Raw genomic sequence first — 72,089 nt, forward strand, 5'->3', positions numbered from 1 at the left:
CATCATCAATTCTGCGTCGCAAGTCACTTTTAACGTACTTCATCGAAGAAAAAGCTCTTTCTATCGTTGCAGTAGTGACATGCAATATCAAACTTAACTTCACAAACAAATAAACAAGTCTCCAAGTCATGTGCAAATTTATTTTAACCAATGTCTCTGAAAGATCGCCAAGACTTTTCAAGTTAGAGAATTCATTTTCCTCCCCTCGCACATAGTCAATATAGATGTCAAGCTCAAAACCAAGATCCTCAAGCATAGAATTAGTGAACTCATTCGGATGGTGTGTTGCAAATTTCATAATCTTGTTTTTATAATAATTTGCAAAAGAATTATCTGGACTCAAACTAGTCATACCAAGAAGTAGATCAATATTCACTTCACTAAAACGAGTGTTAAGCTCCGAAAGTTATAAATCAATAACAGTATAGAAAACCTCTACACGCAAATGATAAGAATATGTAACACTTGATTTCTTACGTTACGACTTTCCACAAGAATAATTCATATCCATTTCGGGGATTACAATATCATGGTTGACACAAAATAAAGAGACGTCTTCTACCAAAGAATTCCATCCAGATTCTACCAAAGGATATTCTGAAATTTTGTTTTCTTCCACCAGGATCAGTTTAAAGAAGATTCAAATCCAACATATTATCTTTGTATGACGATTGGTAATAACTGACATTATTATTAACCACTAGACATGAAGGGGAGATTAGTGAAAGAGAACTAGGAGTAGAATTTGAAGAGGTTTGCGGCTCGAAGAATCTCTTGATCATCTTGACTCTTACTAAAATATCCTACAATTCATAAGAAATAAATTAAATATTGCAGTAACGAATGTTAACCAAAAGATCACTTTGCAACATATTATTTTTTCCATTAATGTTACAAAGCTTGCACTTTAATTAATTCTTGAGAGCAAAATACTTCAAAGAAAGAAAAAACTATAGTTAATTAATGGCTTAATAATAGACAAGATCTACGTAGCTTTAGTACAATGGTAGATATCAAAATGTGTATTGACTTCCACGGAATCATAGAGAAAATTAAATCAATTTGAAGGTGCAATTTAATAACTTTCGGTGACTAACCTTTAAAAATCAGTTTTTCTTTAATTTCTTGTACTCTTTTTATTTGCAATAAATACACTCCCCTTTTAAAAATAAAATCTAGAACCCCAACTTCATAAGTTAAATAAAAAAATTAAAATTTATAAAATTTTGAAAAAGAAAACAATAAGTACTAAAGTATATTAATACACTACTTTTGCAAAAAATGGTCATAACAATGGTATAAAAAAATTAAGAGATATTATTTCACATAATATTGTATTAGAGGAAAACAATTAAAAAAGAAGAGGAGGAGGGAGATCGAAATACGTGTTGCAAACTTGCATTGGAGTGGCAGCAAGAGAAGAATTTAAAACCAGCTTTTAACTTTGAGTGGCATCCTAAAGGTTAAAACCAGCATATTAAAGAAGGAATGTAAAATTATAAAACCCTAACTTTTCTTTGAAAGTTTGAATTGGAATTTGGAAGAAAGAAGTTTGAGAAAAAACTTTTTTAGTCGTTGTTGACTTGTGTCCTTTTTAGTTTGAGAAGTCTTTGTTATTATTATTTTAATTAAAGTTAAAGGTTAAGAGCCGTAAGTGACTGGGGAAAGTGCATAAATCTTTGTGCCAAAAAATATGGGGAAAAGGAAAGTATGCTGATGGGATACGATCTTGCATTGTGGGTTATGGGAAAATCAATTTGGATTCCACACCTTACCACTGGACCAGCAAAACATTTTATAATTGGTTTCCATATAAATATTGTTTTACATTTAATAATTTTTTTAATATAAATATAGAATTTGATCAAAAGTTACTGGGTTCCCGAAAATCCATACATATTAGTGTAGATCCGCCCATGACATTATGCATCCAATACAAATCTTGTATTTTGATAGTATTCCCAAACCACTTATAGCTTGTTTGACCAAGTTTCTAAAATATGCTTATTTTGATAAGTATTTTTTTTAAAAGTGTTTTTCTAAAAAATATTTTTGGAGAGAAACAGTTTGTGTTTGGCTAATTAATTTGAAATGATAAACTACTTTTTTCTGCTTCTTAAAAATTACTTTTAATTAAAAATATATTTTTTTTCTTCAAAAGCTTGGTCAAAAACTTTAACTTTGAGAAAAAAAACACTTTTGGTTAGGAAAAAAAGTTTTGACAAACAGGGTCAAAAAAGGTAGCGAAAAAAAAAAGAACAAAGAAAATAAAAGTATTAAATATATTTGTGATAAAAGGCCTTCGATGCCATAAATTGATGGCTGCTTTTCAGCTTCGTTGAGGTCAAGGGTTTCGAGTCTATAGCGGTAATTCCAAATTTCTCTATAACCCTTTTATCGAATTTCAGTTTCAATCTCTCTATGATTTAATTTGTAAAGATTCAATTTTTATTTTGCAGATCACAAAAAAGGCGATTTTTATCTCAGCTGTTCAATCGATTTTAGGTTTGATTTCTCTTCCGATTTCTAAAGAACCAATTTGTTAATTTTCTCTATACCTCCCGATTTGCATATAATCACTGATTTTGTCGATCTTGCATATATGTATATGTAAAACTTGAAAGAAAATTATGTGCGCGCGCGCGCGTGGGTGTGTTCGTGCAAAATCTGTGTGTGCGCGCGTGCGTGTGCGCGTTGTGAAGATGTCTCTGCGTATGTGTGTCTCTGTATTCCTCTGTGTGTGTGTGTGTGTGTGTGTGTGTGTGTGTTAAGAGGTGTATCCACTGCCTTTAGATGCTGGCTCTGTTGATTGATATGTTTGATTAACCTTTTGTTGTCATTCCAAAGTACCCTTTGTCTCTAATAAATCTTCTCTTGAAAAATCTGTTGGTTTGTTTCTGTTTCACTAAATACTAATGACCAAATTTCAGCTGTAAATTGCTCAGAGAGGACATCTTGATATTGCTGAACAAACTTTTTATCTAGCTTATGAATCAATTGTTTACTTTTATGCGCATGCTTGGAATTTCATGTCGTGGTCCAGTTCCCAAAAGCTTCTTTTCTTATAATGATAATAGCGGATAGGCAGCTTGCACACACCTCTACTATTCCTCCGGGTACTTGCTACCTCCCATACAGGTTTCGGGGTAACTCTGTCCACGAAGGCTTAACTAGATGAGAAAAAATCACTAGTTTTTTTTCTCTCTACTGGAGTTTGGTTCCCGAAAGCTTATTTCCTGGCATCCGACTTAATTAAAGGACATTCTAACAAGGCTTCAAAATGGAGTTCAACTATTTGAGGTCCTTCTGCTGCACTTTTTCAAATGTCTTGCAGTAGGATTTTTGAAAAGTTGAATGATTTTTGAAAAGTTGAATGTTCTTCAAAGTCTCAATTAGTATAGTTTTCAACTTGCATTCAGGGAATATGGAGCAAATTATACTTACAATTATAACTCTATGCTGGACCTCTCATCTTGCTGCATTATTATGCTTTCTTCAGGGAAAACGTAAGGAAGAAACACAAGCATGGGCATGTTTTATGTGTGAAATAACTCTGGATATATAACTATTTCCTTGCAAATATAGCACTACGTTAGTTTTCTGCTGCTATCTCGGTGCAATGAGCTATAGAAACTTAAAAACTCAATGTTTTAATCGATCAAATGGAATTAATTAAGATGGGATATAGAACAGCTGAATACCCACACTTCTTGTTAGTAATTTGTTTTTGACTTCTTGCAGCTGACTTGTGTTATTCAATGCGCTTTACAGTAACTTGAGCTATGGGAAAGAGGAAGTCAAAATCAAAGCCACCTCCAAAGAAGAGGATGGACAAACTTGATACTGTTTTCAGCTGTCCTTTCTGTAGTCATGGCACCAGCGTGGAATGTCGCATGTAAGTTAATTATAAAGTATTCTCATGTCCAAGTTGTTTTTCTGTGTAGGCATGGGATAGATTGAGCTTTCCCTCTCCGCCTGCTCAACACTTTAGACATTGTTAAATGCAGATGATAACTCCTAAAATTGTCCTTTAGAAAGGTCTTGCTGAATTATGTCACCCCCTTCTCCCTTCTTCCACCAGCAAAACTAAGGAGTGTAATAAGTTCCGTCATCCAGCTTTATACATGCCGTACCTGCAAGTTTTTACATGGAAGAGTTGAGTTGCATCTCTCGGTGTATTTTAAAATTTTCAAGTTTTCAACCCATCATGAAAAACATGCATTACTTCTCATTCTTGGCCAGCAATTAATTTAACTTGCAGTAGCTTTTGGCTCATTCTTATGACAAGTTCATCTTCCTTGTATTCAGTGATATGAAAAACTTGATTGGCGAGGCAAATTGCAGGATCTGCCAAGAGAGCTTCAGCACCACTGTCACAGGTATATCTGGACATTTGTTTTCTCGTGTATCTATTAATTTATTTACGCCTATGTTTTGTTATGTTACTTGATTAGATGATTAAAACCACGGGGCTGAAAAATTCAATGCGTAACTTGTAATGTTCATGAAAGATTAGTCAGAGAAATGGGACTAGGCGACTAGCTTATTAGAGTAATCTTTATCGATGTGTTCAATCAGTGGCATCAACAGGATTTTTCGTAAGCGGTGTCATACTTTAGAAGTGAACAAATAAACAAAACACTACTAACAACATCATATATAAAAAAAGAACACACTTTGAATCATATTAATAGAACACAACTCAAGTATATTACTACTACTTTTTTCGGTTTGTTTTTTGAAAAGTATTCAAAAATAACCTCATTGGAAATAATACTAAATACTATTTTTTCTATATAAAGTACCTAATAAAGCATTATCAAAAAAAAAGTACCTAGTAATCACTAAAAGTTCCTCATTTATTAATTTGACAAATTGTTCTGAATCAATTTCATTGGCAAGAAAGAAGATGAAAGCAAAAAGAAAAAGAATAACAACAACTAATCATGGAAGCAGCAGCATCCTTTTCAACTAGTTTAAATAATTATTGACACTAGAGTTCACAAAAGTGACTCATGATCAAATGGCTAGACGTTTTGTTATCTTCTAAGAGGTCAACGGTTCGAACCCTGCTCGACACAATGTAATCTGTTCTGTAAATGAGGGACAAAAATTTCGAAATAATAAATGAAGCTTCCAAGCTTCAAATCCACAACCTCTACTGGAAAACTGAGGCGCCTAGCCGAAAGAGCTACACAATTATTTGTGCCAAGTGGTGTCACGTTATTTATTCTCGTTTTTATTTTTGCTTTTTAATTATATATACATATTTAGTAAAATTTTCCGACCAAAGTGGTGTCACGTGACACCCCTTGGCCTAAGGTGAATTGAAGGATCGGCTTTCTGTCAGATAAACTGCAAATTGCATTCGCTTATGTTAAGCCGAGTTTATGTTGACAAAAGATGTTGCCCTTTGCCTGCATTTGTCTTAATCTTTACCCGTTTAATGTCTCATTTAAGACCTGCTCACCTGCATACACAAGTATAGCTTCCTAACAAATTAAACATTCAATTGATGTCGGAAATTTCCATTTGGATGTACTGAGTTGGTTAACAAGTTTTTTTTTGTGTTTTTCTCCTTGCAGCACTAACAGAGCCTATTGATATGTAAGTGCACCTAACCTTGCCTTTGATTACTTCAGTGGTGGATGTAGTATGTTAGCCGTGGCTGTGGCAACCCCCGCTACCTTCAGCTTGAAATTATATAGAGTTGAACCATTTTAAGTAGTACATACTACTATACTAACTTCGCACGGATTTACTGTGAATTCTAAATCCGCTTCTGTTATTCTTTCCTCTTCTCAGATATAGTGAATGGATTGACGAGTGTGAACGAGTCAACAACTACGAAGAAGATGATGTTTCCTACAAGTTAGATCCTAATGAATGATCTGCTTCAAGATTGTGCAGACTGTTGAGTAGCCAGAAATGATTTAAAGCTGCTTTAAGCTTGACTTCAATTTTGGCAATTATTCATCGCAGTGCCTAAGAAGAACCTAAACTTATCCAGGCCTAATGGAGTCCAATAAGTAGCTCCATTTAAGAGGCTTTCTATGTCCAAATTGTTTGAAACAGAGTCAGTTGCTATCTTCTTTATGTTTTGCTCCTGCAATTATAGCTGTCTATATGAGATTGGCTTAATGATGTGAGCCTAATGTTAAGTAGGTTTATTTCTCCTATTACATGATGCCTAGGTACATGTTAAGCCCTTCATTACCCTTAGTAAGGGCTGTAAATGGATACCTCTTTTGAAGTGTTCCATATATATGTGAATAAATAATCTTTTTAAAGAAACAATAGTATATATATATATATATATATATATATATATATATATAAAACAGGTAGAATAATAACAACAAGTCTTTGTCCAAATAGTGGTGGCAAAATAGATAAGAAAGCAGTTATCCATCCATAAAATAGGTTGGTTAATGAACTTTTTAAAAATGGATCAGATATGGATAAGATTCATATTATTTATTTAAACAATGGATAATTAATGAGTTTAACTTTTATATTTGTAGAGACTCAAATTGGGGGTTCTTCAAGTTTGGGAGATTGGATTCTCGAAAAAATAATCATATTCATATTATCTGTTGGTTAACTCATTTTTTATTTGTATTGAATATAGATCGGGTTGGATAATTTATTCTTTTTTGCATTCTCCATTTTCGACCAGTTTTATATCCAACCCGACTCGCCCGTTTGCTATCCCTAGTCCCAAACAAGTAGAGGATATCTAACACCACTAAAAATATGCGTATCAGTTTGGTACAAAAAGGAAAGCATTAAACTCCACTGCCATGGATACGATCTCACTTACAAGTCGAAATGTGATTACAAGTTGACAGTGTTTAACCAATGATTACAGGGTAATCTGTTCAAATCTGGGATTGTTTTGTTGCATGTTAACCATATCTAACTTTAAGAGGTTGCAGCTTTTTCCACAGCAAATATGCGCCAAGAATGTAACAACATAACATGTCCTTTTGAAACGAGAAATTACCATTATTGAGTTTTTATACACGCTTGATCCTTTTTTAATTATTATTTTTTTTTAAAATAGCATCATTTATTATTTATTCCATAAAGAGTACTTTTTTTTCATTATTAGCATAATATAAAAATGATGGTCAACATTTAATAAGTTAACTGACTCACTAATCACGAGAATATTTTTTTTGTCCATCTCCATTCTCCCTTTCCAACATTTATCTCTTCACTCCATTTTTGAAAATCTAATTCATATGTGAATGCCACCTAAATTCAAGATGTATTGATTTATACGTCTTTTATACTTTGTATATCAAGTATCACTTTAATTCAAAATATATTTTTATGTATATAATTTTTGTATATTTATTTGTGAAGTGCCATCTTATTTTAAGATGTATTTTTAATGTATATTTTAAATATATTTTATATGTCAAGTGCCATTTTAATTCAGGATATATATATATTGTATATTTATATGCCATCTTAATTATATTTCTTTTGGATTAACGTATATATATTTCTTCTTTTGTATATTCATATGTCATCTTAATTATATTTTAAGATATATTTTAAGATATAAGATGGCATATATTTATATGCCATCTTAATTCTTCTTTTGTATAGTCAAGTGCCATTTTAAGATGCCTTCTTTTGGATGTGTATTTATAACGTCTATATATATATATATATATATATATATATATATATATTAAGAATTTATTATATTTCTTTTAAATTGTGACAGTTATGTAAAGTTCCCTTTAGCTTATAGTACGATTCCCCTATGTCTTTGAACAACAGGCTTAACAAATAATGAAGGGAGTGTATTGAAGGAAATTTGCAAGAAATGCTAGCATATTAAGTGTCCCGACTGACCCTAAAATCAAACTTTTGCAATCATTTAGCAGTAGTATTAACAGGGTAAATTATTCATTTATTAGGAGTAACATAACCAATACCATATTTAGTAGTTTTTAGTTACTTTGTACAAAAGCCACCATAACTAATGTAATGTTTGGTTGCTTTTTCCATTGGGGGTATAAGTAATACATGGATAAGTTACGACAAAATGTATTATTTATGCAAAGTAGAATGTGAAATAACTAATATATGTATTAGTAATGTATGGATTAAGCAATCAAATGACCAAAAAAACCCTCATATTTATTTTAAACTACAACTTTTATAATTAAAATAAAGTAAATATTTAACAAAAATAATCTCTACATTACAATCTATAAATTCGTAAACCATGCATTACTAATCTTTACACAACTAATCCCTTCATAATTAAACCATGCATAACAAAATCCTGCATAACTAATCCATGCATTATTAATCCCTACATAACTCTAACCAGCAACCAAACGAGCTTATGCACTGCCAAAGTCCTATACAAGGACAAAAAAAGTCCAATACAAGGACTAAGATTAGACCAAACTCTTATGCTGAACATGGTTATAAAGCTAATCAAATAACCATTCAAGATAGATACACTTAAAATCAAATCTAGATGGATTAAGATTAGAATTTAAAATCTAGATATCAATCTTGTTTTCAGAAGAAAAAGGAAACGAATTGTCTTCTACTTGAGTGTAGGCCTACAAGAACATAGTTACCAAAAAAGTACATAAGAACATGTATCTGATTGCCTGATTGGGCTTCAAATAATGTTTTACACCAAATAGAGCCTCAAACCATGCATTTAATCATACCTACAATGTAACCATGTAAAATAGCAGCAGATCTTGAAGAAAATGACAATTACAAATTACCATTTACATGTGGTCACCAAGTCTGACAATATAACATCAATACATTTAGTGTCAACTTGGCTCCAAAATATGTAAATGAGAATACCAAGTAAATTGGGTTTTCATTTTCAAGCAGTAAAATGTGCTCCATAATTAGATGAGACCGCGTCTCAGATGACAATGAAAAATTGACCACAAGCCCATGGAAATGGGAGGCATCCCGTTGGCCCTGACTAAATAAGTAAGCAGAAGCCGAGCAACTTGCCCACCAACATGATTTTTGAGTCTAAGATAAAACTGGTGTATAATACACAGGCGAAAAGCCTCTTGTTTGAAAAGCATCGATGCATGCATCTAATTAGGTAATGAAGTAGCCATCCAAATCGTCTACAAGATAGTCATAAGATTCGCCGGTCCCATAATCAAACCCTTCACAAGTTAGAACCATTGGAATTGGAGCAGCTTGAATGTTTCCCACATTCTTCAAACTAGCAGCCTTTGATCTGCCCTTAACAGTTCGCTTGTTGTCCAAAGGAAATTCAGCAGTAAGTCTTCCCATTTGCTTTTGCAAATCAGAAACAGATACATTGGTTACCTTCCCTTTGGGGATTTTTTTCCCATCAACAAGTTTCAGTTCCAATCTGTACAAGGCACATGCATCGTACTTGTTAATCTCATACTCGTAAAGATGCCATTCCAGATTTTTCATCGGTTGTGGATCCATGTAGTAGGACCTTTTCAGCCCTCCAAATTCATTCATCATTTGCTTCCTTGACTCATGCCAACCCCGTCCATTATAATCCGGCAATGACCTCTGCTTTCTGTTTCCACTTTCAAACGCTCGTCGAGGCTTATCAAAGAAAAGCCACTCCCTAATTGTTTCACCTTCAACAACTTTCAGATCAAAGAGCTCTGCAGAAGCATAAGCAAACCAACAGATATCAGATTTAACAAATAAAGAAAATCCGGCTATGAGAATAAAGAAATGCCACAAAACTCTTACCGGGTGCATTCCAGGGGGACTTTGCCGTGGCAGCACCCTCGCACTCAGGAACACCAACATCTTTTCCATGTGCTTTTGCACCAAGAGCTTGAAAAAGCAAGTTATCTTTTAAGCCAATACCCATTGGCCGAACAACTGGAGGCCTGCCGAGATAACCTTCATTAGGTGCAAGAGAAGCATGATAGTCACTGCAGTAGTCTTGAGATTTCTGACACCAGTCTGACCCCATTGCAGGTCGGGGGCAATCCCAGAGTGCACATTTCGGCCCCAGGAAAGCAGAGGCTGGAGGACTAATATGAATAGGAGGCAAAGCATCCTCTAGGCAAAGATTTAGAGCATCAAATCCAGGTAAGTACTGCTGATCGTATTCTTGATGCAAATCAAAGGAATGGTAATCCAATTGGGTTGCAATGCCAAGATTGTTAATTCCCGCACTGTTAACCACTGAAGGCAAGCCTTTGCATTGATCAACCAACTGGAAACCTTGCTCATGCAGCACCTGAGTTGCATTGAAACCCTACAGCAAACAAATTGCTTAACAGGTAAGATTTAATTGATCACCTTAACAGGCTTGCTAAACTAGCAGAAAAACCAAAAATTGCAAAAAGCCTAATCTTAACTTCTTAGATATCAACCAACAAAGGAGAAAAACAAGAAAAACTATCTGAAAAGAGGGTCAGGAGTCTATTTACATAAATGAAAAACATGAAGTAGAGGATAATGGTTACGGGGAAAGATCAGAAAAGATTGGACTGACAACAGCATTAAGAGAGCTTCAAGCAAGATAACAGTCAAGACAGACATCTATAGAAGGGCTACAAGACCAGCAATTTTACTTACGAGGGAATGTCGGGTCTTAGAGCGCCCACATATCTCCAAGATGAGCATTTTAAAAATACAAATGTTAAGATGGAAGTCCAGACATAAGAAAAAGGACAAGATTACAAAAGTATCATATCCATTATCCGCTGGTTTGTAAGCGTGACACTATGATGATTAAACATGCTATGGATGACGAGATAGACCAAAAATCATATGAAGGAATATTGTGTTAAAAGACCCACAATCGCTTAGAAGCAATGCAAACTCACCTAAACACCACAACGCAACACAAATATAGGCAATACCAACAAGTTGAAATTAAGGATTAGTTATTGGTAGCAATGTAATTAAAAGCCATCGCCTTGTCACTTAAAGCGATGAAGCGAAGCAAAGGGTTATCGCTTCATCAATGAAGCTATGCACATCAAAGAAGTATGCATTTCAGACAATGAGACGTAAAGTGGTCCCAGTAAGAAGCGATTGATTCTTTAAATCTCAACTTTGAGAAGTTGGTTTAATATCTATATTATAATACATTGAATGCTGAAATTAGTTATGTAAATAGCAATTTGATTATTATGGTACTAAATACATATGAGTTTTGATGTTTTTAAATCTCATAACTTGTGCGTTTTACTTCAAAAATGCATGCACTTTACTTTTCATGTCAAACCCAAAGAAACATGTAGCTTTGTGCGTTTTTCGCGTATAAAAACACTGATTGTTACACTTAAATTGCACCCGGTTTTGCCAACTCAGTGTAGGATAAGTGCGAGATTTAGAAAAACCCTAGTTTCTCAGTGTCCAAGTTGCCTTAAAAGACAAGTTTTTTAGTACTAGAAAGAAACTGAATAGTGCATAATGGATATAGAGGAATCATACAGGAGACTGACTAGTTTGGGTTGAAATATAGTTGATTGATATATATGGAGGAAAGGATTTCCAAATCCTAGATTAGCTGGATATATCAACCGAAGCACAATGTGGCTCTAAGTGATATCTAGTGAGGTGGTGAAACTCCTTAAATCAAAATGGCATGGAAGAAAAAACCAGCTACTGCTGGGAAACTTTTTAACATATATACTAAGAGCAATCTGGAGAAGCATCCAAGAACCAAAACAAATTGCACAAGATGAAATTACAAGTAAAATGCATACCTCTTGAAAATCAGTAACACTAACTTTTTGAGCATCAGGCTCAGGCTTAGGCGCAGCTAATGCACTGGTCGCATCATCTTCTTCCTCACCAAGTAACAGTCTATAGATGTCCGATGATGAAACAAGGCTTCCTCCCTGCAGAGTCCCCCATGAATGTAAAACCCGTAATTGTATATCTCTACACCACCAATACTTGAAGACAGAAGCCTACTTAACAATATTACATTTACATTAACGAATCTACCAAAAACGAAGACAGGAAACATAAGTTCACACATAGCCTACTATACTCATAAATACTGTCTTTTGATTAACACAGTAAGACTGATTTGCAACTTGTTATAAACCTAAATTTTCTATAACCATGTGCTCAAGCATGCGTCAAGATACAACATCATTAAAAATAGGGGCGTTCGGTACTTCGGTACGGTATTTATGAATTATGGTTTGGTATATCAATTGTGCATACCAAATACCGTACCAAAGTAGTTCGGTACGGTTCGGTACTTTCTTGTTTGGTTCGGTACAGTTTCGGTATCGCACCGTCTCCATCTAACGTGACAAGAAGTGGCACTGGCCTTGGAAACCGCATATATATAGTTGAAAAAACTTATCATTTCATTGCACTAGCAAACAGTTGGGCTTGGGCAGAGAAAGCTTGTCATAAAGCGAACCAAATCTTAATTAAGAGTAACATATATTGCTCCAGTTGAGAAAGTTTTCGAAGCACAAGTTCTTAGTTCTGATTAAGAGAACGATTTTCATCTCCATTCGCAAGCTGAGCTGCTTTGAGGCAGCACTAAACAGACGCCAGATTGGGTTAGGCTGGGAAACAACGGAAAGATAGTAAGGGACTGGGCTTAGTCTTATTGGGTTAGGCGTTTAAAATTTTGGGCTAGGCCGATGGGTAGTATAGGACTGAATTATACCGAAATACCGAATAAACCGATACCGAAATACCGAATTAATTCGGTCCGGTTCGGAATTCGATTTTTCGGATTTTATGCCCACCCAGATTAAAAACACAAGCTTACATATAAGAAGATATGTCAACATGCAAGAAGAATTTCTTGGCGATGCACACACCTGTATAAGAGTAAAATAATGAGAACTTCTAGTATATTTTATTTTTGTTTTTATTTTGTAAAATGTTGCCTACGATGAATTTAAATGAAGAGATATGGTCAGTGAGGATTCATATAGCCGACCCAACTCGTTTAGGAGAGAGGCATCGTTATTGTGATTGTAATGTGCGCACAATGGACAGGTACAAAAGTGTAAAAACTCTTGGGGTACTAGGACATAAAAGGGCATAAGTATTTGTTCTTGCCTGCAAAGAAGAAGCCGGGGATGGCTCATTGAGCTCAGCTTTCCATTCACGCAGCATTTGGTGGACTTGCTCTTCAAGCAACCCAACATCATAACTTCGGCTTTCCTTCCTTGCAGATTGTAGATTAGTTAACACACCTTGCAGATCATCGACACGGTTCTTTGCCCTGTCCTTGAAGAGCTGGTGCGATGCGGACTTGCACGCACCCCTCTTCGAAAGCTTCCTCATCCAATCAAACAGAACAATACCCTCAACTTCTCACCTGCAAAAACCAACAAGTAAATATACTTGGCTCTAAAAATCCTATTATGTTCTCAATTTCTCTTAAAATACATACCCAGCACAAAACCTAAGCCAAAAGTAACAAACAAGATATCGGTATTAATTTCCTGTTAGAAAACCAATACCTCAAGCGGAAAAAAGACCACAAAACCCAAAATTCACCATCAACCGTAGGGGCGGATGTAGGCTTTTAAGATATGGGTTCGGCAGAACCTAGCAGCTTCGGCCCAAATCGTGTATATGACATGTTAAGAAATTTATTAAATATGTACAAAAATTAAATTCAGTTACTAACAATCGAGGTAGTTGTCCTAGAATCCAGAACCATAAAGTTCAAATCATGGATCTGCCTCCAATAAAACGCAGTACTAAAATTCAAACACTAATTTCTAGTCAAAATCAAGTATTTCTCACAAGCACCAAAAGGAGCCCAATTATGACACAAACAAAATTTCCAAAAAAAAACCCAAATCAGTAATGAACGAGTACCCAAGTACTAAAACCTTCAAAATGAGCAAGAAAACTGGATTCTACTAAACCCCAAGAAAGCTACACGATCTTGATGTGGAAACAATAACTTACAAACCCCTAATTTTGGAATTTAAAAACAATTGCAGCATCAGATTCTACTCAAAGTTATGAATATATAAAGCACAAAAAGCAGAAAACAAAATGGAAATGGGTGTTTGGGTGGGGGGGGGGGGGGGTGGAGTATACCTGTTAGCGGTTCTTGGGTAGAGAAGAACGAATGTAGGTGAAGATAGAAAAGAGTAAAGAGAGAGTGAGATGGCTAGGCCTCTTTCTATAGTAGGGATTTTTTGCTTATGTTAATTGTTGGAATTTTGATTTGAGATTTATGTGTTAGAACTAGAAGCAGAAGACTGGTTAGTGGTTTGTATCAAATACCTAAAGAATAAAAAGCAACAATCTGATGACAATTCATGTGTACGCGGCAAAAGCATGAGAGGAGGGGATATATGCTTTGCTTTTTTGAATTTCCTTTTATACCCACCAACCTACTTTTCTTGTTTAGAGTTTAAACCGGAACCAATATTTTGGGGGCAAATATCACTTTTAGCTTGGGGCCAAAATTATTTATATTCAGTAGCTTTAAAAGTAGTAAATATAGCACCGGCTAGTCAGTTTTCGGATTGGTAATTCAAAAATAGTCAGCGTTTGCAAAGTCATTAAAAAATAGCCACTATTTTGCTGTAACACACACCGGTCCAGCATAATATACTGGATAGTGGTGCACATGTGTATGAACTTCCAGCATATTATGCTGGAACTCCAACACGCGGAAAGTTCCAGCATAATATACTGGAAATTGGAGCATTTGTGTAAGAATATACTAGAGTTTCAGTATAATATACTGGAACTCCAGTATATTATGTTGGAATATTTTTTCGGATTTTGAATAGTGTCTTCGTTCAAATTTATCTTTACATGAAAAGTGGCTAAATTTCGATTACTTTTGAAACTTTGGCTATTTTTTAATTACCACTTGTAAATCCGGCTATTTTTGAATTTCGTCCATAAAAGTATATAAATTTATATTTTTTTGTATATAACATACATAAATTATATACACGTACGTACATATATTAGACAGTATTATTTTATAGAATCTACACAATATTATTTTTTCAATATTTATTTTCACTAAAGGAATTTAAAATATAAATAATAAACACGCAAAAAAAAAATTAGATTGTATAAGCAGATTTAACATATTGGACGGCCACATGCTCTATGTTTCGAATCGGAGACCTTTGGTAAAGTATGAAAAAGACCCCAAGAATGTTATTGCACCCCTCAATTGTTTCCTCATCCTTATCACATGAATAGGTGACTGTTTAATTACTCATGTGTTATTCTAAAATTTGTATTGGCACTCTATATTTTGATGATACTTGGTTCTAAAATAGTCTGATTTTCCAATATAAGGGAAACATAAGAATAGATTTAGATAAGGGATGGCAGGCAAAGGGACAGGCCTAGGGGTTTTTTTTTTTTTTTTTTTTTGGGGGGGGGGGGGTGGAGATTCGTGGCTGGAGTAGAGTTACATTGGCTAGGGGTAAGGACAAAATTAGAATCATGTTCGGAATATGAAGTTTGAGGTCTACAATCTCATGGTGAGATTCGTACTCCTGTTATTGGAATGTCAATTCCTTTCTTAATGCAGATGACAATCTCTCTCAAAAAAAAAAAAATAAATAAAAAAAAATAAAAATATATATATATATATATAAAAAAAAAAAACACATGATAAATTTACAATAAACTAATGAATGGATGATATATTTATTTTATATAGCCATCCGTCGCCTAACAATGATTAATCAATACGTATTCTCCCCTAAATTTATCACTTAACTATTGTGAATTGATATAATTCAGTATAAACATCGAGTCTGATTAAGATTTTTTCATCTTTCTCTTGGATAAGCAAAAGAAGGCTTCTATCAGTCAGGGAATAAGCAAGGGAATAAGTTTATTACCAAGTTGGACAGATTCCTTGACACAGCCTTATTATAAGCAAGGGAATAAGTTTTGCTAGTTGTTTCAAATGCAATCTCGAAGGGCTACACGGTGCACGAAGCATTCCGTATTCACGCGGGATCCGGGAAGGGCCGCGCCCCTAAGGATGTGATATAGACAACCTACCATAATGCAAGCATTAGTGGCTGCTTCCACGGCTCGAACCCGTGACCTATAGGTCACACGAAAACAACTTTACCGTTGCTCCAGGATCACTCTCGCAATCTTGAAGGGCTGCAATATCACTAAATCAAAGAAAATTGATTCCCATGACACTTTTCATCAAGAACCAAAGTGCATAATAGGACTCTTTTTGATGATGTGGAACTAAGAGATTGGTCCTTTTTGTCACCCAAATTAGAATATGTAGCCTTTATATGAGCAGCATCCAGATCCATCAGCAGAAAGGCCTTTTTGTGGGTGAATAAATTAAAAGAGAAAGAACAAGGCAAGGAAGGCATAAAGGGTACACTCCATTATCATTTTCAAGATTCCCTATAGTCAATTCTTGATGCTCCCCTTTGGAATTGAACTGTATTAAAGGATCAATACTGATATTTGCAATCTAAAATAATTTTTGCAGATAAGGAGCATCTGCACATACTTTTCACTAGCATCGACATCAGATGCTGGTTGAAGTGGGCAGTCTCGTGCACAAAACATCCCGCGTTCATGCAGGGTTCGGGGAAGGGCCGCACCCCAAGGGGTGTGATGTAGGCAACCTACGCTGATATAAGCATCAGTGGCTGATTCCATGACTCGAATCCGTAACCTATAGGTCACATAGAGACAACTTGACTGTTGCTCCAAGGTTCCCCTTTATTCTATAAGCAAATGATAAGTTTCTTAAGCGTGTGTCGTCAAGCAACAACTTTTCTATTTGGTCAGGTGGATGAATGTAAATTAAGTAGAACATGGCACGAGACGAAGGTTGCACAGCAAAATTTAGGCTACTTCCACCAAATGTAACATGGAGTGGAACACATGAAGCTCTAAAATGGCAAATTCAACATCTAAAGTTCTTAACAACAATGGCTGGTTCAAAATTTAACTTTATTTACAGTGAGTTGGCAAGAAGCTTAGACCGCGCATTCCTTGAAATAGTCAAATAGGACTTTGATCTAAAGACTGAAAGGGAACAATATGATTCCAATTGTTAGCCAAAACTGAGCAAACAGATCATGCTGGTGTTGCTGTCTTGCCTTCTTTAACATGAGGATGTCTGAGATTGAACATACCAGCAAGTCCTTTTTCCCTTGCTAGCTGTTCTAGCTCTTGAATTTTGCTTTTGAGGCCCTCCATCTCCTTTTCCAATGCTTCATCTCGTTGCCTCAATTTCTGAAATACACCAGTTTGAACTGAAATATAACTTGAACACATATCTACGGATAAATGGTCTGCAGGTTCTTATCCGAAATAAGAGAGTTTTTGAATTTCCGCCTAGGTAGAATGTAAAGCGAACATACTTCTATTGAATAACCCCCCCCCCCCCCCCCCTTAAATTTGTAGAGATAAATCGAACAGACTAATGCACGTTATCGTCATCCAAGGCAATCAGATTTAGATGGAATTTAAAAGGCGAAACTTCAGAGAGAGATGATAATGTACATATTTAAGAGAAAAATCAAGAGGACAATGTTACATACTTTAGAGTGAAAATGAAACAGTCAAGCTTGAAGATTAGATAATAGATGAACCATACTAAAGAGTTTGTTAAGAGGAAAATAAGAAGAATATGGTAGGACTACCTCCATTTCTTGCCTACGAAGTTCCTCCTTCTTAGCCTCTGACCGAGCACTTCTCTGCACCTCAAATACAAGAGCAGCAACTGCGACCTGTTCAGCAAATTGCATAAGTTGCAGAAAGAATAGAAGATGCACTGGAAGTAGATGGAAGGCAGGTCACATTTCAAGGATTAAAGTTGGCTACAAGTTTCAAGAGATTGAAGACAGAAATGATGCCCTTAGAGATTATTCATGTGTGTGGTTTGATGCTACTGAACAGAAATAGACCCAAAAAAAAATGTAACCTCCTAGTCATAAGGCGGCAACTATTACCCTTGCGCCAACTCTTACTGTGCCAGCAAGTACAAGACATCAAAATTGTCAGGACTTGCGGGCTTTTTGTTTTCAAGAACTTAGTGCGGTTATTGAACAAATTATTTTGAGTAAGCAAGTAGATAAAACCGATCATTCATTGAAATGCTAATACTTCAAGAAACACTCAAAAAAAATCCTAAAAACTTCCCAAGCCTTATTTTACTGTAGTTTCAAAAATGCCTATTCCATATGCTATCTTGGAATTAAAAAAGTTCTCTGTCATAGGGCCTTTCAATAGCTTTATCCATAAGAAAAAAAATGTTGCAAGAACGCAATGTAGAGAATCTAAATATTACATGCATGAAATAGCATAGGCAACTCTGACCTTCAAACCTGTATTGCCATCACAGATTGCTGAGACTTTAAATGAAGCAAATTAGCCAAAGCAATAATGCTATAATTATCAAGACTCAGATATTGTGCACATGCACGAAGCTTGCTATGTATATTGAGATATGAGGAATTCCTAAACAAGGTGGTATTTGTCTCTTGGCTCTTTGTGCCTTCTGTACTAGCAGCTGGCTTTCTGGTAGAATCAACATTAGGGAAGTTGTACAGAGAAAGATTTAGAAGTCATATTGGTCTAGGCAAGTCGCACACATCAATGGAAGACAAGTGTTATAAGCCTGTGCATTAAGGGTAAATGGATTTTTACACAGAAGGATTTAGTGGTTCTGTTGGACTAGGCAATTCTCGCACTTATGGCAGATAAATGTTATTGATCATGGACTTTGAGATTTAAGTGGACTATCAACAAGAAAAAATATTTCCAAATGAATGCTAATCTAGAAATCATGGATTCTACCTTAATTGACAAAAATAACATAACATGTTTCCTTTTTTGTTTTTGGGGTATCTAGGGAAAACATATCAAGTTTTACATGCTTAAAATTTGTATCATTCGATGCTTAGCAACGCTTGTCTGCACTTTCACAAAAATTAACACATGTAATAGATAAGAATCAGGGTAGCTAACTATGCAAACATTATTGCAAAAATCAAGTGGGAAAATAAACAATACCGAGAAAACAAAAAATTCCCCCAGAAGATCAACAGCTGCTTGAACGGCTTTCTCTTCATTTAAAGGTCGTATTCCAACATCAGTTGCATGGCCATAAAGCCGTCTTTGCATGGTTGTCGTCATTCGGTGATTCGCCTAGTTTCAGCAATGGATGTAATGAAAAAAAATGATGTATATTAGGAGAAACTCTTAACAAGTCAAAGTAAAGGCAGAAGTGGAGAATAACTTTCTGAAAGAGTGAAGGCTACTAGAGTATTCACATCTGAAACGCGATATGGGCATATGTATTGAAACATATCTAGAAAATATTTAGAGAGTGATGCATGTGTAACCACGTGAAGAGGTAAGGGAAAAGAAACATGTGAAATGAACTGCTATTTTGCAACAAGAACTACGTATATAAACAACTGCAGATAAACTCATGAACTATAATACAAGACAGAATTAACCACAAAAGTGAGACTTATTCAGTAAAATCATCTAAGACAGAGAGTCCCTTAATGGAGATACCGCAAGCACCTTAGGACACACAATAATCTGCTAGTCACTGTTGTTAATATGTTCCTGTCAATGTCTAGATCATATTTTGTTTTCACATTTTCTTCCATATAAAATTAGTAGCAGTCAATTGTAAGTATGTTATAAGAAGCGGGTAGTCTTTCTAACAGAGCAATCATGCCCTTGCTTCGACAATCTTAAATAGTGGAGTCGGCCCCTTAGCCGAGATACAATACTGTCAGCTAATCACTAGCTTTTGCTAGAATAATATCGTAAAGTTGGAGAGGAAGACGACAATAAGATTTGCACTCTTGCAGCGACTTATTGCAATTGTATGCCTCTATACTACTAGAATACTCGAGAAGAGACTTGCCAACATTTGAAAGCCAGCACATGACACATCTATGTTCTTGTCAATTTGAGACCATTACTCAATGTATGGCTCCAGCAAAGAGCAGCCACCCAACTTTAGGAAATGGACACACTCTTCTAAACTAAAACTTGTATCCAGTGATCATACTACCAAATTAAAAATCGAGGAACTTATACCCTCTTCAAAAATCCCTTTCATTATGCAACTCGACTCATAGCTAGACAGTGAGAGGTTATGATGACATGGAACAAAAATATCCTCTTGGTTGACCTGTGCAAGACAATCTTCCACGTGTTGACACATTAAGCCCTCTAAAATGACAACCTTTTTTTCTTTGCTTTCACGCAACCTGAGAATTCCACCTGGTTACCTGCAACCTCCCCAGCACAGGAAATAAAATGATCCACCTTTTGGCAAAGCCAAATGTGGATCACCACCAATTGAATGTCACCTTGGTAAGTCCCCCAACAATTCTACTATAAATAATTGAATGTCACGTTAGAACAAAACTAGAATCTATAAGTCCTCGCCAATTTAACAGCAAAATTACATAATTCTACGACATTTTGCTTTTTTATTTATTTATTTGTTTCTCAATCGGTGTTCGATACCTGCTTTGCGGCCAAACTACTCCAGATTCGTGGCAGGAAGTACCAATTTGGCGATAAAGCACTCCCAACCAAAATTGACTCCTTTCTCATGGCTCACACACGAGACATATGGTCTACATTTTGAGCTCTTTCATACAATTCCTTGATTGGTGAGCAACTCAAGACCAACCAAGACAAAGACCACGAGAATTTAATTGGACAAACCAGAATTGGAATTACGATAAGACAAAATAACATTAACACACAAAATCATCTACCCAACTCCTCTTATTTGAGTGTTGCGAAAAACAATTGACCCAAGACTGGGCAAAGAGCATTATGGGTTCGAGTTCAGGATTCTACCATTTCTACATTTAATTTAATTGGTTTCAAAATTTATTATTGGTACTTAGTGCATTTTAATACACTGGGTTCAGATGAGCCCCTGAAAACAAGGATTGCAATAGGTTGCTTTAAATTGGTTTAATTATGATGAATCCAGAAGATTCATATAATCGCCATCAACTAGTTTAAAGCTCACATGATTTATCCAGACATCAACCTAACAAAAACACAGTCACATAGAAAACAAGATAAACAAAACTTAAATAGAGAAAAAGAAGACATTTATAAGTAACATAATATAATTGCAGGGTTTATGTATTTGGATTAATTCATACCTGGGCCATGCTGATGATCAAATGACGGAACTTGGGGTGCAAGCCAGCCTCTTTCTTGAGCCTAGCCGCAATGGGTTTGCTTAAAGTCTTTAAAGCAAGTGTCCCTAATTTCAATAATGGGAGAACCATCACTTTCGATTTTTGTGTTCTCTGCTTTGTTACTGTCCCGCTAATTGCTTGATCTGGGTATTTTAATGACATCAATTAGAGGTAAAGACTATCATTTCGAAGAATTTTTTTGTATTTGTATACCTATATAACTGTATTTATATCTGATTATTTGTTTGTTGAGAACTAAGATATTGACCAAGAAGCGGAAGGTTCATTTTCTTGATGAAGAAGCTAAATGCTTGTGAGGAAGGTTTCCTTCTCTTTTTTTTTTTCCACCAACTTGTGCGGAAGGTTAGTTGTGGAAATTCGAAAGTGGTTTTTTGGATGATGATCTCTGTGTAAATTGTAAAAGGCAGTTTAGAGGAAATGCATTAATATTAGGGTCAAATTAGTAGACCGTTTGGCTGCAAGAGTACTTTCTTGAACGACAATTATTGTTTGATCAAGATGCGAAAAACTGTTTTAAAGTGTACTTTTTTCATATGTACTTTTCAATAAAGTCCTTTTGGACAGAATTTATTTTTTTCTGATTTGGATCTACTTCTACTCAAAAGCACTTTTTCCTCTAAAAGCTTGACCAAACACTTCAACAAAGAAACTTAGTCAAACAGGCTATAATACTCATTTTGACTCAATTTATGTGAATATCTTTGACTAATGAAATTTAATAAATAAAAAAAGATTTTTAAAATTTGTGGTCAAAAATAAATCACCGAAATTTGGAGAGAACTACCCTCTATAGCCCCCCAAAATTTTAATAGCCCATGTTTTCCCCATTGACACGAAATGATCCTCCAGCCCAAATATATTACATCTAATAGCCCGAATTGTCTATTTTGTATATTTTTTGTATAGCGACAGTCTATTTTGTATATTTTTTGTATAATGACAGTCTATTTAGTATGTATTTTGTATAATGACAGTCTATTTTGTATATATTTTGTATAGTGACAGTCTATTGTATATAAATTATACCGTGGCAGTCTATTTAGTATATTAGTGATAGTCTATTTTGTATATTTTTTGTATAGTGACAGTCTAATTTATATATTTTTTGTATAGTGATAGTCTATTTAGTATATATTTTGTATAGTGACAGTATATTTTGTATATATTTTGTATAATGACAGTCTATTGTATATAAATTGTGTAGGGACAGTCTATTTAGTATATATTTGTATAGTGACACTTGAAAAATTAGATCAGTGGGCTAAAATGCATTGATATGGTATGTGTTTTTTACAGTACATATAAGTTAAATAATATGTAATCAGATACTCAGAAGCTTAATTATGCTTTACCACTGTTCTCTTCCAAATTCTAGGCCTCCCTATGCCCTAACTACTTGTTAGGTCGGGTTGAACGCTAACTTACTTGCAAATTAACCCGCTATTTGTGGGTGTCCAATGGGTAGAATGGTATGCTGTTAATAAACTTGTTAACCAAGTTAAATCAATAAGGAAATTAACCCATTTGTTAGGCTCCCTTCATTACAGCGTCCTCCAGTTTGCCAAGTACGCGTTTATGTTTATCACCTGTGTCCATTTCTAAATATAAGGGTTCAATATTTGTTTTGAGTAAAATCACCCCTTAAATCGTGGTTAACTAAAAAAATATTTCTTGACCAGTACCAATTTGGCAATGATAAATCAAGCATCCCAAAAAATCACTAGAAAATTCCTTTTAGTTGGAGAAAGTATTTTCTTACCGTGAAAATCATACGCCCAAGAGATAAACGGAGCAAGAATAGTTTTGGGCCAGCCCTTGTAATTAGTTTTGGGCTATTAATTGTATGATTTATTTTGTGGCTACCTATTGCAATTAATTTTTTCCGGATGGTTACAAATGAAGTTTGCTTAGAAATTATCTCGTTAAGAGATAAAAGGAAAAATTTAAAATTGAATTGCTACTTAATATAAAAATGTGTAATTCTTTTTTGAACTTACGAGAAAGAAAAAAGTGTCAAATAAATTGGTATAAATAGAGTAATATTTTTAGTTTCTCGGTTATTTCTTAATTTTGATTTGGCCAAGTTTTTCAAATTTCAAAAAAAGTACCTTTCTCCCAAAAAAAAAAAAATTCAAATTTGAAGTGTTTGGCCAAACTTTTAGGAGAAAAAAAGTACTTATGAGGAGAAGAGAAGTAGTTTTGTAAAAACAGAAAAAAAATAGTTTCTTACCAGAAGCACTTTTGAGAAAAATACACTTAGAAGCACTTTTTAAAAGTTTGGCAAAACACTAATTGCTGCTTAAGAATATTTTTTAAATTAATTAGTCAAACACAAATTATTTCTCGCCAAAAGTACTTTTGAAAAAAAGTACTTCTCAAAATAAACTATTTTTTCCAGCTTGGCCAAACGGGCTATAAATCAACTCAAAAATATTTTAATATAGTGTAGTATTATCTGTTTTGTCCTTGAGTTAAGAGTCTACTGAAAACAATCTATTCATCTGCACAAATATAGGGGTAAGGCTGCATATACACTATTCTTTCTACATCCCTACTTATAAAATTTCGCTGGGCGTGTTATTGTTATTGTTGTTGTAATATTATTTGCTTTGGAACAGAGCCAACCAAAAATATTTATAAGTTCTTAGAAGTCGCATTGTTCAGTTCTTAATATTCTCATTTTTCATATGGCCAATACATACAACAACAACAAAACCAGTAATTTTTTTTACAAGTGGGATGCGAATAGGGGTAAGATGTACGCAGCCTTACCTCTAGCTTGGAAGGGCAAAGAGGTTATTTCTGATATATCTTCGGCTGAAAGAAGAGAAAAAAAAAGTGGAGGCACAAGTAGGAATAACAACAAAATTAAAAAAAAAAATGAAGTCAAGAAAATAGTTAAACTATAGGTAGTAAAAGCTAATGAATAAAATGATATCATACTAACACTAATGCTAACGAACTGGGTAAAACAATGAGAAACGCTCAATTATCTACTAGCCTTCTACCCTAATCTTCGACCTACACCCCCTCCTATTAAGGGTCATGTCCTCAATCAGTTGCAGCTGCATCGTGTCCCGCCTAATAATCTCTCCCCAAGACTTCTTAGGGCTACCTCTACCCCTCCTAATACCCATTAAGGCTAACCTCTCCCACCTTCTGGTTGGGGCTTCTATACTTCTCCTCTTAACATGTCCGAACCATTTCAACCTCACTTCCCCGCATATCATCCTCCACAGGGGCTACTCCCACCTTACCCCAAATAACTTCATTACTAATCTTATCCAACTTGGTATGCCCACACATTCACCTTAACGTCCTCATCTCAATTACTTTTATCTTCTGGACATGAGAATTCTTAACAGGCTAACACTCTGCTTCATACAGCATAGCGGTCTAACTATAACCTTGTAAAACTTGCCTTTTAAGTAAAACTTGCCTTTTAAGTCTCAGCGACAAATACCAAATTCTAATCATATCTTTTCTCTCTTTTATCACATTTTTCCATGTCAACTTCGAAGAACAAAGTCTATTTATTAAATAAAAAAACATACTTCAACATGTTTTTTGGGATATTGATATCCAAATTGGGGCGCATTTTGTTTCATTTCATTTTGTTTGAGGTGTAAAGTGTAAGGTTGGTAAGTTGGATTAGCGCTATAGAACACCATTGACTGTTTCAACTTTGTTCCCTTCCCAACCACTTCACACCTTCATCGGCGAATTCCTTCACATTAACACCTTTAAAAATTGAATTTGTTTAGGATTCGTAACAACTAATAAAAACTTACTAAATTATATCAATTTACCATAGTTAAGTGATTTAATAAAGTAAAAACTATATATCAATTAACTATAGTTAAGCGAGAAAAGCCTATGTGTAAACAAATATCATGCATCCATGTGCGTATCCAACTCGAGGAGTATGGGTTAGCGTGAACCCATACTCCTTTCCTTAAATCATGCATAATAATGTTATATTTATTCAAAATTACTTAAATATATATATGTGCATCCATGCTCAAAGACTCTTATGGCGTAATTATTATTCGGTGTACACTTACAAGTGAAATTGACGGTTAAAATCTCACTCCGAACGGTCTTGTTTTCAGCATGAAGTATAAATATATGTGAAAATTACTAAAATTTCAAAAAGAATATAATTTTGAACTTATAATTTCAAAAGTGTAGTGGGTTCATGGTAAGAGACTAAAGTTAAACCCGTCAAATGTAAATTCAAGATGCACCTCTTTACAACAGTGCACTCATCCTCTTGAAATTCTGGATCCGCCTCTGCCTGCATCTAGTGACGGAATTAGAACTTTGAATCAAAATATAATAAGTAAACACACACAAGAAAAGAGAGATTCAACATACTTGTATACATAAAATAAAAATTTTGACCTTGCTAAACATTATATATTTTCGGCGAAGGGATGGCAATTAACACCACTTAACATAAAGTGGCTCCGCTGCTACATGCATCTATTGATTTGTTGTAAATATTCTATGCGTACAATTAATAAGTAATGAAATCAGCCATAGATTTGAAATGACGGCACAATAAAAGCCCTCATTTCTTTAGAGGTTCTTTTTACTTATGTATGGAATGTTTACATTAAATTATAAAATACATAATATATACTTGTATATAAATTTTTCTCACTTGACTATGATTGATTAAATGATGTAATTAATGGAGATGTTTTTCACTTGATTAGTCCAAAACGAAGATGCTTTTCACTTAATTGGTAAATGCGAGTGAATATTAAAAGAAGATATGAACAAATGAGATATATATGTTGTGCACCACCAAAGTTTAAAGGTTAGAGATATTTCAGAATAAGAATTTTAACACGAGTTATTATATATTTTTAATCGATCTTTCCCTTAAATTATCTAGGTACCCAACCTTTTTCCAAATTAGATATTACATTACGTTGAAGATACTACGCTGGCGTTTAGACTCATATAACATTATTATGCATAATGTTACATTACGTTGAAGATACTACGCTGGCGTTGAAAGTTGAAGTTGTTGTTTGATCATGTATTTTATTTGAAAAAAAGTTAAAAGTTATATGAGTCAACGAAATATTTTCACTCAAAACTATCCTAAACATGATCATATTTCATAAACAAACAATATTTTTAATTTTTTTTTTAAAAAAAATAGCCAAAATCTATTTCAAAATGGTTTTTACTCCTCTATTTACTGCCTTTTGCTTTGTGTAAAACATAGTAGATCAGATGATCCTTCCACGTCATCGATCCAGAAATCTCTTCTTAGATCAATCTAAACCGTCCGATTGAAAAAGAAGCACAATACGTACCACGTCATCGATCCGCAACTCGCACCCCCTTCAAATCAATCGGAACCGTTGATTAAACACCATCCTCATTCAAATCCAACGCCCACGATCACCTCCCTATCTTCCACGTCATCGATCCGCGACACTTACATTTCCAACAGATCAAAGGCCTCCCTCCCGCTCAAAATTTTCAATCCCCCTCTTATAAATTCTCTCCCGCTACCTACTCAAATTCCACACTCAATCTGTAATCCAAAATCTCAAAGCAGAAAACCCTAAATTCCCCAAATTCTCTGAATTCTCGAAATGGCTCGTACCAAGCAAACTGCACGTAAGTCAACTGGTGGCAAAGCACCAAGGAAGCAGTTAGCTACAAAAGCTGCTCGGAAATCGGCTCCGGCGACCGGAGGAGTGAAGAAGCCACACAGATTCAGGCCCGGAACTGTTGCACTTCGTGAAATTAGAAAGTACCAGAAATCGACTGAGCTCCTAATCCGAAAACTTCCATTTCAGCGTTTGGTTCGTGAGATAGCTCAGGATTTTAAGACCGATCTGAGGTTCCAGAGCTCTGCTGTTGCGGCGCTTCAAGAGGCGGCTGAAGCTTATCTTGTTGGTTTGTTCGAGGATACTAACCTTTGTGCTATCCACGCTAAGAGAGTTACCATTATGCCAAAAGACATTCAGCTTGCCAGAAGAATTAGGGGTGAGAGAGCTTAAATTGGGATTGCTCTGGTGGGTTTTTGTTAGTTTTTGGGTATATAGTGGGTTGTTTGTTTAGGGTTTTGAGCCTTTTGTGTTTTGGTGTAGAACTTTCTCAGTTCTGGCTATGTAGTTGAATCAAGTGCATTTTAATGAAATCTCAGTACTATTTTATTCAAATTATATCTCTCTTTCTCCCTCTCCCCCCCTCTCCCCCTCTCTCATTTATACAATGCCTTTTCAACTTTATCTCTCTCGTTTTCACATTGCTTTTTCAATTTTATCTCTATATCTCTCTCGTTTATACATTGCCTCTTTTCAACTCTCTCTCTCTCTCTCGTTTATACATTGCTAATTTCAATTATATATATTTCTCTCTCTCGTTTATACATTGCCCTTTTCAATTTTATATATTTCTCTCTCGTTTATACATTGCCCTTTTCAATTTTATATATCTCGTTTATACATTGCCTTTTTCAATTTTATATATTTCTCTCGTTTATACATTGCCCTTTTCAATTGTGTGTATATATATACCGTGTTTTTTCAATTTTATCCCCCCCTTCTGTGTGTGTATCTTATAAGTTAGCGTAATGAAACAATAATTAATTCGAGCCCACTGAATTCACAGTGTTTTCTTAAGGAATTTAATCCCCTCCTAGTACCCAGTGTAATGGATTATTTCCTCCCAGGATAGAACGAATCATACATTAGTGTAGCGGTACTTCAAACCCCAGTGTTTCAGCGAACACAAAGTTCGGTAGCATATCACACTTACAATTGCTTTGTTTGAAGTTAAAACAATGCAGAACGAAGGAGTTGAAACTCAGAAAATCGTATGGAAATGCTGAGAGGAAGGAGTGCAATGTATAGCCAAATTTGTTGAGCGATTTCAGGATTTCAATTTGTGTGTTGAGTGTCTTTCTTCAACATCTGCTGCACATATATATAGCAGCCAGTGTTGAAGAAGACCAAACGTCCACCCTCCATGGTGGAGCAAGCATTAGCTTGTTTGTGGAGCAAGCACATTCATGTTTGTGGAGCAAGCACATTCATGGTGGGAAGAGCATTAGGCGGCTGCCAAATGGTCAATACACGGATTGAAAAATATCCGTTACAAATGCGGATAATCTTACGTTAATATTTACTATTAACAAATAAATTTGGTCCAAAAAATTAATCAATCAATCGATCATTTGACCAAATCCAAATCCAAATCCAAATCCAAATTCGAAGCCGTAGCCGTAGCCGAAGCCGAGCCGAGCGAGCGACGACAACGACGGCGCGAGACTTGCTTTCTTCTTAACTCTTTAAGAGCTACAAGAAGAGCAATTATATATATACCCACCAAAAATCTTTTCCTCTTCCAATATGGGGACAATGTCTCATTGTCAAGAGGGAAAAAGTTAAAATTTTACTCAAAATTTCATTTTCCCTCCATTTTTCATTTACCCTCATTTTAAGACTATTTCATTTTAAAAATTAAAACCTCAACAATCCCCCACATGAATGGGGAATGGCTATATCATGGAAGTATGCATGAAAAAACTGTGTGATTTACAAGCAAGGATTAATCGCATCTGGATAAGTAGGTTTCCCTTTGAACTTTCCGTAGTAAACTTATGTCGGATATACTCGGTTAATCGGTAGATTTGATATCTTTGAACCGTCGATCTTTGGTGTATACCTAGACAACCATAAGTCACACAATCAACCCTTAACCGTCTTTGGTTCTCATTGTTGTGTTCGTTTCAGCTATGAACACCGCCTGGTTTCATAAGTGCGTAGAGAACTGGCCTTACAAAGTTCTCCTTGAAGCGGCTCACACTTCACACTTACATAGGTGATTCCTAAACGTGTCATCCTGTAGATACACTATTTGATATACCCCGTATCAAATTTAGAAATCATTAAAAAGCTTTAATGCTTTATCCTTGGTACTGAATATTGTCTCATCACGAGAACGGACTAAAATTTTATTTGACAATGTTGAACCGTCATTAATGACTTTGTTTGATCTCCTTGAACCTAGATCTTGGGATCTCCAGTCTTCTAGGTAGAGTTACCGCCACAATGACTTGTTCTCGGCCATAGCCCCATTCCCCTTGATGATTTCTCAACTACCTCTCTAGTTAGGCCTTTTGTAAGTGGATCCGACACATTATCACTTGACTTTACATAGTCAATCGTGATAATTCCTCTAGAGAGTAATTGCCTAACGGTTTTATGTCTTCGTCGTATATGACGAGATTTACCGTTATACATAATGCTCCCAGCCCTTCCAATTGCCGCTTGACTATCACAATGTATGCATATTGGTGCCAACGGTTTGGGCCAAAATGGAATGTCTTCCAAGAAATTCCGGAGCCATTCAGCTTCTTCACCGGCTTTATCTAAGGCTATGAATTCAGCCTCCATTGTAGAGCGGGCAATACATGTTTGTTTGGACGACTTCCAAGATACCGCTCCTCCACCAATAGTGAATACATATCCACTCGTGGACTTAGAATCAGTTGAACCGGTGATCCAATTTGCATCACAGTATCCCTCAATCACCGCAGGGAAATTACTGTAGTGCAATTCAAAGTTCTGGGTATGTTCTAAATATCCCAAAACTCGTTTCATTGCCATCCAATGAGATTGGCCTGGATTGCTCGTATATCGACTCAGTTTACTTATAGCACAAGCTATATTTGGTCGTGTACAATTCATGATATACATTAAGCATCCCAACACACGAGCATAATCCAATTGTGATATGCTTTGGCCTTTGTTCTTTGCTAATGCAAGATTTACGTCAATTAGAGTCTTTGCAACTTTAAAGCCCAAGTGCTTGAATTTTTCAAGTACTGTCTTAATATAATGAGATTGTGACAATGCCAGATCTTGAGGAGTCTTATGGATCTTAATTTCCAGAATTAAATCAGCAACTCCCAAGTCTTTCATATCAAACTTGCTATTGAGCATACACTTAGTAGCATTTATGTTGGCAATGTCATTACTCATTATCAGCATATCATCCACATATAGGCAAACAATGACTATGTGATTTGGAATATTTTTAATGTACACACATTTATCACATTCATTTATCTTAAAACCATTTGACAACATTGTTTGGTCAAATTTCGCATGCCATTGTTTGGGTGCTTGTTTTAGTCCGTAAAGAGACTTAACAAGTCTACATACCTTCTTTTCTTTACCTGAAACCACAAACCCTTCAGGTTGTTCCATGTAAATTTCTTCCTCCAACTCTCCATTTAAGAAGGCCGTCTTAACATCCATTTGATGAATTTCAAGACCATACACTGCAGCTAATGCTACTAACATCCGTATGGACGTAATTCTTGTAACTGGAGAGTATGTATCAAAGTAGTCTAGACCTTCTCGTTGTCTATACCCTTTGACTACGAGCCTTGCCTTGAATTTATCAATAGTGCCATCATCTTTGATTTTTCTCTTAAAAATCCATTTAGAACCCAAAGGTTTATTTCCAGGAGGAAGATCAACCAATTCCCATGTATGGTTGTTCAATATGGATTCTATTTCACTATTGACTGCCTCTTTCCAAAATAATGATTCCGAAGAAGTCATAGCTTCTTTAAATGTTTGAGGCTCATTCTCCAATAAGAAAGTCACAAAATCTGGTCCAAATGAAGTAGACGTTCTTTGACGTTTACTACGTCTTGGATCCTCCTGATTACATGTACTTTCTTTTGTTTCTTCCCGAGGTCATTTAGATCCTTCACCAAATGACTCAAATTCCTTTTTATACGGATATATATTTTCAAAAAACTCAGCATTATCTGATTCTATAACCGTATTATTATGAATGTCGGGATTTTCTGATTTATGAACCAGAAATATGCTTTACTATTTGTCGCATATCCTATGAAAACACAATCAACGGTTTTCGATCCTATCTTTACCCTTTTGGGTTTAGGAACTTGCACTTTTGCCAAACACCCCCACACTTTAAAATAATTCAAGTTGGGCTTCCTTCCTTTCCATTTTTCATATGGAATGGATTGTGTTTTGCTATGGGGCACTCGATTTAATATTCGATTAGCCGTAAGAATGGCTTCCCCCCACAAGTTCTGTGGCAAACCAGAACTTATCAACAACGCATTCATCATCTCCTTTAATGTGCGATTCTTTCTTTCCGCAATCCCATTAGATTGGGGCGTGTAAGGGGCTGTTGTTTGATGAATAATTCCATATTCTAAACATATTTCTTCAAAAGGAGATTCATATTCACCACCCCTATCACTTCTTATCATTTTTACTTTCTTGTTAAGTTGCGTTTCAACTTCATTTTTGTATTGCCTGAATGCGTCTATTGCTTCATCTTTACTATTCAGTAAGTAAACATAGCAATATCGAGTACCATCGTCAATAAAAGTTATGAAATACTTCTTTCCACCGCGAGATGGTATTGACTTCATATCACAAATATCTGTGTGAATTAAGTCTAAAGGATTTGAATTCCTTTCAACTGACTTATAAGGATGTTTAACATACTTAGATTCCACACATGTTTGACATTTTGATTTTTCGCATTCAAACTTGGGCAGTACTTCCAAGTTAATCATTTTTCGCAAGGTTTTATAATTGACATGACCCAAACGTACATGCCATAAATCATTTGACTCAAGTAAGTAAGAAGAAGCTGAAATATTATTATTATTTTCCACAACCATTACATTCAGATTGAAAAGGCCCTCGGTGAGGTAACCTTTTCCTACAAATATTTCATTCTTACTAATGACAACCTTGTTGGACACAAAAACGCACTTAAAACCGTGCTTAACAAGAAGTCCAGTAGAGACTAAATTCTTTCTCATTTCGGGAACATGAAGGACATTGTTCAAAGTCATGACCTTGCCAGAAGTCATTTTCAGAAATATCTTCCCATATCCTTCAACTTTTGCTGTTGAAGCATTTCCCATATAAACTGTCTCTCCGGGTCCAGCAGGAGCATAAGTAGCAAAAGCTTCTCTAATTGCACAAACATGGCGAGTGGCTCCTGAATCAAACCACCACAGTTTAGGATTTCCCACCAAGTTACATTCAGAAAGCATGGCACACAAGTTATCAACATCATCATGGTTTACTACCATGTTTGCTTGACCCCTTTTCTTGTCTTTCTTCGGAGCACGACACTCCGTAGATTTGTGTCCGGTTTTTCCACAGTTGTAGCAGTTTTCACTGAACCGCTTCTTGCTTGGGTTGTATTTCGGACCAGAAGCCTTCTTCCTCTTTTTGTTAGCTTCAACAATATTTGCTCCCATTATTGTTGAATTTCCACGGCCTCTCCTTTCAGCAGCTTTATTGTCCTCTTCGATTCTCAACCGAACAATGAGATCTTCAAGGGACATTTCCTTTCGTTTGTGTTTCAAATAATTTTTGAAGTCCTTCCACAATGGAGGCAACTTCTCAATCATTGCTGCTACTTGGAATGCTTCGTTGATGACAAGACCTTCAGCAAGTAGATCATGAATAATCACTTGCAATTCCTGGACTTGGGTAATAACAGACTTGCTATCTACCATTTTGTAGTCCAAAAATTTTGCGGCAACGAATTTCTTCATCCCGGCATCTTCAGTTTTATATTTCTTTTCAAGCGCATTCCACAATTCTTTTGACGTCTCCACGCTACTGTATACATTATACAGATTATCATCCAGTCCGCTATAAGAATATAATTCTTGCATAAAAAATCAGAATGCTTCCACGCTTCAATCACGAGAAAGCGTTCATTCTCTGGAGTTTTATCTGGCAGATCAGGAACATCTTCCTTGATGAACTTCTGTAGACATAACGTAGTTAAGTAGAAGAACATCTTCTGCTGCCAGCGCTTGAAATCAATCCCGAAAAACTTTCCGGGTTTTTCTGCCGGTGCCAACGCCGGTGTTCGGCTTGTCGATGCGTTGGCAGTCACCATCGGAACAGCTTGGTTTTCGCTTTCAGTCGTCATTTTTCTGTAAAAGAATGACACAAACAAACGTTTAATAAACGTTTTAAAACTGGAGTAAAAATCACGTAGATTTTAATCTTCCAACAAAACGCCACGAAGGCTTTACTCTCCAAAACGGGAGTACACAAAACCACAAAGGTTTTAGTTTGCAGAATAATAAGAATAACACAAATACAGAAATAAATATTAAATTCCTTAAGATTGTTATTCCCTCCAATATTGCTGTATTTATAAATAATAATTCTGCAAAATATAAGTTAGCGTAATGAAACAATAATTAATTCGAGCCCACTGAATTCACAGTGTTTCCTTAAGGAATTTAATCCCCTCCTAGTACCCAAGGTAATGGATTATTTCCTCCCAGGATAGAACGAATCACACACTGGTGTAGCGGTACTTCAAACCCCAGTGTTTCAGCGAACACAAAGTTCGGTAGCAAATCACACTTACAATTGCTTTGTTTGAAGTTAAAACAATGCAGAACGAAGGAGTAGAAACTCAGAAAATCGTATGGAAATGCTGAGAGGAAGGAGTGCAATGTATAGCCAAATCTGTTGAGCGATTTCAGGATTTCAGTTTGTGTGTTGAGTGTCTTTCTTCAACATCTGCTGCACATATATATATCAGCCAGTGTTGAAGAAGACCAAATGTCCACCCTCCATGGTGGAGCAAGCATTAGCTTGTTTGTGGAGCAAGCACATTCATGGTGGGAAGAGCATTAGGCGGCTGCCAAATGGTCAATACAAATAAATTTGGTCCAAAAAATTAATCAATATCCGTAGCCGTAGCCGAGCGAGCGACGACGACGACGGCGCGAGGCTTGCTTTCTTCTTAACTCTTTAAGAGCTACAAGAAGAGCAATTATATATATACCCACCAAAAATCTTTTCCTCTTCCAATATGGGACAAAAATTTTACTCAAAATTTCATTTTCCCTCCATTTCCCATTCACCCTCATTTTAAGACTATTTCATCTTAAAAATTAAAACCTCAACAATATGTTGATTATGAGTTTTTTTATTTCAATTTTAATGAGGTATTGGGTGCTTCTATGTGACAAATACTACAGTTTTATGCTGATTGGGAAGAGTAATTTAGGAAAATATTAATTTAGTTGCAGCCTTTGATTTAACCTTGAATCTTACTAATTTTATTTTTCCCAAATATAAACTAAGTATGACGTTTCTTCTGAAAAACCAGAGTTCCTAAACTCTTGATTATCACAGTATGCAAATGTTAGTTCAATTTGCTCTTTGTATATCTTCTTGTTCTTTTAAGTTTACAAGACCATTAAACGTAAGTTGGTGGTGTATGATGTTAATTAGAAGACAAGTACACATTATGGTAAATGACCAATTTTTACACTCGTTGAATGTGGAAATCCTTGAAACTCAGGTTTACTAATCTTCTATTTTGGTGGAACAAATGTATGTCTGAAAATTTTCCTATTCCAGATCACTGCTGTGGTGAAGTTTCAACTTTTTGTGGATGTAAAATGTCCAAAACTGACAAACATAAACCTCTCAAATGACAGTATAACTTTATGCAGCACCATCCAAGTTACAGGTCTGATTCGCAAGAACCATTAGTCCCCCTCATTTTTCTCCCTTTTATTTTGTGATTTTGGATACCATTGACTGACAATTTGTTGTACCAACTTGCTAATTTTCATCACTCATTGCCCTGCACAACATTAGGGCAAATCATTTCATTTCAAGAATTTTCCTTTTTCCTCCATCCTTCGGGAAAGATTCATCTCTACTCTTGTTTCCATCAGCTAATGCCAACTTAAGTGTAGTGTCATCTCATTGAACCAAGATATGGCAGGAATTGTATACTTGAAAACCAATAGATTTGAGGTTAAACTAGAAGGTATAACCTTTAAGGCGAAAGAGTTTGAATCCTTATTCACAGCTGATATTCTTTTCCCAGAAGGCAAGATTTGGGCACAACCACCTGTTGTGGGCCTTGATGTCATGCGCCACCCTCGCGATCCCAAAATAATCCTGGTTCTCTTGTGTTTTGGAGTCGGTTGTCTGATTCTCAGGTTTCATTCTGGTGAACAGCTACCTGATCCTGTTCTCAAATTTCTTACGGACAAGAGAATCCGTTTCGTTGGTTTTGCAATACCAGAAAAGAAAGATTTGTTCCCATTTGAAGAATTAGGCTTGACTAAAGATAAAGTTGACATAGGTTACCTGGCTACCAAGTTTTTCAATGACCCAAAGTACAAGAGATATGAACTAGGAGATCTGGCGCGTAAAGTACTTGGGATCAAGAGAATGATTGGCCTAACACAGGCTTCATCTTTTGAGAGACACGAGCAGATCAAATGTGCCATCTGTCAACTTTTCATATCCAGCGTGATCGCCATGTCATTGTTCATCACAAAGGACAAGAAAAAATTGGCAGAAGCTCCAAAGAAATCCTCATTTCTGAAAAATCTGTCTCTGCCTTTATTGACAGAAGGATGGTTTAAATTGCCTAAAGGGAAAAAGGGAGACAAGTTTCACCCTGTGCAAACAGGAACAGATAATCTTGTTCAGACAGCAGATGATGAAAATCTTCTTGTCGACATAATTCATGCTGCACCTGAACACGAAGAAGTTTCCATTGGTTATGACTTAATTCATGCCAAAGTTATAGAAGATACCTTCTGTGATGATCTTGGCGGTCTTTGGGGTGGTAACGAACGTGCCACTGCTGATGATCGCGTCCAAGTAAAATGTACTGAGGTTTACTTAGACGATCTTTCTCCTCGTGTAAGAGGTGGTGGTGAAGTGGATTATGGTGATGACTTTGTCCGAGCCAAAGTTAGTGAGGATAAATTAGGTAATGGTTCCGTTTACGACAAAGCTAAAGAGATTACAACAAATAATGATGAGAAGAAGGAAACTGCCAAAGGCGAAGAGGTTAATGCATATGATGATTTGAAGAAGGAAGCCGTTTGTCTAAAGAAAAAGCCTTTCAAAGGGATTCTGAAATGTCCCTCTTCTAACATGGATTCTTGGAATGCATCCTCTTCTAAGCCTGATTCCCCTGTATCAATTGACAAGGACGAACAAAGTGTTAGAGGCTCGCTAAGAAGAGCCAATTCCAAAGGGTTTAATGTTAAATTTAAATAACAGTGTCTACTACTAATGTATATTCTACATAGTTGAGAATTCATGCATCACTATTTCGATGTTATGAATTTTCTCTAAATGTAACTGCCAGAAATCTGTACATTTTCATTAGGTAGACATCTGGAAGTTGTAATGTTTTGGTAATTGCTAGTAATCAGATTTATTGGTTCAACCTTTTCTTCCCTGTGTTCCTTTTCTTCTTTTTGCTTTACGTTTCTTTGGAGTGTGTCTCCGTATGACCTATAGGTCACGGGTTCGAGCCTTGGAAGTAACCACTAATGTAGACTGTCTACATCACTCCTTTGGGTGCGGCCCTTTCCCGGATCCTGCGCGAACGCGGGATGCCTTGTGCATAGGGCTGCCGTTTCTCTGGAGTGTGTGTGACTGGAATACACATTACCAGGTAGCCAGTGATAGTATCTGTATTCTTAGATAAAGAGTCACTTACTCGTGAACTTATATTATTTAATAGATTTCATTATGTTGCCACCTTTTTCTTTTTCCTCCCTAAAAGCAGGTATGATGAAAACTCTATTAGCAGTACCAGTAGTTTCTGCAAAAAATAGTTAAAATTTTCAAAAATCTAATCTACCCTTTCCATTTTCTAGTCATTTTGTATACAAGGTTTATGTAATGGCTTTGTTTCCACTATTATTCTCTCTTCTCCCAGCAGATATCATGTCAATACGAAAGGACAGTCACGTGCACTAATCTCCCGCTATGCGCGAAGTCCAAGGAATGGCCGGACCAAATTGAATTGCACGCAAACTTTACATTGCAATATCTAAAATCAAAATGTACAGTCAAATGATTACAAAGAAATCAATGCTGCTAGAGAATTACTAATTTCAGTTGATAAGACTAAGTATGAAATGCATGAATGACTGACCATGCAAAGGCCAACAAAAACAACTACATACATTAAGTTTATTACCAACATTTTGTGTGGCCAATTATTACATTTACCAATTGGTTCAAGTCCAGAAGATTAAGGACTTAAACACAAATTAATTATAGGTCAAATTGGTTACTACAAAAAAGATATCATTATTTGATTTACAAGTCCAGGATAAGAGCATAACTACCTGAGTTAGACTTATATATTAACAATTACTCTGCAAATCCGTGTCAATAACTAAAACTTGAGATAAGTACAAGAGTTTATTTTTAACGCAAAAATTTAAAGGGGAAAATGATTTAACAAAAGTTTTAGAAAGGCAAATTGAAATTATCAGAGAAGTTACACGGTATTTTACAAAAGGTAGAAAAGAATAATCAAGGTGAGCGAGCAGTCAAGTTATGAAAGAATCTTCGACTAATTTATTCAAGGAAATTAATCAAGTAGAAAGTTCCTATTCCTTAGCTTCAATAGAGAGTTCAATGGTTTTGATTTTTGAAGACTGAAAAAAGTCATTAAACGTGGTATTTCCTCTCTTTTTGACTTTTACTAGCCATGCATACAAATGCAAAATATGAAGAAAACCAAGATCCACACATGGACAAACCTCATCAACTTTTTCTATAACTTTTTATTTGTTTTTCAAAAGTATTTGGTAGAAACATTACCTTTAATTAAAACAACAACAACAATCCAGTAAAATCACATAAATGGAGTCTGTGACAGACCTTACCCCTACTCCGGAGGAGTCGAGAAGTTGTTTCCGATAGACACTCGGCTCAAGAAGACGAAAATAGACAGTAGATCAGTAACATCAACAGAAGCCAGAAAGATAATACCATCAATGTAAGAACCAGAAAATAAAAAGAAAATCAATAACAATAAACAGTAACAATGACACGGTACACGACAAAGTGATATGGACACAACATGAACCACTAGCTGTCTAAGACAAAACATTACCTTTAATTATATTCCTGTTTTTTTTTAGCCATTTAATAACCGTAGCTCACTGCTCCAATTAATACGAATTCAGCTGATTTACACAAATATCCCCTTTTTAGGCTATTGTTTAGATTTTATTCCTATTTTAAAAAGTTAAAAAGTATAAACCTTGACAAATTATCTCTTCCGGACAATCAGTTTGCTCAAGAATATTAGAATTTGGCCTAACGTTGTAATACCTCACAAAATTTTAAATTATAATCTAACCTTCTCTCATAAAGTTTTCAGTTTGCTTAAATAGGATGTTTAGAGTGTAGTATAATAGATTCATCAATTGCTAAGAGAAATAAAAAGATGATCACTTTACTTGAAAAAATTCTTTATTTTCAGGGCTCAATGAAAATTAAAGAATGAAGGTCAAATCTCAACCATCCCACCAAATCGGCCTCTAAATACTGAAACCTATTAAAATTGAAATTTATAGCCTGTTTGGTTAAGATAGAGAAATCAACTTATTTTGAGAAGTATTTTTTTAAAAAAGTATTTTTGAAAAAAGTATTTTTGGAGAGAACCACTTTGTGTTTGGCTTATCACTCTGAAAAACACTTTTGAATAATAATTTATGTTTGATCAAATTTTTCAGAATGTACTTTTAAGTATCAAATTACGAATAAGGACATGAATAGATTTACTTAATAATTAATATTATAAGTAAATAAATAATCTCAAAAATTTGTTATTACATGCAATAATTAAATTTTTTTTTTTTAATATGAGTAAAATATGAAAATAAAATTAAAAAGTACTTAATTCTTTTAATATAAGTTAAATATATTAAAATTACTCAACAAATATAAAAACATTCACCCCTAAAGTCACTATATATTAGAAATCTATCCTAAAAATAAGAAGAAATACTTATACATTAATATCCTAAGTATAAGGTTTAACGGTTATTTTGGTATATACTATATTTTGTTAAGGGTATTGTAGGTAAGAAGAAAAGTCAAAACTGTTTCTGCTTCTGCTTTTGGGAAGAAACTACTTTTTTCTGCTTCTGTTTCTTCGCAAAAACACTTTTTTTCCCCAAAAAAAACTTGATCAAACAACTCAAATTAAAAAAAAAGTGCTTTTGATTAAAAAAACAAACACTTTTGGCCTCTTGAGAAGCTCCGCTATTAGCCTCCTTTTTGGTCCATATTGTCATAATGCGACTTTAATAATGGAACCAACCTTCAATGTGGGAAAAATAGGATGAAATGTGGAACCTTTTGACAAACCAAAAGATTCGCAATTATAATTTTCCACGAGAAGTGGTCCAAATTTTCTCCTATATTATCTGTAATGTCAAAATTTATATTTTACTACTTTAGTTTCTTGAGTGGCTGTGTTGTTTCCCCATTTTTCTTCTCTTTCCTTTTATGATTTAAATATTTTTAAGAAAAAAAATTCTTGTCTACAAAACCAACTCTGAGTTCAACGCTCAAGATTTTAATCAAGTCAATGGAATACTTCTGTACAAGTCTATTACGTGTACATTTCTAGCTCCCGTTTGGTCACAAAATTTAGATATTAAAAAAATCATTTGTTTATGGAATCAATTCTTTTAAGTTCTTCAAGACTGGTTTAGGACAATTTTTCTAATAAAATTCAAGTTCAAATACAACTTCAACTTTCAAAAGTTATTTTTCAAACACAACTCCAAAAATTCTTTTTTCAAGCTTCAACCAAATCTATATCTACGTCCTAATGTCTCACTTGTTTTCTCCTTTTGACTTAAATCACCTTTCGGACTTAAAACACAAGTCGTAGTGCAAAATTTCCAACCAGTTTACAAAGTTGAAAATGGTGTTTTGAGTTGGATCTTTGTCCTATTTGGCTATTTCTTTTCTTAATGGAATCTTCTGTACGTTTTGTTTTTGGGTTAAACTTTCCTATTCGAGTTCATTTGATGTTTTATTTTGTTCTGCATATTTTGTAGATCTATCATATTCTATTACATTATTCCAAGTCTTATTTCAAGGTAGACAAAGACAAATCTTCGAACAGTCAAACAATGGCCGATGTTTGGATCATCAAACCAGCTTTTAAGCATTTACTTTTACTTATTTTAGTGTTCGTTAAGCATCAAAATTTTTCGAGAGTAAAATACGTTTTAGTTAAAACTAGACAGCTTAAAAGATAGTGTGGTATAGACGTATGGCCAAGTATTTTATTATATTATTCCTTATATTTTTCTATAATCCATGCCTTGTAAAAATTTATTTGGATTCAGTGTTTAAATCAAACCAATAATAGCTACTCTCTTCGTCCCAAAAATTAAAGGATGATATTTTTCGGATTTTGAGAGTGAAATGAGTTATTTTTTTACATCGATATTTTCATGTACCTATTAAATATTTTAAATTATTAATTATTGTGACTTATGATACTTTTTATGTAATTTCTAAATATATAACTTATATTTTAAAAAAGTAAAGACTTTATGACCAAATTCATGGTGAAAGTTATAAAGTTTAACTCTTGAACTTAGAAAAGTATCTTTTTTTTTGGGACGGAGTATTAAACACCGGGGCATGATAGTAATTAGCCACCAGATCTGTGCAAAAGTAACAGCCTAACGATCTTGACTTTTTGTTTAGTAAAAGATTAATTAGCTTGTAGGTTTTCAAATTTAATTCGACAAAAATAGTACTCATATATACTAACTTGTTTACTTTTCTCCACTAATCCACTTTTCCGTGTCCATATATATATATATATATATATATATATATATATATATACCAACATTGCTATATAACAACCATTCACTATAAAGACCAAATTTTTTATGGAATCAATTTTCATGATATGTTATAATATATTTTCTCTATACAACACTTCGCTATAAAACAACTAGAAAAATCCTGAGCAAATGAGGTTGTTATAGAGAAGTTTGATTTTGTGTGTGTATATATATATTGCTGATCGATACATATATGCTGGCATTGAAGCTAGCCCCAGCAGACACGGGCCGATGCACAATTAAAGTTGGGAACTTTACATAAATATCACAATTTAAAAGAAATATAACAAATTCGTAGCATGAAATCCAATATTACAATTGTGGCAGGAAAATATTTATATTTGTAGCACACAGTTATATTAAAATAGAAATATTAATTATTAATCTCTAAACATAAGCAATTTGAATGGAAAGTCAATAATTCTTTGTACAAAAATCATGCCTTTTTTTTTTTCTCTTTATCTATTAGCATTCCTTCTTTTCTTCATCTTCTTAATTTTATTTTCTGCCGAAACCAATATATTTTTCAAATTTGTTCCATTCATTTTCTTTTTACTTATCTTTCTTAAGTTTTTCTCTTCCTTCTTTCTTCATTTCTTAACATAAAGATCTTACTTCGATAATAATATACGTTAATATATACAAAGCGTATATAAAAAAAAAAAATATTGAATTAACACATATAAAATATACAAAAAATATACATAAAAAATACATCTTCAATTAAGATGACACTTAGACATGTGAAATATATATAAAAAAATATATCTTAAATTTAATTAAGATGGCATATAAATATACAAAAAATATATATATAAAAAATACATCCTGAATTAAAATGGCACTTGACATATAAAATATATTTGAAAAATACATCAAAATACATCTTAAAATAAGATGGCACTTCACAAATAAATATACAAAAATTATATACATAAAAATACATTTTGAATTAAAGTGATACTTGATATACAAAGTATAAAAGACGTATAAATCAATACATCTTGAATTTAGGTGGCATTCACATATGCATCAGAATTTAAAAAATGGAGTGAAGAAGATGAATGTTGGGCTTAATTTTTGCAATATGCTAATAATGAAAAAAAGTGTTCTTTATGGAATAAACAATAAATGATACTATTTTTTTTAAATAATAGTTAAAAAAAAGATCAAGTGTATAAAAAACTCATTAAAGTTATGGGTTCAACTGAATATAGTATATAAGTTTAGCTTAAATACTATATATGTATTAAAACATTTACTAAACATATACTCCATTCGTTTTAATTTACATGACACATTTCACTTATTGAGAGTAAAACTATGTAAAGTTTGACCAACATTCTAAAATGTATTATTTTTATCATATTGACATGAGAAAAATTACAACTTATAGTATTTCTCATATAGTTTTTGGATATCTAAATTTTAATTTTAAAAAATTAAATTGAACTACTCTAATTTAGTTTGAAAGTTTCGTTAAATTAACTCTCGATAAACGAAATATATTATCTAGATTGAAATAGAGAGCGTACAAATTAATTATTATTAAATTTCGAACAAAATAACAAGGAAATATGATCACATATTCACATTAACTGGAATGGACAGATTATTATTATTATTATTATGAAACTGAATTGGTCATGTAGTACAACCCTCATCAAATAATTGGTCCCTGCAGATTTTAATGTGATGATTTTTATCGTACAATAATTGTTCCGTTTGGTACAATCTTTACTACTTGTACTTGTATTTATCTACCCCTGGGCTCTCTTGTCTCTCCGTACACGCAGAGACACATGGACTACTAGCTACTAGCTAGTACGTTGTTATTATGCTTATTCATGATTTAAACACTGTTGGTTAAATAGGTTCTTATCATTAAACCTATTGTGTTTTTAAAATTATTGGTTCATATATACTATTTGTTATAATTTTAATGGATTTTTACACATAAAATTATGCCCACATCGAAAGTTATAGGTTCAATTGAACCCTATCAAAAAGCTAGATCCGCTTATGTTACTCCGTACATTATTTTAAAACATAATATCTTTTTCATCATCTAAGAGAACAGATTTCCTCTTCCCAAATATTATACTTTTTCTAAACGGCAAAGGGCCAAATATACCCCTGTATTTTTGAAAATAGTCTAAGAATACCACTCGTTATACTATTGGGTGATCTATACCCCTGCATTCATACTTTGGGTTCAAATATACCCCTCGTTTAAATGGATGGACACGTGTCATTATCCTGTTGGCCAATTCTAAATATCTCCTAATTAATTTAAAAGACCCATTATCCATACCCGAAAAGCTATTTTCTAAAGATTTTTTTTTTTGTAAAAACTGAAAAAAATTGAATTTGTTTTTTACTAAAAATTGAAAAAAATTGATTTTTTTTTAACTAAAAACTGAAAAAAAACGAAAATATTTTTTTTCCAGTTTTTACAAAACAACTGCTTTAAACAAAACTGAAAAGTATTTTCTAAAATAATATTTTTGTAAAAACTAAAAACAAACTGAAAAGCAATTTTCTAAAGCAATATTTTTGTAAAAACTGAAAAGAAACCGAATGTTTTTTTACTAAAAACTGAGAAAATCGAAAATATTTTTTTCCAGTTATTAGAAAAATATTGTTTTAAAAAAAACTGAAAATTAATTTTCTAAAGCAATATTTTTGTAAAAACTGAAAAAATAAATATTTTTTTTTCAGTTTTTAGTTAAATTTTTTTAGTTTTTTTCAGTTTTTAATTGCTTTAGAAAATTACTTTTCAGTTTTTTTTAAAGCAGTTTTTTTTTTTTATAAAAATTGATTTTTTTATCATTGTTTTCAGTTTTTAGTTTAAAAAAATTCAGTTTTGTCTAGTTTTTACAATTTGTATTTTAAGAAAATTACTTTTCGGGTATGGGTAATGGGTTTTTAAAATTAATTAGGAGATATTTAGAATTGGCCAACAGGACGATGACACGTGTCCCTCCGTTTAAATGAGGGGTGTATTTGAACCCAAAGTATGACTGCATGAGTATAGATAACCCAATAGTATAACGGGGGTATTCTTAGAATATTTTCGAAAGTACAAGGTATATTTGGTCCTTCGCCGTTTTCTAAAAATAAATTATATTGTTCATTCTTTTCTTTGTAAGGAAAACTTTCGAATAGGTCATATTCCAAAAGGTTACAATATCCAGAATCTGAATAAAGAATAATTTTTATCTTTAATGGTGTAAACATTAATTTACGCGCTTGCGCTTATTAATATCTTTTTTTGTATAAAGGTAATTTAATAAAGTTTTATATCCGATACTAATCAATGGAAAAACAATGCCCTTTGTTTACCCTCAAAATCAGATAACAATTGAATTTGTAAATGATTTTAAGAATACGTAGTCTATCTTGATACAAAACGATAAATTAGATTATAATTGAAATAAGTAATGGAAAAATAAATAAAAACAACACGAATTGAGCATTCTTAGCCTTGAAGAATTAATCACCCTACGAGCCTGGGTGCTCCGATCGATATCAAGACAGGAGAGACGAGAACTTAAAGAAAATAATAATAACTTAAAGAGAATAACTATGTATTGCTTTGGAATGTGAGTTACAATATCTTCAATGAATTACCAGACCCTCTTTATAGTAGAAGAGTCATACTTTAGGTACAATTCTATAAAAGGTAAAAACTCTCTTGATTTGCTGATTTCCGGTTCCTTATTGATACGTGCCGAGATTCCCGCCGCAATATCCGATCGATCACGGATATTTCGGTCTTCTGTTAGTTATCTCAACAATGTATCTCCGAGCTCGTTCGAGGCTAAGGTCGACACCGGACTCACCACTAGTCGAAGGCAGGCATTCCGACCTCGGGTCCTAGCTCGATGGAATCGAGGTCGATCTTCAGTCCTTGGTTGCCACGTTTCAAACCTAATCTACCAAGTTTTACGCGAGCTCGATTTTTTTTTCTTACAAAATCATCAATCTATCACAATCTCTCTCTAATTTTCTTCTATAATTGCTACTATAGCTTACTTTATTGTTATAATTTGTGAAACAATTGTGAAGTTGGTGAATTGAAGTCTTCAAGTCTTCAACGATAATCAATTTTCAACAAGTTTGTAAGAGATACCATGTAACTTGTATGAACAAAAATTAGTATGTATTATGTAACTTGTATAGGGGGAAGGAAGACTAAGAAATATATTGCCATATTTTTTTAATGCTATAATAAAATTACAAAGCATTACTTTGAATATCTCTTTACAATATTTTTGTCTTTAGACTTTAAATTTGAATTAAAAAATTTAGGTCATAATTCTATAATAAAATTTACAAGGCATTGCCTTAGAGGTTTGTTTTAACATCTTTTTGTCTCTAATTTTTATTTATTTTTTTTAAAAAATAAAAAATATTTGTTGGGCCCACTTAGCCCGCGGACCGGGACCGTATAGCCCGTGACCATGAGTTCGTGGGTCCGGTCCCAGGCCGGTTCCTACAAAAAGACCATTTGGTCCGGGACCGTTTGGCCCGTTTAATTTGGGCCCGGCCCGAGCTTGGGATCGTTTGGATCGGCCTACTTGGCCCGTTTAGGTCTGGGACCGGCCCACTTGCCACCCTTATGGTACATCACATACAACATATACTTTGGCATGTAGATATAGTGATGTCATATTCCTCATATCATGCAGATTTTATCTATTTTTCCTGTACTGAGTTTAACTGTTGAATTGGAAAGCATGCCTATATTTCCGTACTATTATTTCAGTACCATACTATACCTGTTCAACTCGTCACTACTTTCAGCCCAGAGGTTAGTCTTGTTACTTATTGAGTTGGTTGTACTCATACTACACTCTGTACCTCGTGTGCAGATCCAGGTACTTCCGGATACGACGGTTGCCAGATTTGAGGATTTATCTGTTGGAGAATATAAAGGTAGTTGCTTGGAGTCCCTAGACCTTAACTCTCTTTCCTTTCAGTTATTGTATTGTTCTATATTTCAGACAGTGTTCTTATCCATCAGAATTTGTTATTATTTAGATGCTCATGTACTCAGTGGCACCAGGTTTTGGGAGTGTTTTGTATTTGAAATTATGAGGTTTTCTATGGAATTCAAATATTATATTTTCAAACTTAAGAGATTATTGTGATTTATTGAGGTTATCGGCTTGCCTAGTGTTGAGATAGGCGCCATCACGACAGGTTAGGATTTTGGGTCGTGACACCAGCGGACCTTTCTTGAGTCCCAAACTAGTCAATCGATTTCCTGTCCCGAGTGTGGATCTTGACCGGAAGCGATTCATCACTTTCTCCCTTTCGGAGGACTCCCGGGTCCTCTCCGCCCCCGTAGGGATGGCTAGTTATCTTCGGTGCCTGGTGACTGAGGATGATCAGGCCAAGATGAATGAGGTGGATGCATCTTGTCTATTCAACGAAGCGCAACAGGCGTTAAACCTGGTAACTTTAGATATTCCTCAATGGTTCTCAATTTGTACTTAGGCTATTTTACAAATAACCCTAACATTTTCTCTTTGTGTTTGTAGGCCTCGGTTCTTTACCACGAGACTTTTCTCAAATATCGGGATGAGCTGAAACATCTTGAGGCCGAGGTCCGAGGGCTCACTGAGAAGAGAGATTCCTACAAACTTCTTAGTGAGCATCGTGAGGGGGAGGCTAAGAGCCTCCGAGCTGAGTTAGAGGTGGCTCGAAAGGAACATGCCGACTTGGTCGAGCAGGTAAAAATATTTGAGCTTAGTGACGAAGAGTTAAACTTTGTGACTAACGGTTGGAATCCGCAGGTCCAACAAAAAATCGATCGAATCGGTCAATTGCGAGCTGAGATGGATGCTGTGAAGGCCGAGACCGATGAATGGTGAGGCAGGCAGGATTGTCTGGCCTCGAAAGTCTGGCCTCGAAAAAAGAGGCTGCTCTGGCGTAACTGACTTCGACTGAGGTTCAACTTCGAGCAACAAAGGAAAATGCCGATGCGCAGGCCAGAAAAGTTGAAGAGCTTCAGTCTCGACTAAGTTCGGTTGCCTCCGAGCGGAAAATTATGGTCAAAGAACTTGAGACGGCCAAGTTAGTTGCGGTGGTGGTCAAAGCCGATGTCGACGAGATGGTGTCCCAATATAAGGCCGATGTCGAGGCGGCCCAAGACCGCTTAAAAGATATCGTTGAATACGAGAAGTGACCGTCACGAAGAGAGGCCCTCGAGGAGATCTATCTCGGAGTTTCGATCTATCAGTCGAGATCGAGACCGCTAAGGGGCTCGAGGTCGAGGCCAAGAAGTTAGACTGCCCGGAAGAAGAAGAAGAAGACTTCGATGGTTCAGATGGAACCGGGGGCGAAGACGACCATGCCGTTTAGACGCCTTTGTAAAGTTTTTTTGCTTTTTTGTTTTTTGTACCCGTGTACTTTTGTATTTAGGGCCATTTGGCCTTTGTAAGAATTGTATATAATATAATATATGAGGCTTGTTTTCCCCTTCGGCAGTTTATAAATTCTGTTTTCCTTTGCTTTATTCTTTATGTTTGCAAAGGTTGAAATATCTTAGCATAAAATAGTTAGGCCATGTCCGGAGGTTCGAACATGCCTTACCTTCAACATTATTTTGTTTAAGGGATCGTGGAGGTTCGACATGATCGAGAACTTTTTTCCCCAAAATACTTATGACTTTTTAGATTGTAGTTTGCCGAGAGTAGCCTTTAGAACCAGATATGAAATTTTTGAAGGCCTTGTTTTTGTTACGAGTTTTGGACATCACTGAGCTTTTTTGGTATGGCCGTAGCCTTTTTAGTTTGGGCGTCGCCTAATAGGTCTTGTTCCTTCGGGCTTCGATAGCCCGAGCCGTCCGAGTTTGTTTTTGAATGGCAGTCCTCGATTGGGGTGATCATTTGAAATCGGATAAGGCGGCCCTTAGGCTCGATACCTTTATGGGATCGAATATAGGAAATTCCTTTCACGAATTTTTTTAAGGGACAAGATATTTATCCACAAGGTAGAAACTTTATTCTTGTGCGTTATGTGTACAAGCTTTGTGTCATGGATCGAGAGGTCTATGCGGGCACGTTCATTTGACCGTTTGACAGTTACAATGAATCATACCGATCGAGCAGAGACCATTGAATCATAAAGTTTCCTTCTTTACTAAAGTTGTTATCTGAGGGAGATGCCACCCCAGTTTTCGGGGCCGATCAAAGATAGGCCTCGAATACTGTTGTGGTCTTCGATACCGGTTCGTAACCGGCCTTCAATTTCAAGTTAGCACGATTTACTTGTTGCCTCGTTGAAAACCTTGCTGAAAAACCCAATTGGGACAAAATCGGTTCAAGTAAAAAAAAGTGCAATGCGTGCTTTCGGGCCTAAAGGTTGTATCGTTCTTTGATGATTCCCTTCAAATGGTAGTTCGGAATATAAATAAATAAAAGGAAATGCATGGGATCGTACCTTAGCAATAGTATCGTTTCAAGTGAGCTATGTTCCAGTTGTTCGGTAGTTGCTCACCGTTCATCGTTCTGAGTTTGTACGATTTTTTATCGGTGATCTCGATAATTTGATAAGGGCCTTCCTAGTTCTGCCCCAACTTCCCTTCGTTCGGGTTTTAGGTGTTTAGTGTAACCTTCCTTAGTACTAAGACCCCGACATTAAAGTGTCGAAGGTTGGTTCTTCGATTGTAATATCTCTCGATCCGCTACTTTTGGGTGGCCAATCGGATAAGGGATGCTTCGCTCCTTTCATCAAATAAATCTAGGCTCATGTTCATAGCCTCGGCATTCGATTCCTCAGTTACATATCAGAACCTGATACTTGGCTCTCCAACTTTGACCGGTATTAGAGCTTCAGTGCCGTAGACTAGTGAGAACGTGGTGGCCCAGGTACTGGACTTCGAGGTCGTTCGGTATGCCCATAAGACATCGGGCAGGATCTCCTTCCATCTTCCTTTGGACTCAATTAACCTCTTTCTGAGGTTTTGGAGTATGGTTTTGTTGGTCGATTCTGCTTGCCCGTTCACACTAAGGTGGTAGGGTGTTGATATGATCCTTTTGATCTTATGATCTTCGAGAAACTTGCTTACCTTGCTGCCGATGAATTGTTTCCCATTATCGCACGCGATCTTGGCCGGCATTCCGAATCGGCATATGATATGATCCCAAATGAAGTCGATGACTTCTTTATCCTTGACCTTTTCGTATGCATGGTCTTCCACCCACTTAGAAAAATAGTCAATCATAAACAATATAAATTGAGCTTTACCGAGTGCCCATGGAAGGGGGCCAATAATATTTTTTCCCATTTCATGAATGGCCATGGTGACAAAATCGAATGCAGTAGCTCCCCGGGCTAATGAATCATCGGAGTGTGTCTTCGTGCCTTCGTGGATTTTCCTCAAAACGTACTCGGTGTCCCCCGATCCTACACATATCGCGAGTGGGCAATCGAATGTCCTTCTGAACAGGGTTCCGTCTTCGGATAGGCTAAATCAGGCTGCCTTTGTATGTAGGGCCCTCGATTCCTTTGGATCCAATGACAGTTTTTAGGTCTTCAGGTATTCTATATATTTATTTCTCCAGTCCCGAGTTAGGCTCGTTGAGTTAATCTCAGCATGACCTTCTTCCACTACCAATCTCTAAAGTTGTACGACTGCCCCCGAGTTGAACTCGTCGTCCTCGACCGATGACCCTAGGTTAGCGAGGGCATCAGCCTCACTATTTTGATGCCGAGGTACGTGTTGCAAAGTTCATTCTTTGAATCAATGTAATGTTACCTGCAGTTTATTCAGGTACCTTTACATTTGTTCTTCTCTGACCTCGAACGTCCCATTAACTTGGTCTACCATAAGGAGGGAGTCACACTTAGCTTCAATTACCTCTGCCCCAAGCTTTTAGCTAGTTTGAGACCTGCAATTATGGCCTCATATTAGGCTTCATTGTTAGTCAATTTCACAGTCCTAATAAATTGTCTAACTATATTGTCTGTTGGTGGCTTCAATACGATGCCAAGTCCGGACCCTTTTGCGTTCGAAGCGCCGTCCGTAAAGAGGGTCCATATCCCCGAGGAGGTCTCTCAGTTGATTAATAACTCTCTTTCGACCTCGGGTATTAGGGCCGGCGCAAAGTCGGCCACAAAATCTGCCAAAATATGAGACTTAATGGCGGTTCGGGGTCGATATTCAATATCGTACCCACTGATTTCCTTGGCTTATTTGGCCAACCGGCCCGAGAGCTCGGGCTTATGCATGAGAAGTTATGCATGAGTTCCTCCAAGGCCCGTTGGCACTCCTGGGTCCATGAGAAGTTATTCTTCTTCTTCAATAGTGTGAAGAACCGGTGGCCCTTATCGGAGGACCTCGAGATGAATCGCCCAAGGGCGGCTATGCTCCCGGTTAATCTTTGCACGACCTTCACGTTGTCCACAACTGTGATATCTTCGATGGCTTTAATATTGTCGGGGTTGATCTCGATTCTCCGGTTTGATACCATGAATCCGAGGAATTTACCTAACCCAACTCCAAACGCACATTTCTCTAGGTTCAGCTTCATATTGTATTTCTTCAATATGCTGAAGGTTTCCTGCACATGTTTTAAATGGTCCTCTGCTTGCAGGGACTTAACCAACATTTCATCAATATAAACCTCCATTAATTTTCCTATTTGTTCCTCAAACATCTGATTTATTAGGCGTTGGTAAGTGGCACCGATGTGTGTTAACCCAAATGGCATCATGTTATAGCAGTAAGTGTCGTATTTAGTGATGAAGGAGGTTTTTTCCTGGTCACCCGGGTCCATCCGTATTTGGTTGTGCCCGAAATAGGCGTCGAGAAAACTGAGAATCTTATGGCCAGCCGTGGCATCGATCATGCGATCGATGTTGGGCAAATGGAAAGAGTCCTTGGGATATGCCTTATTCACATCCTTATAGTCTACATACATTCTTAATTTATTCCTCTTTTTAGGGACTACCACTACATTCGCTAACCAATCTGGGTATTTGACCTCCCGAATGGAACCTATTTTAAGAAGTTTAGATACCTCGTCCTTGATGAAAGTATTTTTGATCTCGGAATGAGGTCTCCTCTTCTATTTCACCGGATGGGATTTCGAGTCCAGGCTTAGCTTATGAGTGGTTATCTCCGGCGGGATCCCTGTCATGTCAAGGTGGGACCAAGCGAAAAAATCTATGTTAGCTATAAAAAACAAAATGAGTTTTTTCCTGAGCTCGAGATTTAACCCCGTGCCCAGGTATACCTTTCGATCGGGCAGATGTTCGACAAATATGACCAGTTCCAGCTCCTCGTCCGTCGATCTAGTGGCATCAAAATCATCGGGGGCTATAAAAGACCTGGGTACCCCTTAGTCATAATCATCATCTTCATCAGTCCCCTGTTTCTTCGGTAGGGTCGGAGATGGTGTCGGTAATTGCTATTTAGTCTCTGGCTTTGTGACCGAACTCTACCCCTTTGTCGTTACAAGTGTGGATATCAGAATTGCCTCTTCGACCACAAACATCTCCTTTGCGGCTGACTATTCTCCATAGACTATTTTGACTCCGCCAGGCATTGGGAATTTCAGTACCTGATGCAGTGTTGAGGGCGCTGGTCTCATGTTGTGAATCTACGACCTCCCGAACAAAGCGTTGTACCTCATGTCTCCTTCGATCACATAAAACTTAGCTTCCTGGATGGTTTCGTAAGTGTTCACCGGTAATGTTATCTCACCCTTAGTGGTTTCACATACCATGTTGAATCCATTTAGAACTTGGACTACATGCATGATTTGGTCTTGTAGACCGAGCTGCTCCACGACCCTCGATCGGATGATGTTTGCCGAGCTATCTGGATCAAATAATATAAGATTAACTAGAACTTTATTTTTGAGTACAAATATTACCAGTGCATCATTGTGGGGATATATGATCCCTTCCGCGTCCTCGTCATTAAATGACAAGGTCCATTCCGGTATGTAATCTCGAGTTCGTTTTCCCCCTATGATGGATACTTTGGTGTGCTTCATCATCGGCCCCTGAGGGAGATCGACCCCACCGATGATTATGTTAATGACATGTTGAGGTTCCTCTTGTTCGGTCTGTTTGTTAGGATCCCTATTCCTAATGACGTGTTGACGTGTTAATTTTAGCATCAGCATTAAAATTGTATTCTGATAACCTTGGTTTCTTTAGGACCAATGGGTCTATCGAAGCTGTTTTTTGTTCATGAGTCCCCGATTGCTCTGACCTCGGTCACTTCTTCTTTCATTTCTCATAGAGTTTCGCCCAGACCCACTACTTCTTCGGTCTCCATTATACGGCTGGTACCGATCCATGTTTGATCTTGATTCACGATCGATGTCTCTCTTGATTCTGTCGATGTTTCTGACGGGATAGACAGACCCCGATGAGACCCCGAGTTGATCATCTTCCACTCTGATCTTCGACCGATATCGGTTATGCACGTCGTCCCAAGTAATAGCCGTATATTCTATTAGGTTTTGTTTCAACTGTTGCGAAACCACCGAGCTTCAAACATTCAGCCCTTGGGTGAAATCGTGAGCAACCCAATCATTAGCGACTGGTGGCAGGTCCATTCGTTCCATTTGAAAATGGGACACAAACTCTCTGAGCATCTCGTTATCCTTCTGTTTTACTTTGAAAATATCTGATTTTCTGGTCTCAACCTTGATGGCACCGGCGTGCGCTTTCATGAAAGAATCTGCAAGCATAGCAAATGAATTAATAGAATTAGGAGGTAAGTTGTGACACCATATCATAGCCCCTTTTGACAGTGTATCCCCGAACTTCTTCAACATAACATACTCGATCTCATCATCCTCCAAGTCATTCCCTTTGATGACACATGTGTAAGAGGTTACGTGCTCATTTGGGTCGGTCGTTCCGTTATTTTTAGCAATCTCGGGCATGCGGAATTTCTTAGGAATTGGCTTCGGAGCTGCGCTCGGAGGAAAAGGTTTTTGCACGAACTTCTTGGAATCCAGGCCTTTCAATATTGGCGGTGCTCCTGGGATCTGGTCTACCCTGGAATTGTAGGTTTCCACCTTTTTGTCATTAGCTTCGATTTTCTTTGCCCCAGATTCTATCCGTTTTGTCAGCTCTTCGAGCATCTTTATGATCTCGGGGTTAGCCCCCGATTCATGTTCATTTGACCTTTCTGCGACCGGTTCATCCCTGTGGGTGACTTCCCGGGGTGGATCGAGTTGAACTCTGCTAGGTGCACGACTTTGGTTCTGTAATTAAGCCATCGTCGCATGTTGAGCCTGCAGCATTTCGAAGATCACCCGTAAACTGATCCCGCCCCCTCTAATATTTTGTGTATTTTGAGTTGCTGATCGGGCTCTACCACGGACGCTATTCTCGGGGTTAGTTGGAAAGTTTGCGTCGATAGCCACATGTGAATTAGCATCAATTGGTTCTGCGACCGAAATATCGATGGGATCAGCGGGCGGTACCTCGTTACCGGGTGCTATGTTATTATTTTCACCGTGGTAACCAGACTCGTTGTCAACATGTATGGGTGCTGATTGAGCGTTTGACATTTTGTGTTTTAACCAGAAATCAGATACACTTCAAAGAGCAAGCGTAAAGTAGTGTGTGTTGTGGAGATTTGTATCAAATAACCACTATTATCCTTAGCTCCACAGTAGGCGCCAAACTATTTACCCTCAAAATCGGATAACAATTGAATTTGTAAGTGGTTTTAAGGATACGTGGTCTATCTTGATACAAAACGATAAATTAGATTATAATTGAAATAAGTAATGGAAAAGTAAATACAAACCACACGAATTGAGCAGTCTTAGCCCTGAAGAATTAATCACCCTCGAGCCTTGGTGCTCTGATCGATATCAAGACAGGAGAGACGAGAACTTAAAGAAAATAATAATAATTTAAATAGAATAACTATGTATTGCTTTGAAATGCGAGTTACAATATCTTCAATGAATTACCAGACCCCCTTTATATAGTAGAGGAGTCCTACTTTAGGTACAATTCTATAAAAGATAAAAAATCTCTTGATTTGTTGATTGTCGGTTCCTTATTGATACGTGCCGAGATTTTCACCGCAATATCCGACAGGTCACGGATATTTCGGTCTTCTGTTAGTTATCTCAACAATGTCTCTCTAAGTTTGTTCGAGGCTAAGGTCGACACCGGACTCACCGCTAGTCGAAGGCAGGTGTTACGACCTCGGGTCCTAGCTCGGTGGGACTCGAGGTCGATCTTCAATCCTTGGTTGCCACGTTCCAAACCTAATCTACCAAGTTGTACGCGAGCTCGATTTCGACCGTATACACCCTTACTATGGAGCACTTTCTCAATAAGAATTTCTGGTAGCTCGAATATGAAAAGATATTTTAAAAATTTATAGTGTTTTAAGTATTTCTATTAAAAAAACTTAATTCGAGCATATAAAATTGCATTTTATAATCTAAAATTAGGTGGGAAAGTATTTTGCTTAAATATTGAAAAAGAAATTTGACTTATGCAAGTTTCAGCTATCATCTCCTGTAAATTGTTGAGTTTATGCTTGCCGATTAAGAGAAGACAATTTCTTTTTTCCTGTTATACCCACAGTTACTCATTTCAAATCATTTTCTCAAATCCATAAAAAATATGCATCAATTAATATGTGTATCATAGTAAATTATGTACTTCATTTATTATTTCTTAAGATGTGTGCAAAGTCCATAGTGAACAATTAAAAGTGGAGGGAGGAAATATACAATATAAATGTATAATACCAAATGGACAACCCCGGTAATTGCGTTGTTGCAATTTACAAATACAAACTAGGACGTAGAAAATTGAATCTAATTTATGTAACTAGTCCAAAGTTTAACAAGCTAGGTAAGTGACATAATTGAAGGGGAGGCATAATACGATGAACTTAAATTGACACGTCAAAACTTTTTGGACTAAAATAGATTTAAAAATAGTAATACCCGTAATAGAATGACATATAAAAGGATAATCTGTGGCCAGATTTTGTGGAGTATTTAAGTTAAAATTAATATTATATGCCATCTATTCAACATTATTTTATAAACCATTTGAATAGTATTTAATCTTGGGATTGTGTGATCTTATTTGCATATAGCTCTGAATATATATATATATTTGAAAAGCATACTTGTATTTTTTCTTTTGAGATTAATAAACGGGTAGGACTATGCCAAATCTGTCACCACCACGGAAGGTGTTTAGAAATAATTGTTATATATATTACACTCATGTTTAAACTAAACCTTATATTAATTGGAATAAATTCTAAATAAATTAATCATGATATTTATATATACACACTGTTTACCCTTAAAATTGGATAACAATAATATCAAGTGGCAAAATTTGCTAGGGTTCCTCTCGGCGCACGATTAGCGTGAGCAGCTAACCTACGCCTCGCCGGAAATGGGGAGGGGAAGACCACGAAAGAGTACGAGCAAAGAGCAACAAGATGAAATCATACAAATGGAAGGAATCAACACTAGAACTAAACACAATACGACTCCAAAAGGGATAGTGATTGGAACGAAGGAGGTCATGCCCAAAGCAATGGCAGGGATGATGGTGAAATCGTCAACGAACAGAGGCAAAGGCAAGATAGACGAAACCACTGAGGTATGGCCAGCGCTTCCAGCTCGCACACCAGTGAATAGCGAGAATCTGCCGGAGAACACAACACAGGAGAAAATACAGATCCAACGCAACAGTGAAACAATAATTTCAACCAAAAGTGATGCTCAACAGAAATTACAGCTCGAAAATGGAATCCAGGGGAAGACAGGAGGACATGGATGGGCTAATCTGTTTGCTAGCAACAAATTGACCGCACGAGGTATGGATCTCACATTTATTCCTCCTAAAATCATTGAGGGTGAGAAAATTGTAGAACTACACCAAGATAAAATTGCTGCTAGGAATGAAAAATAGAAATTAGTTGTTATTCTATATGTGGTGGGAGGATACCCCACAATTGGCACTATAGACAGGTTCATCAATGCACATGGGGCATTCTCGACTAAACCTCAGATTTGTCTACATAATGAGGGTTACTTTGTTATCCGATTTGCTAGAGAAGAGGAGAGAGACCAGGTACTATGCTTAGGACCACACACACTGAATAACATGTCAGTTATTATCAAACCATGAAATCCAGAATTCAATTTTAATGATGAGGTGCTCAAGACCATTCCTATCTGGATTAAACTACTAAACATTCCTCTTAATTGTTGGACTGCTAGTGCACTTAGCAAAATTGGTAGTAGTTTGGGAAAGCCACTTTATACTGATGATTGTACTACCAGTAATAGCAGAATTTTATTTGCCAGAATTCTTGTTGAGGTTGACATAATTAAAGAATTAACGGCTACAATCAAAGTCCACGATCCTAAAGGAAAAATGATCAATCAAGAAGTATGGTATGATTGGAAACCTATATACTGCCCGGAATGTCTGCAAGTGGGTCATAACTGCCAGAAGGATCACAAACAACGAATAGCACCTCCTAACAAAGATGCTCAACCATAACAAAGGCAAGTGCAACTAGCCAAAAACAAGCAGCAACAACAAAAGGTGGAATGGATACCTACATGGGTTAATGGAAATAGAGCTCCAGGGGTAGAAACAAGTAACAATCAGCTAACTGAGAAGGCAAAAAATGCACAACCACCAAATATTCTGCCAGATAAGAAAGGAGAGGAAGGTTGGATGGAAGTGAAGGGTAGATCTGCATCTAGAAACACTCAAAGATAGGGACATGACAAAATGATAGTTGTGGTACATGGTTATACTGTAGTGCTCGAGCCAAGCAAGTCTATCAATGAGCGGCAAAATGCTAACCATCCCAAGACATTGTAGTGCAACACAAGTAGAGAGGAGGGAAGTAAAGAATGCAATATATCTCATTCCAAAGTACAAGAAGGCTAGTCACTTGGAATGTAAGAGGGTTCAATAAAGTATATAAGCACAAGGAGATGAAGAAGTTTATTAGGGAGAATAAAGTAAGCATTATGGCAATAAGTGAACATAAAGTCCCGAATGATAAATCTAGGAAACTAATAAGTAATTTGTTACCAGGATGACAATGGTGCACTAATACAGTGAATACAAATAGAGGCAGACTATGGGTGATTTGGGATCCTAACAACATTCAATTCACGATGACAGACAGTAATACACAATATATACATGGAGTAGTTCAACTAGTACACAACAACAAGAGTTTTCTCTTTACAGCAGTCTATGAACTCCATAATGTGCAGGACAGAAGGGGTTTATGGGAGAGCCTAAGGGATTTGGCTGAACACATACAAAGACCCTGACTAGTCATGGGAGATTTTAATGCTATATTAGACCTGGAGGATAGAGTAAATGGGAATGAAGTACGGGACAGTGAAGTCATGGATTTTAGGGGCTTCGTGGAAGATTACAGAATGTTTGAATTGCCAACAGTAGGTAAATCATACACATGGACAAATGGGCATATATATAGCATGATTGACAGAGGGGTAGTGAATGCTCAATGGATGCTTGAAATGGATCAATCACAAGTACAATTAATGAATCCTTATTTTTTAGATCACTCCCCAATAAGCATCACTCTGGACACAACTCTAGAATATGGGAAAAAACCTTTTCGTTTCTATAAATGCTGGGCTGATCATTCTGGGAAACTAATACAAGAAAATTGGCATGCACAACATGGAGGAATGAAGAGTATATGGCAGAACTTGAAACTAGTAAAAAAGGCACTGAAAGCCCTAAATAAAAGGGAGTTTTTTGGGGTCACAGAAAAGATATAAAGGCTGAGAGATGAACTACAACACATTCAAGCACAAATGATAGATGCTACTACCAATGCTAACCTGTTTGAAGCAGCAAGTAACAACAAACAACAACTAGAGAAATAAAGTTTAATTGAAGAAATCATATACAAGAAAAAACCCAGAGTTCAATGGCTCAAGCTAGGGGATGCAAATACAACCTATTTCTATGCTAGTATTAAAGATAGAAAAACACAAAATCAGATTAGAACTCTAGCAACAGAAGGAGGGACTATATTGAAGACTGCAAACTCTATAGAAGCTGAAATTGTGGGGTACTACAAGGGATTACTAGGCTCCAGTACCCAGGCAATTCCTGCTATCAATCCTAGAGTTATGCAAAAAGAATCAGTACTAAGTAGAAGTCAACAATTGCAGCTCATAGCACCATTTACTTGAGAAGATGTAGCTCAAGCCTTAAAGGGGATAGATGATTCAAAAGCCCCGGGTGGAGATGGTTTTAATTCTTGCTTCTTTAAGAAATCTTGGCATGTGCTTGGTGATGAAGTAACGTATGCAGTACTTCAGTTCTTTGATACTGGTGCAATGTACAGACCAATTAACAGTGCATCTATTAAAGAACATAGACCAATATCTTGTTGTACTACTTTGTACAAAATCAACTAAAAAATGATCACAAATAGGATGCAACATGTTATGGATTCATTGGTGGATTGTAATCAGGCAGCCTTTGTATCTGGCAGACTACTCTCAGATAATATTTTACTTAGTCATGAATTGGTAAAAGGCTATGGTAGAAGGGGTATATCTCCTAGATGTATGGTCAAGATTGACATGCAAAAAACATATGATTCCATTGAATGGGTGTTCCTGGAACAATTACTATCAGGCCTTAACTTTCCTGAAAAGTTTGTCAGATGGATCATGAGTTGCATTAGCAAAGTTACATACTCCATCGTTATCAATGGTAACCCAACTCTTCCCTTTGTTGCTAAGAGAGGTATAAGACAAGGTGATCTTATGTCACCTTTCCTTTTTGTACTGGCAATGCAGTATCTAACAAGGTTACCGAGAACTTTGAAGACCAAACTAGATTTTAACTATCACCCAAGGTGTGAGAAGCTGGGAGTAATTCAACTTAGCTTTGCTGATGATTTGATCCTATTTTGTAGAGGTGATAAAGTTTCTGTGATGTTGCTACATAGATGCTTCCAACAATTCTCATTTGCATCAGGATTGATAGCCAATCAAAACAAAAGCTATGTCTATTTTGGAGGAGTACCAGAGGGAATTCAACAGGATATTATGCAGACTCTTGAATTTAGCAGGGGAACTTTACCATTCAGATATCTTGGGGTATCAATGAGCACAAAGAGATTATCAGTACACCAGTGTCAACCTCTACTGGACAAAATGATTGGAAGGAACACTAGCTGGACATTCAAGTTGCTCAAATATACTGGAAGATTACAATTGATTAAAAGTGTATTAACTGCCATCCAATATTTCTGGTCGCAGATTTTCCCTCTCCTAAAGAAAATTATTACAAAGATTAAGACAATTTGTAAAAAGTTTCTATGGACAAGAGAAACTGAAGGTAAGAGAAAAGCTTTGATATCATGGGATAAACTATGCTGGCCAAAATCATTAGGGGGTCTGAACATCATCAACTTATAGATATGGAACCAGGCTGCAATTGTCAAACACTTATGGAACCTACACAAGAAAAAGGACAGATTATGGATCCAATGGGTACACACATATTACATAAAAGGAAGGCAAGTTTAGTCTGTCAATGCTAAACAAGCCTCATGGCTGATCTAGAAGATTATTCAAGCTGCAAAGTACCTGAATGAGGCTGCCTTGAACATTGAGCAGGAGCTTAATGCAGAGAAATACTCCATTAGAGATGTCTACAACAAATTGAGAGGAGATTTTCCAAAAGTATCTTGGAAAAGATTGATATGTAAAATCATAGGATGTCCAAAATGGCTCTTCATTCTATACCTGGTTATACACAACAGACTTTACACTAGGGACAGGCTGATCAAATGGGGTATAAACATCAATTCAGAATGCCCACTATGTGAAGATGAAGAAGAATGTCACCAACACTTGTTTTTAAATGCCAATTCTCAGCAAGTGTATGGAAACAACTATTAACATGGCAGAACATCCATAGAGGTGTACAAGTCTGGAGTGAGGAACTTGAATAGACCATCATGCATGCTAATGGAAGAAACTCAAGAGGGGTGGTGTACATACTAGTACTTGTTGCTGCCATATACTATGTGTGACAGGAAAGGAATTGCAGAATATTCAACCAGAAGAAGAGAAGAGTGGAGGACATCACACGATTGATTATCCAGGAAGTGCATTACAGGAGTAGTCTAAGACCAAAGTTAGCTAGTTTCATGCAAGATTTTAATGTATATCCATAGATGCATGCCTGCTTAGAGTGATTGATAATAGGTTTAGTAGTACCACAGTTGGTCCAGAACCAAGGTTGGGGCCATCTGTCCAATAAAGGGTTTGATTATACTTGTACATATTTCCCTTGGTAAATAATATACTTTGATTAATAACAGAAATGAACTATAAAGTAAAGCAAACAAATATTGAAACGACATTCAACCCTCGAGTTAGGGTCCCCTCGAACTGATTGATACCAAAAAAGTTAAAAATAAAGCAAGCTGATGAACAATAAAGTATAAGCTAAAGCGAGAGAGCGTTATATTGGCCTTTTTATGCGAGAACAGTGTGTCCTTACAAATGGTTAATACTCCCGTTTATATAGTAGAGGAATTCTACTTATTGTATAACTCTAGTTACAGAAGAAAATCTCATGATTAGCTAATTGACCGTTCCTAATTTGATCCGTTCCAAGATTTCCGCCATGATCTTCGACCAGTCACAGATATTTCGCCTTTACGTTATTATGTTATCTTCCATCTTGTTCGATGTCTGTCTTATTCGGTCTTGATCGCTGTTGGCTTCTCTTTCGACAGGTACCTTGAATCTCGAACTTGGTACTTTGTCCTCGTACCTTAGTTTGATCCACTACAGGGCCGACCTTCGATGCAGCTCCCTGGTCCCGATTAGATAGAAAAATTGGGTGGGCTTTGATTTCAACCGTATACACATACTTTTTTTCCGACATGATAATACTTTTTACGTATTCATTTTTAACTTTTGACCGTCCAAATTTAACTCACCACTTATTCGCCACTGTGCCATACATTCTAGGGAAAAAACGTTCTTTAATATCGAGTGGAAACTTCCTTTCAATTTTCCACGACTAATGTGGAAGCAAACTAAGAGGCCACCAATTCACCACTTGGAATTTTAGTACAATAAATTAAATATTATTATAACGTATTGAAAACGTACCAAACAGTAAACATGACGTTTATTGTTTCGTCATAGCCGTTGACGTTAGGGCACTACACCACTTTCATTTTGTCACTTCTCCTACAACGAATTATATATACACCACTTCCCTCTCTATTTCACTTCCCTTTCTCCCCCTATCCCCCACAACCCACCATGCAACGATCTATACCATATAGAAATTGGCTTCCGTCCACCACCACTACCACCACCACCAGCGGTGGAAGCTCCTCCGCCACCTCTAGCGGTGGCTCCACCTTCTTTGAGGCATATTCAGGTAAACACAGAGACATATTTAGAATTTAAATTAATAAGTTCAATTTTAGATTCTTATTACTGAATTCATTTGCACGAATAAATTTATGGACTTACCATTTAATATTTATTAAAACTTTAATGATTTTTTTACTGCTGCAGGTGAGAGCAATGAAACCTACTCTGGTGGCAAGAGAAATCAAGACAAAAACTTCAGAATCAGTACGAACGTGACAAAATTAGTATCAGAGAATGCGATAATTGTCATAGCGACACGTGGATGCTGCATGTGCTATGTCGTGAAGAATTTGCTATTAGGGTTAGGAGTGAATCCAACTATTTTTGAAGTGAACAGTGAAGATGAAGAAGCTGTGATGAAGGAGTTATCAAGAATTGTGGGTGGCGATGAACAAAATGACGGCGGAAGGTGGCAGTTTCCGGTGGTTTTTGTAGGCGGAAGGTTGTTCGGAGGAATAGAAAGAGTGATGTCTACACATATTTCTGGTGAATTAGTTCCAATACTTAAAGAAGCTGGAGCTTTATGGCTTTGACTTAGTCAATTATTCTGTCTTTTCGTATACCTTAGGTAATTAATCATTGACAGTAAATCAGGATTTACTCCGTCTTGATTAGATTTTTCAGTGGTACTCGAATTCTATTTGTGAAAGCTACTTCGACTCTATTTTTTTTTAAATAATCTTTTTACAAATGTAAGATAGGATCTTATAAATGAAAAAAATTGAATAAAAGATTATGATAGCAAGCTTCTTTGTAAGAGTTAGGGGTGTTCATGGTTATGTATGGATCGAGTAAACCAAACCAAGTAAGTCGGTTCTTCAAATATTTGAACCAAACCAAACCAATTAAATCTATTTTTTATCGATTCGATTTTTGTCGGTTTTTGTCAGTTTTTCCGGTTATTTATCGGGTTTTTTTTCATAAATATGAGACATACACTACCAAATACATATTTCGCCTACTACATTTTCAACGCAACATTACCAAACCAATTGCTCTTTGAGAAATCTATCATTTACCAAGATGTATGGATGATAATTGAATCAAATAGTGATGAATAATTTAATTACTCAATTAAGAATTGATTATTTTTAACAAAAAATAAATTCTTGTACTTAGCAAAAGAAAACTACCATTCAAACTAGAATGTAAAAACAAAGAATTAGATTATTATAAAAATTATATATATATATTTTTAGAAACTTTATACCATAAAATTTTAGAAACTTTATATATATATAAACCGACTATAGAAGTAGCTATTTAAATTATTATTTACACCTATATATATATATATATATATATATATATATATATATATATATATATATATATATAGGTGTAAATAATAATTTAAATAGCTACTTCTATAGTCGGTTTGGTTCGGTTTTTTTGTTTTTTTTATTTAAACCTAAACCAAACTAAATTTGATCGGTTTTTTAAATTCAAAACCAAAACTAAACCAAACCTAAAAAGTATCGGTTTTTTTGATCGATTTGGTTCGGTTTTTCGGGTTTTGTCGAACACCCCTAGTAAGAATCTAGTAGAAGGCAAGGAGGTGATGACTAATTATTTACTCTCGAGATTTATAGCGATCAATATATAGATCTTCTTTTCTTTTGTTAATAAGGAATCTGCAGTCGCTATCCTTAAGGTGCGCATAGGGTAAAGTCCGCTCCTGTGTAATACCCGCAAACTATACAGGAGGATAAACTATATTAGGTAAGCCCCGTGCAACAAACTCGACCGAAAAGGTACGCAAGCGGTTTCGAACCCAAGATCTCCCATTTGAGGTAAACCCATCTCTGTACCACTTTCATTAGAAAAAGAGATAAAAGAGAAGTCAATTCCTTTCTCCTCTATTTGGTTAATCGGTTTTGGAATAGAGAAACATTTTAAAGACTTTTTCCCATCACATTGAGAGATCATATAAAGGATAGGCGATGATGGACCGTACATGAGAATTGAATTTACAGTTGTCATGTGGAAAACTTTTATCGCCATCACTAGATGGTAAGTCTTGATAGAAAAATCATTTGTTTTATTTCTTTGATTTGGTGAAACAGTTTGGACATGGTCATACATGTCAATTATTTTTCTGAAATGAAGAACCTCTTCCATGGACACGCATTTCATGAGAATTGTAAAACTAGGCCAAATACATCGACAACCCCTACAATTGAGATCACTTTCCACTTTATTATTTATTCTTTAGTCCATTTCATTTAAACACTTTAATCAACCCTTTAATGTACCACTTAAACACTGAAATTCAGACCCATATTAAAACAAAAACGCGTGTGTGCAAGTGTTGTCCATGTGTAATTTCTGTTATTGAACTGTATTTGTAAAATAATTTCGGAGAAGATAAAATAACATATAAACAGAAATGTAAACGAAACAAAATTTAATCTGAACCCACTGAATTCACAGTGTTTCCTTAAAAAATTTAATCCCCTCCTAGTACCCAAGGTTGTGGATTATTTCCTCCCAGGATAGAACGAATTACACACTGGTGTAGCGATACTTCAAACACCAGTGTTTCAGCGAACACAAAGATCGGTAGCAAATCACACTTACTGTTGCTTTGTTTGTAGTTAAAACAATGCAGAAGAAAGGATGAAAAGTCAGAAATTCGTATGAAAAATCTGAGAGAATGGACTGGTATTTATAGCCAATGTTAAGCTCAAACTGAAGAGGTGCAATTCTTCAAATCCGAAGAGGTGCCAACTGTTTCTTCAAATTTGAAGAGGTACAAACTGTTCTTCAAATCTGAAGAGGTGCAAATTATTTTGTAAATGTCTTTTACAAAAAGCGAAGGGCATATACTATTACGTTTTAATTTAATATTAATATTCCGTTTACAAAAAATCGGATATTTAATAATAATTCTGTTAATATTTACTATTAACAAATAAATTTGGTCCAAAAAATTAATCAATCAATCGATCATTTGACCAAATCCAAATCCAAATCCAAATCCAAATCCGAAGCCGTAACCGAAGTCGAGCCGAGCGAGCGACGACGACAACGGCGCGAGACTTGCCTTCTTCTTGACTCTTTAAGAGCTAGAAGAAGTACAATTGTATATATAGCCATCAAAATCTTTTCCTCTTTCAATATGGGACAATATCCCTTTGTCAAGGAGGGAAACTCAAATATTTTCAATTTCCCTCCATTTCCCATTCAGCTTCTTTTAAGCTACATTTAAGCTTAAAATCCCAATAATTTTAAGCTACGTTTAAACTTAAAAACCCAACAATCCCCCACATGAATGGGGAATGGCTATATCACGGAAATATGCATGAAAAACTATGTGATTCGCAAGCAAGGATTAATTGTATAAGGATAAGTAGGTTTCCCTTTGAACTTTCCATAGTGAACTTATGTCGGATACACTCGGTCAATCGGTAGATTTGATATCTTTGAACCGTCGAACTTTGGTGTATACCTAGACAACCATAAGTCACACAACCAACCCTTAACCGTCTTTGGCTCTCATTGTTGTGTTTATTTCAGCCATGAACACCGCCTGGTTTAATAAGTGCGTAGAGAATTGGCCGTACAAAATTCCCCTTGAAGCGGCTAACACTTCACACTTACATATGTGATTCTTAAACGTGTCATCCCGTAGATACACTATTTGATATACCATGTATCAAATTTAGAAATTATTAAAAAGCCTTAATGCTTTATCCTTGGTACTGAACATTGTCTCATCAAGAGAATGAACCAAACTTTTAGTTGACAATATTAAACCGTCAGTTTGATCTCCTTGAACCTAGATCTTGGGATCTCCAGTCTTCTAGGAAGAGTTACCGCCACAATGGCTTGTTCTAGGCCATAGTCCCATTCCCCTCGATGATTTCTCAACTACCTCTCTAGTTAGGCCTTTTGTAAGTGGATCCGATACATTATCGCTTGGCTTTATATAGTCAATCGTGATAATTGCTCTAGAGAGTAATTGCTTAACGGTTTTATGTCTTCGTCGTATATGACGAGATTTACCGTTATACATCACGCTCCCAGCCCTTCCAATTACCGCTTGACTATCGCAATGTATGCATATTGGTGCCAACGGTTTGGGCCAAAATGGAATGTCTTCCAAGAAATTCCGGAGCCATTCATCTTCTTCACCGGCTTTATCTAAGGCTATGAACTCAGCTTCCATTGTAGAGCGGGCAATACAAGTTTGCTTGGGCGACTTCCAAGATACCACTCCTCCACCAATAGTGAATACATATCCACTTGTGGACTTAGAATCAGTTGAACCGGTGATCCAATTTGCATCACAATATCCCTCAATCACCGCAGGATATTTACTGTAGTACAAAGCAAAGTCCTGGGTATGTTCTAAATATCCTAAAACTCATTTCATTGCCATCCAATGAGATTGACCTGGATTGCTCATGTATCGACTCAATTTGCTTATAGCACAAGCTATATCTGGTAGTGTACAATTCATGATATACATTAAGCATCCCAACACATGGGCATAATCCAATTGTGATATGCTTTGGCCTTTGTTCTTTGCTAATGCAAGATTCACGTCAATTGGAGTCTTTGCAACTTTAAACCCTAAGTTCTTGAATTTTTCAAGTACTGTCTTAATATAATGAGATTGTGACAATGCCAGACCTTGAGGAGTCTTATTGATCTTAATCTCCAGAATTAAATCAGCAACTTCCAAGTCCTTCATATCAAACTTGCTAGTTAGCATACGCTTAGTCGTATTTATGTTGGCAATGTCATTACTCATTATCAGCATATCATCCACATATAAGAAAATAATGACTTTGTGATTTGGAACATTTTTAATGTACACACATTTATTACATTCATTTATCTTAAAATCATTTGACAACATTGTTTGGTCAAATTTCGCATGCCATTGTTTGGGTGCTTGTTTTAGTCCGTAAAGAGACTTAACAAGTCTACATACCTTCTTTTCTTTACCTGGAATCACAAACCCTTCAGGTTATTCCATGTAGATTTCTTCCTCCAAATCTCCATTTAAGAAGGCCGTCTTAACGTCCATTTGATGAATTTCAAGACCATAAACTACAGCTAATGCTACTAATATTCGTATGGACGTAATTCTTGTAACTGGAGAGTATGTATCAAAATAATCAAGACCTTCTCACTGTCTACCCTTTGACTACAAGTCTTGCCTTATATTTATCAATAGTGCCATCATCTTTGATTTTTCTCTTAAAAATCCATTTAGAACCCAAAGGTTTATTTCCAGGAGGAAGATCAACAATTCCTATGTATGGGTTCAATATGGATTCTATTTCACTATTGACTGCCTCTTTCCAAAATAATGATTCTGAAGAAGACATAGCTTCTTTAAATGTTCGAGGCTCATTTTTCAATAAGAAAGTCACAAAATCTGGTCCAAATGAAGTAGACGTTCTTTGACGTTTACTAGGTCTTGGATCCTCCTGATTAAATGTACTTTCTTTTGTTTCTTCCCGAGGTCGTTTGGATCCTTCACCAATCGACTCACATTCCTTTTTTATACGGGTATATATTTTCAAAAAATTCAGCATTATCTGATTCTATAACCATATTATTATGAATGTCGGGATTTTCTGATTTATGAACCAGAAATCGATATGCTTTATTATTGGCGCATATCCTATGAAAACACAATCAACAATTTTCGATCCTATTTTTACTCTTTTACCCCCACACTTTAAAATAATTCAAGTTGGGCTTTATTCCTTTCCATTTTTCATATGGAATGGATTGTGTTTTGCTATGGGGTACTCGATTTAGTATCCGGTTAGTCGTAAGAACGGCTTCCCCCCCACAAGTTTTGTGGCAAACCAGAACTTATCAACAATGCGTTCATTATCTCCTTTAATGAACGATTCTTTCTTTCTGCAATCCCATTGGATTGGGGCGTGTAAGGGGACGTTTTTGATGAAGTATTCCATATTCTAAACATATTTCTTCAAAAGGAGATTCATATTCGCCACCCCTATCACTTCTTATCTTTTTAATTTTCTTGTTAAGTTGCGTTTCAACTTTATTTTTGTATTGCCTGAATGCATCTATTGCTTCATCTTTACTATTAAGTAAGTAAACATGGCAATATCGAGTACGGTCGTCAATAAAAGTTATGAAATATCTGTGACTTCATGTCGCAAATATCTGTGTGAATTAAGTGTAAAGGATTTGAATTCCTTTCAACTGACTTATAAGGATGTTTAACATACTTAGATTCCACACATATTTGACATTTTGATTTGTCGCATTCAAACATAGGCAATACTTCCAAATTAATTATTTTTCGCAAGGTTTTGTAATTGACATGACCCAAACGTATATGCCATAATTCATTTGACTCAAGTAAGTAAGAAGAAGCTGAAATTTTATTATTATTTTCAATAACCATTACATTCAGCTTGAAAAGGCCCTCAGTAAGGTAACATTTTCCTATAAATATTTCATTATTACTTATTACAACCTTATCGGATACAAAAACACACTTAAACCTATTCTTAACAAGAAGTCCAGTAGAGACTAAGTTTTTTCTAATCTCGGGAACACGAATGACGTTGTTCAAGGTCACCACTTTACTAGAAGTTATTTTCATAAATATCTTTCCAGATCCTTCAATTTTGGCCGTTGCAGAATTTCCCATAGAAAGCGTCTCTTCGGGTCCAACAAGAGAATATGTAGCAAACGCTTCTCTAACAGCACAAACATGGCGAGTGGCTCCAGAATCAATCCACCACTCCTTAGGATTTCCCACCAGGTTTCATTCAGAAAGCATAGCACACAAGTCATCGATATCTTCGTGCTTTTCAACCATGTTTGCTTGACCCTTCTTTTTGTCTTTCTTTGGAGCACGACAATATGCAGATCTGTGTCCAGCTTTTTCACAGTTGTAGCAATTTCCGTTGAACTGCTTCTTGCTTGGGTTGCTTTTCGATCCATAAGCCTTCTTCCTCTTTCTATAATCAATAATGTTTGCTCCCATTATTGTTGAGTTTCCACGGCCTTTATTTTCAGCAGCTTTGTTGTCCTCTTCGATTCTCAACCGAACAATGAAATCTTCAAGGGACATCTCCTTTCGTTTATGTTTCAAGTAGTTTTTGAAGTCCTTCCACAAAGGAGGCAACTTCTCAATCATTGCTGCAACTTGGAACGCTTCATTGATGACAAGACCTTCAACGAAAATTCTATTAGTAGAAACCATATAATTAATACTTTCAACATTAGTATTAATTTGACTTATAACTTCAACAAGGAGATCGTGAATAATCACTTGCAATTCTTGGACTTGGGTAATAACAGACTTGCTATCTACCATTTTATAGTCCAAAAATTTAGTGGCAACGAATTTCTTTAACCCGGCATCTTCCGTTTTGTATTTCCTTTCAAGCGCTATCCACAGTTGTTTTGACGTCTCCATATTTACTATAGACGTTATACAGATCGTCCTCTAGCCCGCTAATGTCACGACCCAAAATCTTACCACAGACGTCGTGATGGCACCTAGTCTCTAAGACTAGGTAAGCCAATTTCAATTACATTTTGAAGCTATTTTTTTTTTGAAAATAACAGCGAAAATAATTATAATATACAACTTCCCAAGATTGGTAGTACTGACTCACAAACTCTAATTGAATACATGAATGATCACGAGGACCGAATATACAATACTGTTTGATTACAAATTAACAGTACAATGAAATGAAAAGACTCCAAGGGACTGCGACGACCAAGCAACTCTACCTTGAATCCTTACGATCCCGCTTTAACTCTGCTCAAGTCCGATATCTCCAATACCTGGCTCTGCACAAAATGTGCAGAAGTGTAGTATGAGTACACCACAGTCGGTACCCAATAAGTATCAAGACTAACCTCAATGGAGTAGAGACGAGGTACAGTCAAGACACTCACTAGTCTAATAACCTGTACAATATAACATACAAAATACTAGGAAACAGATAGCAATAAGGGCAGGATAAAATAACCAGTGATATGCACAGTAAGATAATAAAATCACTATTTAATATTGCTCAACAATTAATAAATACAATTACACTCAGTTAAATCAAGTTCTTCAATTAAATATCCTTCACATATAATTCTTACGAATAAAAGTCTTTTTCAAATATAATTTCGTCGATTAAATATCTTTCAAATTTAATTCTTTCATATAATTCTTCTTGAATAAAAATCCTTTCAAATAAATATTTTGAATATAATTCTTTCGATTAAAGAGTCACCATGTGACACCTCATTTCAAAATCATAAAAATACGGGTCTCAGCCTATTTTCATATTTTTTTGTAAACACGGATCTCAGCCTATTTTTTATATTTTCACGGTACCTCGTGCTCATAATTAAATCATCATATTTCCCCGGCACCTCGTGCCTTCATTTCATATCACAACTGCACGGACAATTCACGTGCCAAATATCATTATCATTTCATCACAGCATCTCGTGCCCATATTTCATATCACAATTGCACGGACAATTCACGTGCCAAATATCCTCATTATTTACTCACGGCACCTCGTGCCCATATTTCATTTTATAATCCGCCTGGCAATAGCCACAGGCTCTCAATTTCAACATAAATTAGATTGTTATCAATTTACCAACAACAAGACAAATTTCACAGGGTATAAAAATAAACACAATAAAATCACAACGTCACATGAAAATCATCGACACTACAATCCCACATCATCACATATCATCCCTGACAATAGCCACTCTTATCGCTCCTATTGCCACCCTTATCACTCTTATAGCCACCCTTATCGCTCCTATTGCCACCCTTATCACTCTTATAGCCACCCTTATCGCTCCGCCTAGACAATATCAATAGCCACCCTTATCGCTCTTATTGCCACCCTTATCGCTCCTATAGCTGCCCTTATCGCTCCGCCCAGACAATATTCTAATAAACACAATAACAGTGAAATGCCACCCTTATACCCACATAATATCAACGGTGAAATGCCACCCTTATCTTTCCAAAATAATAACTCACACAACACAATAATTTACACGGGAAATTAATACGGCAACATAATAAAATCAATTCATATCACAATTTTTCCAATGGCCACAACCAAATCCAAAGATATAACAAAACCAATTAATTTCATAACAAATAGCTCAAGGCTCCACACAATGTATATAACACCCAAAAACAATCAATAGAGATAGAAATTACTCAGCATAAAGCAAAACCTTCATTAATGTAAATTTAGATAATTATATTAACACTTATTCTTAAGCTCGCTTAAATTAATTATTTGCATAAGAAAATTCATATTGGAATTAATTTCCAAGAAATATTAAACCAACAATACTCACAAAATTTCATAAATATTTCAAGTTACAATCACATCAAATTATCATATAAAAATAAATCCAACAATAACGATTTAGGCATGACAAACAAATGATTTAATAATTTTTCACAATTTCCCAATTTACTACATAATAATGCCTAAGATTTTAATTCAATTAGTTTTTCACGTATAATCCCGAGTACATACTCGTCACCTCACGTACACGGCTTTTCACATTTCACAAATGGCACATAAGACTCAATGCCTAAGGGGTAATTTTTTCACTTGAGGTTAAGCAAGGCACTTACCTTTTTGAAGTTATGCTGATATTCCAAAATCGTCTTCTTGGAAGATTTTTTCACTCAATCGTCTTCTCGAATTCCAATAACAACTCGACCTCCAAATTTTAAATTTTATTTTTGGAAGATTTTGTAAAAATCTTGATTTCTTCCATTTAAATCCGAATTAATGATGAACATAACCATGTATTTGTGAAATATAATCACTTTTGGATATAGGACACTTACCCAAGTCAAAGTCGTGAAAAATTCCTCCAAAATCGCCCCAAAACCGAGCTCCAAAATCCCAATCGAAAATGACAAAATGACTAATTTTTGGTCCTTAAATGTTTCTGCTCAATTCGTTTCTGCGAACATAAATGCCTCATCTGCGTCCTTGCTTTGGATTTATCCAATTTTGTCCATGAACATAAGTGTATTCCAGCAGTTGTATAGTGGGTTATATGGAGAAAAATAAATGCTCGAAGCATTGAAAGACAAGGTCAAGGTAGTTAATCTTAAACTTAATTATACATACCTTAGTTTCAGTTGGGTCAACTTCCTCAGTTCTTACATACTGTAAAGTTCTTTCTTTTGTGGATGAACTAAATTAGCATTTGCGATCCTCACTGGCAGTCCAAATTTTCGCACCTGCGGATAGAAGCATCGCATCTGCGATGTCGCTTCTGCGACGAAGTATCGCTTCTGCAAGAATCATGCCCAGCTTCTGCCTCAGTCCGCTTCTGCGTCTTCAAGACATGCACCTGCGATAGCGCAGGTGTGCAAGACTTTCCACATCTGCGATGTCCCTCCAGATCTGCCCAGGTCGCTTCTGCGATGATTTCCTCGCTTCTGCGAGGTCGCTTCTGCGATGAAGATTTTGCAGAAGCGATGAACCCACATGCTGCCCAGAAACAACAGCAAATTCCAGCAGCTATCTAATCCAAAAAACCAACTCTGTTAACCTTCCGAAATCCACCCGAGGCCCTCAGAACCTCAACCAATTATACCAACACGTCTCAAAATACAATACGAACTTAGTCGAGGCTTCAAACCACGTCAAACAACGC

At 35.9% G+C, this 72,089-nt stretch overlaps 4 protein-coding genes across 8 annotated transcripts; 2 read left to right on the forward strand and 2 right to left on the reverse strand.

The window, feature by feature from the left end:
* Positions 1-2,257: 2,257 nt before the first annotated feature.
* LOC104093377 (transcription elongation factor 1 homolog) lies at positions 2,258-6,297 on the forward strand. 2 transcript variants are annotated; one of them, XM_009599107.4, is made up of 6 exons: positions 2,258-2,367; positions 2,460-2,505; positions 3,772-3,895; positions 4,309-4,379; positions 5,586-5,607; positions 5,806-6,297. In XM_009599107.4, the coding sequence occupies exons 3-6, from the start codon at positions 3,783-3,785 to the stop codon at positions 5,888-5,890; spliced, it is 291 nt and encodes a 96-aa protein (XP_009597402.1). In that variant the 5' UTR covers positions 2,258-2,367; positions 2,460-2,505; positions 3,772-3,782; the 3' UTR covers positions 5,891-6,297. The 2 variants fall into 2 exon arrangements, with proteins under 2 accessions (XP_009597402.1, XP_009597403.1); XM_009599108.4 differs by having other exon boundaries at positions 2,274-2,367; positions 3,742-3,895.
* Positions 6,298-8,683: 2,386 nt separating this feature from the next.
* LOC104093375 (transcription factor VOZ1) lies at positions 8,684-14,289 on the reverse strand. Of its 4 annotated transcripts, none has more exons than XM_018769851.3 (5): positions 14,062-14,289; positions 13,063-13,324; positions 11,733-11,939; positions 9,754-10,270; positions 8,684-9,662 (listed from the first exon to the last, which is right to left on the reverse strand). In XM_018769851.3, the coding sequence occupies exons 2-5, from the start codon at positions 13,288-13,290 to the stop codon at positions 9,109-9,111; spliced, it is 1,506 nt and encodes a 501-aa protein (XP_018625367.1). In that variant the 5' UTR covers positions 13,291-13,324; positions 14,062-14,289; the 3' UTR covers positions 8,684-9,108. The 4 variants fall into 4 exon arrangements, with proteins under 4 accessions (XP_018625367.1, XP_018625369.1, XP_018625368.1 ...); XM_018769853.3 differs by lacking the exon at positions 14,062-14,289 and adding an exon at positions 13,848-13,978; XM_018769852.3 differs by lacking the exon at positions 14,062-14,289 and adding an exon at positions 13,834-13,978.
* A 2,527-nt stretch (positions 14,290-16,816) lies between these two features.
* On the reverse strand, positions 16,817-21,568 carry LOC104093374 (uncharacterized). The gene is made up of 4 exons (XM_009599103.4): positions 21,147-21,568; positions 19,006-19,140; positions 17,634-17,720; positions 16,817-17,223 (listed from the first exon to the last, which is right to left on the reverse strand). The coding sequence occupies exons 1-4, from the start codon at positions 21,345-21,347 to the stop codon at positions 17,065-17,067; spliced, it is 582 nt and encodes a 193-aa protein (XP_009597398.1). The 5' UTR covers positions 21,348-21,568; the 3' UTR covers positions 16,817-17,064.
* Positions 21,569-26,739: 5,171 nt separating this feature from the next.
* On the forward strand, positions 26,740-27,397 carry LOC104093373 (histone H3.2). The gene has a single exon (XM_009599102.4). The coding sequence runs from the start codon at positions 26,825-26,827 to the stop codon at positions 27,233-27,235; it is 411 nt and encodes a 136-aa protein (XP_009597397.1). The 5' UTR covers positions 26,740-26,824; the 3' UTR covers positions 27,236-27,397.
* Positions 27,398-72,089: the final 44,692 nt, after the last annotated feature.

Source organism: Nicotiana tomentosiformis, chromosome 8 (assembly GCF_000390325.3).
Source record: "Nicotiana tomentosiformis chromosome 8, ASM39032v3, whole genome shotgun sequence".
In the NCBI taxonomy this organism is placed as follows: domain Eukaryota; kingdom Viridiplantae; phylum Streptophyta; class Magnoliopsida; order Solanales; family Solanaceae; genus Nicotiana; species Nicotiana tomentosiformis.

What these genes read in the sequence shown, in the direction of transcription:
- LOC104093374 (XM_009599103.4), bottom strand. Translation starts at nt 21,347, where the DNA reads ATGTCATTAAAATACCCAGATCAAGCAATTAGCGGGACAGTAACAAAG. An exon ending in GGGAATTTTTTGTTTTCTCG is followed by an intron (nt 17,721 to 19,005) that starts GTATTGTTTATT and finishes TTTGCTGAACAG; the next exon opens with GTCGCAGTTGCTGCTCTTGT. An exon ending in TTCGTAGGCAAGAAATGGAG is followed by an intron (nt 17,224 to 17,633) that starts GTAGTCCTACCA and finishes GGTGTATTTCAG; the next exon opens with AAATTGAGGCAACGAGATGA.
- LOC104093373 (XM_009599102.4), top strand. Translation starts at nt 26,825, where the DNA reads ATGGCTCGTACCAAGCAAACTGCACGTAAGTCAACTGGTGGCAAAGCA.
- LOC104093375 (XM_018769851.3), bottom strand. Translation starts at nt 13,290, where the DNA reads ATGAGGAAGCTTTCGAAGAGGGGTGCGTGCAAGTCCGCATCGCACCAG. An exon ending in GTGTTACTGATTTTCAAGAG is followed by an intron (nt 10,271 to 11,732) that starts GTATGCATTTTA and finishes TGTTTGCTGTAG; the next exon opens with GGTTTCAATGCAACTCAGGT. An exon ending in GTCCCCCTGGAATGCACCCG is followed by an intron (nt 9,663 to 9,753) that starts GTAAGAGTTTTG and finishes ATGCTTCTGCAG; the next exon opens with AGCTCTTTGATCTGAAAGTT.
- LOC104093377 (XM_009599107.4), top strand. Translation starts at nt 3,783, where the DNA reads ATGGGAAAGAGGAAGTCAAAATCAAAGCCACCTCCAAAGAAGAGGATG. An exon ending in ACCAGCGTGGAATGTCGCAT is followed by an intron (nt 3,896 to 4,308) that starts GTAAGTTAATTA and finishes CCTTGTATTCAG; the next exon opens with TGATATGAAAAACTTGATTG. An exon ending in CTTCAGCACCACTGTCACAG is followed by an intron (nt 4,380 to 5,585) that starts GTATATCTGGAC and finishes TTCTCCTTGCAG; the next exon opens with CACTAACAGAGCCTATTGAT.